The following is a 59,261-nucleotide window of genomic DNA, read 5'->3' on the forward strand; positions in this document are numbered from 1 at the left end:
GTTAATAGACTATCAAACTAACGCATTTTTTTGTTTTATTTTTATATATCGTATTATCAGTAATCGTATTATCGTAAGTTTTGTATTGTTTAAATGACTCCGCTTGTGACGTTTCAAATAATCTTCCCCTGTTTCTTGGTGAGCTCTGCTGATTGGTCAGTTGACTTACCATTAATCGCAAATCATTGTTATCTCACTCATTTAGAACAAATAATTAAAACGTACCTACCTTGTACAGCCTTTTTACAGAGACAGCGCTCTACAAAACAATTAAGGGCGCACGTGTATTCTCTTTACAAAACAACGTATGTCTTTCACTATTACTGGCATGTTTAATATTGTACCGAACAACCAAAGGAAATAGGGTGGATTCATTAATAATTATTTTTAAAATTATATGCAGGTAAAAACACAAAACAGTACATCACGAGGTCGACTAATCTACACTCGATTTATTTTCACCCGCGAGTAGAAACTTAATAAATGAAACCAAAAAGGAAAATGATGAATATTTGTCCACCTACTTTAATTTTACCGGACCGAGTGCATTGGCGCAATTCGTGTGAAACGAGCCCGTACAGGACAAACGCAATCAGCCATTTTTAGAATAATAATAATATAATGTATCGTCGCTTCCACGGCAAAACCACTTATCAGAAAAATTTGTGAAATTGACTTTTGAATGCAATTATACTAAAACTCATAATTCTACACCAGTAGGCAAAAACTCGTATACGGGGTACCAATAGGAAAGCTTCAATTTGAATTATTAAAAATATGTAGCAGCTTCAATTGTTTATTTTTTTAATATTTTGTGATGTTTTTTCCTTCTCCTGAAAAATGGCAAATAATCTGATAAGTGGTTTTGCCGTGGAAGCGACGATATAAGATGTCAAGAAAACTGCCCGTTTTATCCTATTTTTTTTTCTTATAAAGCAGGTTTTAGTACCTGAAATGTTTTATTTATATTGCAACACCTTGGGTGATCGACTGGACCAAACACAGATCCAGATCGGTGTTGCTGGCAGCGTTGCCAGATCTACCGATTTTCGGGAGCAATCTACCGATCTATTGAATTCGATTGAAATTCTACCGATTTTTATACATTTCCTTGTTTTTTCCACATAGTAAAATTTCAATGCAAATAAAACGAATTCATATTATAATAATTTATTGCTTGTTTGCTCATTTCGATTGCCATCAGTTGCTTATTAAAAAAACTGCTTATCTATCGTACATAAAAGTATACAATGAATGATATATTAATTATGGAATTGGCTAGTATTGTTGAATATAATATGGTAAAATAAATCATGGCATAGAATTTCATGACATTATTGAAAAATGTACATATGTCTATTTTATGAAGTAAAATGTAGAGGGATCACTTTTCACATTGAAAATAGTATAAATGGTTTTATCTTCAGTTAAATATCTATTTAAATTTAGTTGATCATTGTTTAAATAATTTGTTCAGTACTTCAGCAGTAAGCAGTTTTTATTAAGTTTTAAGTTGCACTGAAAGAACTTTAAAAAGTTAATTATTTCTTTGTTTAACAATAAAAATACTATATATTTCGATAAAATTGTGTCATTCATTCAATAAAATAATATTTTGAATTTTAATCTATGTATTTTATAATTATTTTTTATAAGAACCAACTCAAATATTCCTTTTCTTAAATAAATATTTGAGAATTAAATTGAAATATTGTAATTTACATTTTTTTGTAAGAAAAAGAAGACATTATAAATCACTATATTTTGGTGGTTCACTTATTGCAGTCCTTTTGGTTTTCAATTGTTTATTTACCAAGCGTCGCTTTAATTTCGCACAACTGTCAAATTTATTTTTGCCCCCCTCCTCCCCTTCTACCCCCTCTCCAGAATCTACCGAAATGAATCTACCTTTTTTCGCTTGATCGGGTCTGGCAACGCTGGTTGCTGGACTCCCTTCACATATTCAACTTGGCATTTTCAATATATCTTTTGTCTGTGGTCACACTATGTAAATAATAGAAATTTGTAAATTCCAAATTGGTATTATTTTGTATCTATGGCGTGTTGTTGTCTATATAAGTAGTATAAACCAAATAAACTTATAAACGCAGATTATCTAGTACGAAACTACGAATATTGATAACAAATAACAAAAAATAATTTTAATTTCTCGCGTCTTTTGTATTTCTGTTTTTCGTATTAATCCGGAGTTAATACCGTGTATTAAATAATAAATTTACTTGTTGCAAACTTATAGTTCAAACTTTTTTGTGTCGTATTTTCTCCTACAGTTTGCCGTGTTGAGATTCCAAAAATGGTACACAACAGGACTTCTTTACAAAAGTTCAAGTGGTTTGTACAATTTGTATTTAATTCCTACCTATAATATAGTCTTCAAATTGTCATTATGCTATTTTAAAATACAGTTATTATAAATATGCCATGAAATATAATGTCGCAATTTGCTCGAAGTATATTTTTATTACAATTACAAACAGCGCGGTGCTTATTTAAAGGAAATATGAGCGTGTTTAGTGTTGAATTTTATTTTCTCACATTCATCGCCGGTTTGCGACGCGGATGAATAATCAAAAAGTTCCGGGAATAAGCATTACAATTTACATTGACTTGTTTTTCCATTTCGGTAGAAATGGCCATTTAGGTATATTTCAATGGAAATGGCAGAGATTTTAACGGTGGTAACAACAGAACAAACCGACACAATATTTTTTGCACAAATGTTCATCATCATTATCATGCCTTTGTTCGCACCCTGTCTGATGATGTAATGGGTGGTGCATTGGCATATTAAATGCAGCGTATATTGATCATCCATTACATGAAGGTAAGGTGATCAGCCTTAAGCTTCAAGCGCCAGTCCAGGAACATGAAATATCGCAATGTAGAATTTTTAATCAATATTTCATGCCGACCTTCCCAGGAATTGAACCCATGCCCTCAAGCATGGCAGGCGAATGGTCAACCTACGCGGGGGACTCATCTCCACTCGATTTCCTTATTCAGAACACGCTCAATTATATTAGAATATGCTTAAGCAGGTGATCAATTTATTTTATGGTATGACATTTTTTTTCATATTTTTTGTTTCATTTACTAGGAGATCTCGTTCCGATGAAAATGTTCAACAATTAACAAGAGAAAATATATCATAGTTATTTTTTAAATGTTTTCATATTTTAGATTTTATTATGAAATAAAATGATCATTAGAAATTATAACATAATAGATGTTAAATATAAATAATGATATAAATAATTTAATATTTAAAATCAATAACATGAAATATTGTTGTGAAAAATAACTTTCGTGTTAAACGCCGTGAATTGAACTTGAAACCACATCTGCGGTAGCCAAATGCGCTAACCACTACACCACAAGGTGGACATAGAATATATTTAAAAAAAGTAACCATATACATTAAGATATGCATCCAACTAAGTTTTCCCCGTTTTTTAATGTCTCCCTGTTTTATACCTAATAAGTATGTAACTTTTATTTTAGGGTGATATGCCAAATCAAGGATACCTTGTACATCAAACCAAATCTGAAAAATAAGACTTATTTTATTGCTCTTCTGCAAATTGTAAGTACTCATTGCATTTAAATACTGTTCATATTCCAGAGAATGCTTTCCGTCTCATTGCTTTGAGAAATGTATTTTTCTGTAGTCCATTCGCATTTATCGCTTTATCTGTGAATTTGCAACCGTGCGAGTGATTCAAAAGAGCTATCAGAAATGCGTTTCACATACGATACTCGTGTAAGGGACATGTATTCTGAAATAGATAACATGCCTTTTAGCGTGCTTCCCTGTTAAGAGATCAATAGCACTATCCTCAATACAATTTTCGACTCAATGTACTGCATCGTCAAGCCCGCTTTCAATAGAGACGTCCATTTGTTCAGTACTTAAAAGAATATTGGACCCCTGAAGCTAACGAAGTTTAGTACTAAATTCTTTCAAAATGTAATTTTCAAACAGTTTAATCTGTTGCAGTGCCAGATCTAACTGTCTTTTAAAAATTATTTATTGAAAAATTTTCACATGCACAAGTTTATGTTACAATTTTTTTTATTACACTTAAATTTCCACCAAACCACAAACGCAGTTTTTGTGCCGGGATATTATAGTAATATCTAATATAAAAAAAAAATATCAACAAAACAAAAAAAAAATAAAGTCCTTTTTAAATAATTAAATATAAGAAATAATAAACAAATAACGCTGTTTCTGGACGAAAAAAAAAAAATTTACGCATCAAATTTAGAATATTTATTAATTTCACATTTTTTCCTTTCATCGGGCAGTTTTAATTTGCATGGAAGTATCTGCACCTTAGTCCTCTCCCCATACATACAGTCGAACTCGGTTATAACGATCACGGAAAAAGCGAGATCTCAGATGTAACGAGGAAACATTAGTTGACATTTTAGTTCATGGTTTTCTCCATAAAATTATTCACTGTTATAACGAGCTACTTCTCGGACATACTGAACAAAAATATTGTCAAAAATTACACAAAAAATCTTTAATAGTTAAAAACATCATTCTCGAATTAAAAACCTAAGTGATAAAATCCAAACGGTCGGCTAACGTAAAGGATAAATACCGCAGGGCGTTGGGATCCGATTATGTTTATGATAACTATGTAAGTGTCTAAGTATCTAATAGGATTTTTTGCCGACAATATTAAAAATTAACACACATGGTTTTTTAAAAATCCAAGCTTTGTGAACTTAGTAAGTGCCGGTTCGGCACATTGCTACAATTTACAGCTGCTTTTGTAGTTTATGAATGACATGCTTGTTTTGGTGGTTTTTATGGGATTTTTTATGTTCTATGCTTATTTCAATACACAATAAACATTACAAGTGGGTGATGTCAAATGAGTTCTAGACCAGATCAGTCAAAACTTAACCCCTGAATTATAAACATGTCTACTAACAAGAGGAAGTGTCTCTTTTAATTCGTGAAAAAGTGGCAATTATTTGTGAAATCGAACGTGGCGCAAAAAATGTGGAATTGTGTACAAATTTTTTTCTATCTTCATCCACAGTGTCAACATTGTGGAAAAATAAGGATATTTATTTGTCTGCATTTGAAAAGAATATCACGGACACCAAAAAATTTAGAAAGTGCGATCGTACTAATGTTGATGACGCATTGCTCCAATGGTTTTGTACCCGAAAAAACGCAGGATTTTCCCTCAATGTACCATATTCACTTGTTTACTTAGTGACAATGTGCAATAGCGATTGTATAAAAAAAAAACATTTCTCTGGTGTAACCAGTAACGTTTATAACGAGCAAATTCAATCAGTCCCATCTTCCTCGTAATAACCAAGTTCGACTATTTGATTTCCTCTTTTCTGTGAAAAGTCCTTTGACTTTTTTGGCGCGTTTCATATGTTTGGGATATCAGTGTTTTGTAGTTCTGTTACCAAGCGATAATGTATCGTATTTTGTGTATTAAAAATATTACGCATGGGGAATAGATTTTCATAGTCATTTTGAATAATCAAGTTGTTTTTACTTGCTTACATTTTCAGGAATCCCCCTTTTCTACCCTATTTATATATATTTTTAAATGTTAGTCCATAATAGCGCCCCGTCACTTACTAAAAAGTGAAGGGAATATACATGTTTGTAAATTAATATGGGCGACCCCTCGGACATCGTTAGCCGCTTCCATCTTGTGAACACTATAATGTGTGTAAACAGTGCTTTATTTATTTATTTGTTTGTTTATTGTTTAATTTTTATCATGAACACTATACTAACTTACTACTCGCTCAATGTATATTTTTTAGTTAAATCATTGTCATAAACTCTCAAATTATTTAATTATTTAAAACTTATAATTCATAAATTGGATTAAGAATTCCAACTGTCTATGCATTCTGTAGCTGCAAGATATGTTGTAATTCAGCTCTTATTTGTAAACGATTTTGAAAAATAATCAGAAAAAGCAAATTCAATTTTTAAATAATGTAAATTGGAGCTCAGCTTCATACCGTCCATGCGCTCTGCAGCTGAAAGACATGATGTAATCTAGCTTCTATCTGTTATCAAATTAAATTATAATTGGAAACGAGAAACTAGAATCCCAACTATCCATCCATCACGCTTGAAGTGATTTTTACAAAAATGGCACTGTATAAATTATCCACAATAATATAACAATAGTAATATTATTCTCCAGTCCCCTGTATGGAAGTGTCTGGATCTTTGTGTCTACTGAACCTGTGGTAGCCCGGCTCTAATCAGTTGCTATATGTATTTTAAGTACAATACAAGAACTAGCATTGTGAATCGAAGATATATTTTTTTGAGAAGTATTTTTGATAAACAAATTTTAGGTTCAGTTTTAAATCTCGAGAAAGTTCATTTATTGCATATATTTTTTTAATACAGTTGTGAATAGATTTTTTTTGTCACATGAACAATGATATACTTATAATCACCCTAATTTCAACTTTGAGATGACAATCATTGACCCCCATTACATATAGAAATTTCAACAGAGATACTTATAATAGTGTATATAGAAGTCTTATGACTTATCATTGACTGCTTTGTATAATGATATTAATAATGTTTGTATTATTCTTAGATTATAGGATGTATCGATGTGTTTTACTGGCAAATAGTTTTGAATAATACTGAGCCACCAGAGTTCAAGGAACCGAGGTTTACTTTTGAGTTGACAGAGTTCCCGGTTGTTCAACCCATCACGGCGCAGTACACCGCATTTTTACTTGCTGGATTTGTACCTTTGTTTTTCGGCTGCATTCTCCTGATTGCCAATTTAGGGGTAAATATTTTTATTTCTATTAATTACTTATATACAATCTTTGGTTCTTATGGTTGATATAATATGTACTTGCTATTATTTGTATTTTAAATTGTATAATTCACCTCTATACCTATTTTCTATACTGTCCTCCCCATTTAGATTCACTTATTGTTGGCTGTAAATCTTAACATATTTGTTGGGAGAAATTAGGTATTAACATAAGTTGTGAATTAGTCACTAATGTATTCTCATTCATTATTATACCACAAATTAGTCAACAATTCATAGCATCTTAATTGTACACTGCGGAAAGATTGCGAGCAGATTTGACAGTTTTATTTCCTCGATTGAATGCGAACAGAAGGGGTGTTGAAAATGCTCACTTTCGTCCACTTGAATGAGGCTTGTAATCAAATAAATTAATATGTTTAATGTAAAAGCAAACACAATATCTTCTAGAGCAAAAAATTTTCTCTCAAATGACGTATAACCTTTACCATTTTGTTTTAGTTTTGGTGCTCATTTTTAAATTTGAAATAAAAACGGACACAACTTTTGTTAACACCCAATACTTTGTTCAAAAGTTTTAATTAAATAAATACAATGTAACTCTTAATGATATAAAAAATAATATATTTACTACTTTCAATTTAATAAGGTATCAAGCTGTCCATTTTACACTATAGTTTAAGATTTAACTTGCTGAGTTTTATCTGGTGAAATCTAAGGGTTACACTCTTAAGGGAAATCAATGGTAATTTTAGTACCTACTTGGTAGTAATAACATTATTTTACAATTATATTAGTGGTGATGGTGCAGCAAAAAGTGATATAATTTGTATTATATACTTAAGCATTAAATATTTTTTTTAGAAAAGCCCCATATTTCTCCAGCTTTGGATAATTTCCACAATTTTTCAAATAATCAGTTTCACAATATGTTTCCTAACCAAAGCTATATATTTGCTGATTGCCAAAAATATCCACATGGGATTATTGTTCCTGGGAATTACTACATTAGTAAATGGTAAGATTGTCTTTTAATAATGTCGTCTTCTTCATGTTTTTTAAGATTTTTATTTGAAGATTGTCGACTATATTATTTAATTTAAGTATTAAAATAATCTTAGATGTTATAATATTATTTAACCGCTTTTATTCCAATGGGCAAATCAGCGGAATTGTTCCTAGTATATTTTAAAACTTAAGTTCAGATATTTTATGCGGAAAGTACAATTACAAAAAGTTGGGAGGAAGATGCTCTGTTTAAAGATGTATCTCCTGACTTAAAAACTTAAGAGTGGTTCCACCGTAGCCCCTTATTATTGAGAGTGACTGCGGTTACAATAAAATTGCCATGATCAGCCAAACTCCACCATGGAAGGGCACTATTCGAAGATTAAGATTTTAAAAATAAATGTGATTCTATACTAAATCAATAATGATTTACGAAACTTGTTATTTGTTGTTATAATACTTGTTGTTTCATTTTTCAGCTATCATTTATTACATAATTACCATTGTTGCTGACTATCGCCGTGAGATGATACATGACAGTGTGATGCTCTGCACAAATGTTACCATTCCACGCAGTGCAAAATTGGCTGCAATTCGACGCGAAGGAGATGCCATTTTTTAATACCTGATTTTATCGACTGACAACTTATGCCCATGTAAAGGGATATTGGGTAATCAAGAAATTTTGTCTCAATCTTGGGTTTTATCATTTCAAAATTTACATATTTACATCATGAGTCAATACATTTTGAAGTATGTTTATTACAACAAAGATGGAGAACATTCACTAGTGTATGCCACCGCGATTCTTCCGAAATGTGTTCTACTCTAACATTCACTATTCCGCTTATGTTTGAAGATTCATATTTCATTTCTTCCATCCGTTGATTATATTGAAGTAAGGTCTGAAACGTTTATTAATGTGGGTTAGATTCTATCAAATTTTATTACCTAAGAAACCCCAGATTTTTAGTTTAAAAAAAAACGTTTATACTTCTTAGACCAGTTAGTTTAATCAACAATTAAAATATGTTCACAAAAATTAAATATTGAGGTTATGATCATCGAGGCTTCATATTTTGAGTTGAAAATATCTAGAAACACCTTCAAACATAATGTTTGGTCACTGCACGCACTATCTAGCAGTTGAGCATTTTTTTAGCAGAATCTAAAGATTAAACATCATTTGACGCTGTTGTTTTCTCAAAGTAAAATAAAATGAGTGCAAATTGAATTGGCTAAGTAAATGTTAATGTTTGAGTGAACATGTTCTAATCTACGAATTACGCCGATAGAATTCTTAAATATAATATCTTCCGTGGGATTTTAAAATGATAAAATTCATAAACCTCTGAAATGTGTTTGGTTACCTTATATATTAATAGATCTCAATTTATTTAAAACAAGCAAAAGTATTGAACCGTAACAGTATACTTTTTAAATATAACTAATGGATAAGACACTATTTTTACAAACACCAATGTTAATAATTATTTTACTGATATAAAAAGTACCTTAATATTTTGTTCCATTCTACGTATACATGTATAGATTGTATTTTACTTAAATATTTGGGTTCTTTTTCAATCACAGCACTAAAACTTGAAATTTTATTTGTTGTTGATGAGTAACCAATTTGCCTTCCAATAGTGATGATTCAATTAGACTTTTTTAAGTTTTTATGTAAAACTGGCTTTGTAATTAAGTTGAGCAAAGAATATTGTATAGCATCATTCTTAAGGTCATTATAAACTATATATATTGGTGACAAAGTGATTATTTTTTACCTGAAAAAACTTATTACTGACACAATATAGTCGAACTTCCATTATAAACTCATCACTCAAATTTATCAAACTTTGTAATGTAGTTATCTCGGTTAAGTTAAACAGCCATAAATTAAACTTTAGGTATAGAGTGCCATAAGTGGCAACACAGTATGCAGTAAGAGGCAAACGTAGATTATTATTTTAATCCCTGTCTTTTTTGCTTGGGATATGTGTAAAATCTTCTGTTTATTTTTGATAAATAGAAAACAGAAGCTTTTATTTATTTTATATCAGCTATATCAGTCTCTTTCAATCTGTGGGTCCCCCTAGGGTAGGGTTACCATTTCAAAATGAAGTTATACCTGTAGAGGGTGCCTAAAAAACCTGATTTTTGCAAAAAATGCCTGCCTTAGGTGAAAAGCGGGAGGTTCTGAAAAATTAATCGGTAAATTCATTATCATTAAAATGGCTGTCACAGAACAATGCTGGCCGCACACCCATCTAGACCTTAAAATTCGGCAAAAGCCTGTCAGATCTGGGGGTCGTGAAACCTTGCTTGGGGTGGTTGCCGGCACAAGCAAAGCGAAATTAAAAAGTAAGGGATGAAAAATTGCCTTCCTTGAGGGGGTGGGGGGAAGGGGGTCGACAGCTATGTTTCTACTATATTTCTCATGTTTAAAGATCTAGTGCTACCGTTCCCCCTCAGGACCCTTATTTTATTTAATTTTAGCGTCGCTTGTGACTCACCAACCCCCCGAGGGAAGCTAAAGTTGATTCTGGGGTTGGAGGGTCGCCGGCTGTTTTTCTACTGCTGAGGGGTTGCGTGTTCAAAAAGTTAAAAAACATTCAGTTTTATCATCCAGCAATAGGTAACATAAGTAAAATATAGGATACATGTTCAGTAAACAGATTTATTTAAACAGGGTAAATAGACATATCGATTTCGGAATCCTTCATTGTTTCTATTTATTTTTTTAATAACGTCCGGATATACTTTCAATTATTTTTTGAAGATGGTTTCTTCGAACTTCTCTACTATACTTAACCATTTTTTATATATTGTATTTTTAAAAAGACTTAGCGGCGAAAATTCGGAGCGTAAAATAATGGGTATTTCAAAGGAATAAGTGAATTTGTACTTTTCAATGTCAACTTACTATGCTTTATCTAAAATCTCCTTAGAAATGTTACAAATTCAACACGCAATCAAAATGGTCAACAATCAGTACCCCTTGCGGCAGACATGTCAATAATTTGCCGCAACAATTCCTACTCACTGTGGAACTCTATACGTTTCCTTTAGTTTTTATTCAGAGCTAGATATAAAAAAAGAAATTTTCTATTTTTGATTGTCAAAACGTCTGCCATTTAAAAAATTAAATTTTATTTAATAAAATCCATAAAGGTACTTAATTTAAAGACCGGAGATATTTCAATCCACTCGTGGAATTCCAGTGATCAGTTTTATATTGGTTCATATGATAAAGTATGTATTTAAAAATAATTATACCAAAGTAGATATCCCAGTAATTAAAAAAAATGTTTTCAATTGATTGTGCAGGCAAAATTGATTGAGTTGAATGTGAAAAAACAATCTGATAACAATATTACGATGTCCTTATTTTATTTCTAAATTAAACTTCAAACCTCTTTCCAGAATTTAATGTTTTATAAGAAATATGAATTTACTGTATGTGTGAAGGCTTATAGATAGCTAATATTTTGCAGAACTGACTTTTTCCAAAGACAAATACTATCATCTCTTTTCATGTTTAATTTGAATTTTATACCGATATAATATTTACAATAGTATCGATTGTCAAAAATAAATCTCCTAGATTTAGGTTATAATAAAACATTTAGATTAATTACCTTTTTATATATAGGAATTAGTTATACTTACCAAAATAAAAGTTTTATTTTTTTTCATCACTTACATAGATAGGTAGTGAATATTTACAAAGACTTATGTTTAAGAAAAACACTCCCAAAATAAACATTTTATTGTTTTTTTATGAAAATATACATAATATTATGTACATACCATCAAACGAGGTAACTTTTCCAGACAATAGCAAAAATTGTAGCAATCTTAAGAAATTGCTGCAATTAGATATGTCGAAGCCAAATTATATTTATTTTTAAATATTCTGTTGGATTCTGGAGTTAAACCTCTGAGAAAAGTTACTGTGTTTGAAGGTAACTTACGGGTATCTATTATCATTGACATTTATGTAATTAAGAAAGTAAAAAAATACATGTTTTTTTTTTAATCCACCATTGATAATTAAGTTTTATAAAAATTGTCACACGAATAAAAAAAAGACAATAATTATCAAATTAATAATACTAGAAAACAAAATAAAATATAAGCAAAAAAGTATTATTAATTTTAACTTTATAATACATAGCCTTAGCGTTTTAAACCAGTTTATTTATAATAATAATTCTGGATGGCTCAGGGTGCCGACAGAGGATCTCCCTTTTTTTGGAGGGCTGTAATTTTGTAATGGTTCTAGCACGAAAGCTAAGAAAGTGGTTCATTCGAGCGACTGTCTGCACCTTGACCCTACTTTATTTATTTTAGTTCCTTTATCAATTATGCATTCGTATAAGTTTGAATCCTTCATTAGATTATGATTTTATTTAGTATTACAGCTAAAATAGATTAGATAAGTTTTGAAATCAGTTTTCTGCTACATATTCAATTATTAAAATTTATATATACAGGAGTTTTATAATAATTTGAATACTGGTTTAAAACATTTTTTATATGTATCTGATAAATATTTTAAGCATTTTTTTGTCAAAACCAAACTTATAGGTTGATTTACTTATGATATTAATGTATACCTGTTTATTTACATCTAGGGATAACAAATTAATATTATGTATTAATTTGAATAGATTTTGACTTCTGCCTTGTATTGCATCTGAGTGTAGTTTTGTATTACTAATAATATTTTTTATACTCATTCTAGAATAAAATCTTTATACATTCTATGGACTGTGGTTTTATTGTAATATTTATAGTGTAATTTTCCATACAAATAAAATGTTACCGTAGTATACAATATCCAAGTTGTTTAAATGCAGCGCAAGTCCTCTGCTTGACCTACGCATAATCTATGAATGAGGCAGTTCGGTAGTTTTTTTATTTTTATGTATTGGTTTGTCAAAGTTTTGTAATTTTGAAATTCCTCCATTTGTTGTCAGTGTGTTGTCTCAGGACCAACTTGTGGTTGGTTTCCCGGAAACTGGAAATCTATCACAACACAACAATGCTGTATTTTAATTGTTGATTAGCAAGAACTCGTGATGTAGTTACTAATTATCACGTTTTTATAAATAATAAAGAAATATGTTTTTTTCACTGCCTTATCACCGCATAAAAATAATAAATACCTTTATCTAATCATTTCTGACATAAACAATGTGTGAATCATCATGTTTATCGATCAGTCTTTATCAAAAGTGTATAGGAAAGTAAATTTTGGCATCTATGTTTGTATCTGTACTCTGTAGCAAGAATTTTCTCCGTTCATAATATTGCTTCTGTGACTAATACTTCACGAAATGTAAGTAAATACTAAGTATTTCAAGTTATATTTTATAAAGTTTATTATTTTGAATAAGATTGATGATGTAAAAAAGTAGTGAAGAAGAAGCTGTTATTTAAAAAAAAATCAAATCAGGGAAATTTATGGTTCTGTAATAAATTTTTACAAGTAGAATTTAAAATACGTTGTTGAAATATGTGGGTTTTTCTACTAGCTATTCTCAAGCTATATTCTTAAAGTTATTGTCGCAAACAATTCTGAAACTAGGTAGTTAAATTAATGAAGAAGGTTGCGTGTATAATTTTATTTAATTACAACTGCTAACAAGCCAGTTCCGCGGTTGAGCGGGTTTTTCTTTTTATTTGATTTATTTTGAATCTATTCTAATAATAAACAATAAACAAAACTCATCAAATAATGGGATTATGATACAAACTTAGCGTGATTCAAACTATATTTTCACAAGGAATATAATAATATTCATATTTATCAACACAAACTGCTGAACAATTTATAAGTAGTTTTGTAAACTGATAACCTAAAAAATTAAAAAGTTACACTAGGCTAAAAAAATACAGGCTGTTTGTTGCTAAGAAGCAACCAACCAACAATATTTACTGACTCCAAAATTGTTCTTTGTTAGAAAAATGCCCAGTATCTAAATGTGTTATGTATTGAATTGCCTAATTTATTTTTTCAGATAGTATAATCAAAATGGAGAAAATTATGCAGATGAATTTTCCAAAAGTAAAAGAGTGCTGCTGCGGCTTTCCATTAGAAAAAGGAACTTTCATAATTAGCTGGTTGGAAATAGTAAAACATATTATTTTATCTATGTAAATAAGTATTTTATAGTGTAAATAGGTAAATGTGTATACAGGAAGCATTGCAATATTAATACGCATAGACATGGACTGAGCGCCTTAAAAATGATGACACTTAACTCATGCCCAATGTATTTAGTCGTTCTTTGACCGCTAGCCAGGCGTCACGTTTGGAATCCAAACCAAAATCCCTGCTTGTGTCATGAAAGGGAGTAAAAATCTTTCAGAAAAACATTGTAAAAAGGATTGTGTAACTTTTCATTGGTGAACGAGTGATCAACACAGCTTAAAACAATGAATATTCAAATACAAACATTCTTTTTTGTAAATATCAAACTACGGCTTGCGGCGCAATTGCGAAGCTCTTCTTAGTTACAGGGGTGAACTGATTGGAATACGTTTTTAAAATATTATTTTTGCATTGCCTAAAATCCAGTGAAAAGAAATAAATCTTTGGGGTTTCCCTACAATTGCCTTCAATACTTTCATCTCTGACGTTCTGAGTAGTTATTTGGTTTTACTATTTAGTTTTTCTATTTAGTTTTTCTACTTGGTTTTTTGTATTTTTTATTTTCTCTTCTATCTTTCCTCGCCTCTATTGTATACACCATGATCGGTCTGACACACGTTTTGTATATCCGAATTATGTTTCCAATAATCATGTGTTGATTGTACTATACAACATTTCTAGGCATCCAGATGTTTACTAAGTGAGATGGATATGTTCTCATCATCACTATGGCTGCATCATCTGCATGGCATGTGATGTTAATGACCTTATCTCCCTTAGTAGATTCACTACTTTTTTCTATTCTTAAAAGCGTTTTTTTTTATATATTTATTCTGCTTGTGTAAGAAAAGGTTTTTAGGCGTATATATTGTTGTGCTATATTTAGTTATAAAGGTGCTAAACTTTCTTTGATTCTTTGTTGTTCTCAATATGTGTTCTTTTTTAAATGGTAATATTATTTATGTTCCGAATTGAGTTGTTGTAACTCCTGGGAATGTAATTCAACATATTATACTTGTAAAATACTTTGTGTTACATGATTTATAAATAAAAAAATAATAAAAAAATATAAAAAAATAACATCCTGTCTCGTACACACTGTTCTAGTAAGTCAGATTATTACTAAACTAAAAAACTGACAAAAAAGCGAGTAGCAAATCATAAAAATATGTTTTTTTATAGGGAGGAGGGATTTTAATATTTCTGGCTTCAATAGTTTCTGTAATTTTGGAGAATGAAGATGCAAGTCAAGAAACGCAACCACAGACGGGAATTATCGATACTTATATTGTTTTCGGGCTGACACATCTCACTCTCGGTATCCTTCTTCTAATCAGCATTTACCAGAAGTATATTAACTTCGTAAAAGCTTGGATAGTCATTACTACCATTATAATTTTGATTTACGGAGCTGTGTTACTTGGTCAAACTGGTCTCTTGATTTATGAAGGATCAACGGACATGGCAGTTACGATATTGTTTTTTGGAATTCTGGCGATAGGTATGTTTCACGTTGTAATATTGTTACTGTTACTTTACAAATCAATACTATATCATATCAATATTTATTTTTAAAAAAAAAATATTTGCGTTTTTATAATTTACCCAAATATTTAAATTTTGGTGGCCTTTTTCAAAGAGTTGTATAACGCTGATATTAGAAAATGGAAATCAAGTTGGGGTAGAGACCCCTCTGATCCGTGAGTCCGCAACACTAGCCACGGGACCACAACCCGATTTTATTTTTCTAGGCAATGACAAAAGTTTTGAGAGTTTGTACATCAATGGATCAATAGAAGTTCAGTTCTACAAAAGCTTGACCGTTGTCAGTTGGTTCACTTAACTCACAATGGGCTCATATGATGTTTAGTATTTTACTCAATATTATCATTTTTTTTCAGTTATAAACCTATATTTTGTTGTTGTGGTGTCAAGTTTCAGAAGACAGAAAATGGCCGAGGATGAATATAATGCATGAAAGTTCTCTCTTCATCGATGTGTATATTATATTCTAGAATATTTTAAAGTTAATATTATGTAAGTTATTATCAATTATATGTACATGAAAGTGTTAATTAAATTAAATTATTTGTCTGTGATTGTTGTCAGACATGTGAATTTCATTTCCTAGTAATTAAAATACTAAACCATAACAAAAATCCAAACGGTACAATAACTTTATTCATGGTAACAAAAAAATCTTGAAAATAAATTTAATAATAAAGAAATATTTTGGAAAGTTTCTTGCATCATGAAATGCCAAAATTGTTCTGCTTGTCGGAGTAAGAATAACCACATCATGTTAGTTCTGAGTCAGATAAAACAATATAATATATATTATGTACAAAACGTGATGTTAGGGTATTACTTGGAGACCCAGCAAAATCCAAAATCTTAAAGTGAGATTTGAATTTTTTAAAATATTTTTTTGAATAATTATAACATGGTCAGTTCAAAATATGGCTATATTTGTGAGAATATGACTTTAAAATTAATGGGTTTGTTGCAAACCCATGTTTGCAACAAACCCATCAGAGTATTGCAAAGCCATGCACTCTGCCATCAGAGTATTGCAAAGTTGGCTATCTCCAAAATTTATTTCACTTCTGTTTCTCGACATAATCATGATTATTTCATGACAAGTTACAAAAAATATGATCAGGTTACAGCAAAAATTTTATATATAAAAAAAAAGTTGAAGCTACATATTATTGTATCAGTTTTTTATGGTTTGCTCAAAATAAAGAAAGATGGATTTTGCCGGGTTTGCAAATAAAAACCTCAATTAAAATAGTAAGCAGAAATTTTACATATTATGAGGACAAAATGGGTCTTGTTCATGAGAGAAGAAAAAGGAAAAGAAAAACACATTTCTGGTTTTTTAGTAGATATAATTTAAGAATGTGATATCACTGCTGAATTTACTCAAATGACAAATTGAATTTTTTTTTTCGTTGTTTTTCGAGGAGTGGATAAAAATGTAGGTATATACAAAAAATAAAATAAAATTGAAAATTTTATTTATTAAAAATAATAATAATTTATCTTGCATGAATTATAGTATTTTTACTTTGAAATCAATAATTAAAAATAAACATCAAGTTGAATATGATTTCTGAAAAGGTTTCCATCGAGAAGTCATAAAAAGTAGGTACAATTTCCCTGGAAATAAAGACTTAAGTCAACAATAAAAAAATGGTATCACCTCTTAACTTATTTATTCTTCTATCTGTGTGTTTGTGTTAAATTCATTAATAATTAATTCCACATTCTGTTCTGATAATATTTCATTGCGGAAACTTAATGTGACAATTGCAAAATAAAGACTTAAACCTGAAACAAAAAATATAATAGGAAGAAAAATAATAATACATCTAAACAGCTAAGCATTACATTTATTTTAGTTTCCGATATTACAGAGATTGGTGATACTACATACTAAAGAGGCATACATGCTTCTTCTGCTTCTTAGTTTTTTGGCTTTTTCACGTCCCAACCGGGGTTTTCTAGCCAGTGTTGAGTTTTAGATGTTTATTTATTTATTTCAATATATACATGTGTTCGTACTATATGCAAGTTAGTGTGTTAGTATTTAATATTAATACATATGGAACTTAGTACCAACTTAGTACTATTTATAAATAGATATTTATATACAATTTTGAATACATGTTTATTGGGCGGGAACAGGAGAGTTGGAAGTAGGGAATGGGAAGTTGATATCAGACAGGTCGGATAGGAACTCAGGGAACAATAATTTGTGGTGCATAAAAAAAAACATAGTTTAAATCTTGCTCCTCAAGGTGACATTTGCACATGGCAGTGTTCCGGACATGGATTCTGAACAGGTGAGAACTATTACAACAGTGCCCAATGCGTATTCTGCATATTACACATAAGAGTTGAAATTCTGCCCAATTTAATAAGTCTCAAACTTCAAACAAAACGCAAAGCAAATGAAATAATGTATTAGAATATGGGCCTCTTCAAAACTACCAGTTACAAGCTTAGTTTTTTTAATTTATTGAACATCTCGAGTCTTTTTGTTACAAAAAGAGCTTCTATCTTAGAAAACTCTTGCTTAAATCAAGTAATTTCTATTGGCAAAATCTATTTAACAACTCTTACCTAAAAATGGTGCCCGAATCAAGAATTCTCCGATACCAGCAGCAATCAGGCCCTTTGTTATTAAGAAAATGGAGATCACCACAACTTCAGTACCGTAAACGATAAATGTAATTATTCTTATCCAGATGCTAATATTCAAGAATTTTTTGTGTTTCTGTAAAAAATAAATATTGAAAAAAATAGATAATTCAAATTTTGACATTATTATTCCTATCTCGAAGTATAAACAGAGTTGTAAACAACTCTATGGTAAGTTATGATTATTTTAGTTAGGGATACGTTATTATTTTTTCTGATTAATGAATGGATAAAATAATTTAAAAAAATATATTTATATGTTACAAAAATGATCAAGATACGATGCAATTGATGTACCAATGCAGTACCCTATGCACCATTAGGTGTGGAAAGGGAATAAAAAAAAGAAATACACGTATTTTATAATATATTTATTTTGGAAACCAATAGTTGTAAATACATATTTGTAATAAACAACAGATATATGGTATAAACTCGGAACCAATAACAGATTTCCACAAATTTTACAATGTTAGTAAAGAAAATATTATATATTTTTACTTTTACATTGTTTGTATTCTTTTTTTTATACAGAATAATGTTCCCCTACTGGGGTGTCCAGTGCCGAGGGAAACATTTTATAAAATGTAAAACATGCCTTAAATTAGCCATCAATTTAACAAAGTTAACATAAAAATAACAACAAAAAAAACGTAATTAATTATTATTATCAACATAATAAACAATAAAAAAACTAAAATAATCATAAAAAACATAACCAATTTATATAGACCAATAGAACAAATTTCATAAACTGTACACACCTTTTACCTATTTGGCTTGATGTTCATCGATCTGTGTGCAACCCACCTCCACTATCCATTTCTTAATAGCAATTTTATATTATGAGAACTTACTAATTGTCCTTATGGACAATGGAAGTAGATTGTATACTTTAACCGAGTAGTAGGCCAATCCTCTTTGACCAAAGGTTGTATTTATTATTTTATTTTTTTGCAGCCTCAGGGTGGAGTATCTAGTAACTCTTGTATTTATAATGGAAGGTAGAGAATAATGTTTACATGCGTATATATAGTTTATACATATACATACATATTTAAATTTAAAAAAAAATAGATTAGGTTAGGTACCGTACCTATCATATCCGATGGTTTAAAATACAAGACTCTTTTTGAAGCTACTTATTTAGTTTTCCACCATGAGGAACTGCACCCCTTTGGGAAATTTGATACCAAAAATGACTTTTTGCGAGCGGTAAACATTAGAACATTAAATTGTACCACAAAGTTTCTTGAAAATGTAAGAAAAACAGAATAATAAATAAGTATGGTATAAATAATAAATGTAAAATAAATATTAATAAATATTAAAATAAATATTAATATAAATAATAAACTAAGGTATAAATAATAAATAAGTTTGGACAAACTCAATATATTGTTAATAATAAATACTTTAATAAAAATGCACTACTTTGAACGACATCACTGGTTCAACCATGAACCAACCAATGCTATGAGAGCTGTGAAGGATATCCAGTTTGCTTACCTTAAATGAATCAATCAGAAAAACTTACAGAGAAGAACCTTTGAGGTCATACGCGGAGTTTTTTCAGAAATACAAAACATTAAAAAATCATGGCGCTGATAACACGATATATAATTTATATATTTTTTGCCTTAGTTTAATAGTCTATTAACAAATAAAAAAAGCCCTGAACTTTCTCATTGAGTGAAATTTTATATAAATTATTTCATACATAAAATTTGTCAAGTTTCAAGCTTGCCTAGTGATAGACAAATAGGAAAAAAGAGAAATGTAATAATTCGTTCAGATATAATAACTAAGTAGATTGTTCAAATAAAATATAATTATCAAAATGTTACCTACCCTATTGACGCCAATGAGAAGGATAATTCCTTGTGCGTGTAAAGTTAATAGAATAATAACAATGATTACGAATGTGCCATCGTCCATTATATTATTAGTTTCATTAGTAGTTGTCAACATCATTGTCCCCCAAAACAATAATAAAAGCAGAATGGAGCCAATCTGAAAGGTTTACTTGAGCGGGTACTTTAAAATGGTATATTATTTTACTTACTTCTATTTAATAAATTATTTTATTCTTTAAGATAGCCTTAGTTATTTAAACATTTGCTGGCACAGAGACTTGTCAACTTATTCACATTTGCAGATAATAGTGCAAAGAAAACCACATATCGCAGGGTAATTACTGCAACTAGGTAACTTCAAAATCACCATTTGTTAGGTAAGTACCACTAAAAACACATCTTTTTCGCCTCCTCTGTGAATGTTGCAAATAGACAAGTCATGCATTTAAATCATCATAATATGATTTGAATGAATCACGACTTACGTATTTGTAGCATTCATGGAGGAAGATATACAGACATGTGTTTTTAATGGGTAACTCAAAAATGCTGATTTTGAAGTTACCTAGTTATAGTAGTCGGCCTCGTGGTGTAATGGTCAGTGTGTTTGCCTACCATGCAAGAGGTCTCGGGTTCGATTCCTGGTTGATATAAAATATTTATTCAAAAGGGTGTTTTCACACTAGAATATTTCATAGTTCCTGAACTGGTAGGTACCTGGAGTGTGAGACTGATCATCTTACCTTCATGAAACAAAAATGATCAAGGTACGCTGCGATTGGTATACCAATGCAGTGCCCTATGGACCATTAAGTTCAGAAAGGGAATGTGATGTGATGATAAGTTATCATAACTACCCCAAGATATGTTACAGAATGTCTCAATAATTTGTTATGTGAGGTATGATGATCAATGTTATGCCAAATATTTCAATTTATGGACTATGAAAATTGTTTAATCCAACAGTAAATCATCATCATCTCCCTGTCCACACCCAATGGTGTATAGGGCACTGAATTGGTACACCAAATGCAGAGCATATTGATCATATGTTAGTTAAAGGTACAGTGATCAACCTCACACCTCAGGTTCTATGCTTGGTTCTATGCTCAGGAAATATTGCTGTGTAGAACCACTTTTTTATCAATATTAAATGTAGACCTTCTCAGGAATGGAACCTTCTCAAACATGCCAACCACTACCCTACGAAGCGGACTTATATTCAGTTGTTTTCCTTACTCAGGATTTTTATATGAGTGTAGCCATCGAGTCTAAAGCACTCGTCCAGGATTCTGTTAGTATTTCACACACAGAACTGTATTAATCACACAACAGTAAATAATACACAATAATTACACTTACTATTTCCAACCAAGCAATAATTAGGCAGCCCGATTTCAACTTACACCCGCAACAACAAAACATAACTTTAGGTACGGTCATTTCTCTGAAACAAAGATAACATGATTAATTTATTAATGGGTAATAATACAACTGCCTAAAAACGTACATAACTATTTCAATTTCAAACTTAAACAAGACACTTAACTTTGAAATCCTGAGTCCTTAAGTATGCCATAAATATATAAAACCATTAGGATAAGTGCTTATAGTTTTGTTTTTAATTTTGACAACCGTTTCTTTCTTCATTTGATAATAATTTTCCATCTAGTACCAACTCAAAACCTTAATTTTCATAAACATCAGTCAGAGGACGGGTTATAGTTTTTAACTGATTATATAAATATTGATCGATTTGTTTGCGCACCAACTAAATACAAATTAATATGTATCTTTGGGTGATCCCGTGTAAGTTAGATTAATTCCAACGTTTTGGCTATTATTACAGAAGCCATCTTCAGGGTAAACTATCGAAACGAATCCAACTTATACAAGATACATATTGATAAGAGTAAATTTGAAAATCTACACACCTATTCAATACAATTTTTTTAACAAATGAGAGAAACTTCAGAGGCATCAGTGATTCCTGATTGTGTCACTGTTCATTCATATTCATCATTGCATTTTTTCATAATTTGTGAACTTTTGTGCAAATTTATCGGGTGTTAACATACGTCGTGTCTGTTTTTTTCCAAATTTAAAAATGAACACCAAAAGTAAACAAAAATGGTAAAGGTTATATGTCATTCGAAAGAAAATTTTCTGCTCTACAAGATATTCTGTTTGCTTTTATGTTATGTATATTATTTTAATTGATTACGAACCTTCAAAATGGAATGTCAAGTAGACAAAAGCAAGCATTTTTGGCACCTCTTTCTGTTCGCGTACAATCTAAGGAGTAAAGCTGCTTGCGATATTTGCGCAGTGTACGGCGAAAATGCTGGAAATTATTGACTTATGTGTTTTAAAATAATGAAGGAGAATGCATTATTTACTAATGAGTTTTTTTTGCCTAGTCCTCTCGTTCTCTTAAATCCAAAAAAAAATCACACAACTTATGTTAACACCATATTAAGTTTATGATAAATTGAGTAAATGTTTTTGGAAAAAAGACACCTAAAAATAATTATTATTTATAATAAAATATAAACTATTTGGTGGTGGAGTTAGTTTCAACAGGAGTATAAAATGTAAAAAAATAATAATTACCTGGAAAACAGTTAGTAATTCTTTTCTTCTGGACTATTTTTGTAATTTTGGTCACTTCACTTTGAAGTCCATTCAGCACTCAAATGCCTTTGTTTAAATAAATATACATTATTTCTAAAACCTAATTAAATATTCAATGTATTCTAAAAGGATACGCGTGACTAGGGTTTTATTATATTATCTACTTCATGAATTTGATATTTTTTTTTTTTAATAAATTTTACTGACAGCTGGTGAAAGTTTTAATTCACTCCATCACTGTATAACCCACTGAAATATTGTTCCTTGAATAAGCCACTATTGCAACAATAATATGAACTAACTTGAAAAAGCATAAATTAATCATACTTAATATTAATCTACATACCATTTTGGAATGCAATTATTACATACTAATATAAAGTCAAACAATGTTATGTTTAGTTATGTTATGATATATTTGAACAATATATATAAATATAAAATCATCCTTCTTAAGATGGAATGCCTAAAAAAAAACCATATAAATATATTTCTGTGGTACAGCTGGTTACATGTTACAACAGCTCACTAAAGAGTCCTTAATTAATTGTTTATATTTACTAATATTGGAAACACGATCAAACGAGGCCACTTGCACCTCCTGAGAAATATTTACTGGTTCATTTTGTACAACGTTCAGTTTGTCAATAATTTCCTTGCGGTAACTTAATATGACAACTATGCAGTATAAGTTTAAACCTAAAACATAAGACATTTTAAAGCTAAATATTTCAAGTAACTACATATTGTTGTTGGTAAATTTCACAGAAATTATTACGGAGAATAATATTCCAGCGCCCTCCAACATACCCGTCAGAATAGTTGTTCCAATTCATGAAGATGCTGGATATGAGACAACTATAACTAATAGAAGCACTTACACACTTCTAGTCGAACAATAAGGAGAGGTCTTAGCAAAATGTCCGTACGAAGTTTTCCCAGAGCACGAATTATGTCATACCCAAAACCCGTACGACTTTTGCTCTAAGACATCTATCTTTTGTCGCACCGACAGTGTTCAATATTTTGAAAGAGCGTATTAAGCTCTCAAGAACAAAAACTATTTTCAAGAGAGGAGTTAAGGACGGGATTTTCCTTAGTGGGAGGGATTTGAGTTAGAAACTCCTTGATGATTTTCCAAATGTTTGAGTTTACTGTTTACTATTATGTTTTTTCTATGTATGTTTTTTTCTATGTATGTTTTTTTGAATTATTTTTTGTGTTTCTGATCCTATAACTGTGGTGATAAACTCATGTGTCTGTTTCAACTAATTGCTCGTTCCATGTTAACACAAGACTTTTAGTCCCATGGAATTGGGACTTAAATAATATGTACCTAATAAACTACATGTAAGTAAGTAAATCCCTAAGTCGCAATTTAGCGGTGTATATATATATATCATACAATTTTTACAAAATAAGCATCACTTTAGATGTATGTAAATAAATAAATAAATCCCAGTCACAATTCAGCAGTGCATATAAATCTATAATATTTTTACAAAATAAGTCACTTTGGTTTGTTACCATTTTTCTTACCTAAAATTATGTTCTCAATTATGATTCCACAAATGCCAAGAGCAGTAGTTCCACTTTCAATGAGGAAAATAGAACCTCCAATAATCAATGAATAAGATAAAGAAATTCCAATTATTCTGGCTATAATACAAATTTTCAAAATATTTGTTTTTTTCTGTGAAAATACATAAATTTGATTAAAAAAAGTAATATATTTGATACCTATTAAAGAAGATATGTAATTAGTTGAACAGTGTAGATATATTAAAAAATAAGATGAGTTGATTTTTGGAATTCTGTTTTTTTATATAAATAAAAAAATCCCCTGTAAGTCGATTGGAATTAAATGTGAACTTCAGCGAGTCTTATATGGCTCAGGAGCCAAGACATTATGAATAATATAATATACAAAAGCTGTACTAAAGTACATGTTATTTTTATTTTTAAAAAAAACATGAAATATTTACCCCTATGACACCAACAAGAAGTAAAATTCCCAAAACAATGTATATAAATCCATTCAATATAAATATTTCGGCATATTCATCAAACTGTTTTAAATAATCATAAATTTTCATGGTCAGCGACACCCAAAATAGTATTATGTAGAAAATAGAAATAACCTGAAATATGTAAAAGAAAAATCCCGAATTGTTTTGAAATAATTGTGTTACAGTCAAAATGAATTATTTTGTATAGCGAGAGAACTAAAAATCATGCATTATGTAGTTGCTTTCCTAGGGTTTATTTTTGTCAATTCGCTTTAACCCCAAATATCTTTGCGTTTTGTTTTTGTCACATAACCACTTATATCTTCAATGATTTATATTAATATTTGCTTCTTACTATTTCTAACCAACCAATCATAAGGCAACCAATTTCCAATTTAAATCCACAGCAGCAATACTTTATATTCGGCAGAGCCATTTTTCTGAAATGTGAGTAAAATTATTCATTAATGAATAGTGCTTTTAGCTAAAAGTACTTCAGAATGTTCATATAAATTATATTACTAATATTTATTTATTCATATTTTTTCCATTATAAACTATAATTAATAATAAAAATAATGTGACCTAACTGGGGTTACCCATACCGAGGACGCTTAACAATATACATATAAAAAATATTTTTACATTTGAAAATAAACAAAGAAGACTAACTTAATAAAAAGAGATAATTAACAAAGTATTTTTTTAATGTTTATAATCAATTTATTTATATCTATATTATTTATATTACAAAACGCAAAATGAAAGAACAAAAACATAAAATAAGCTATACATTTGTGAAGCAGTTGATTCAATATTGGTTTGGGGGAATGAGACAATCCATTTTATTTCTACCCAGCTCCACTATCCATTTTTTATAGCCCTTTTGAATATTTTCTAGTAGCTAATTGTTTTAATAGATAGTGGAAGTAGGTAATAGATTTTAATTGAGTAATACTCAAAATCCCTTGGTCCGAAAGTGGTATTAGTTTGTTTTTGTTTAAGTTGTCTTTGTGTTGAGGATCTAGTGATTATATTATTTGTATGTGATGGATTTATTTATTTATTTATTAACGGACATTGTCCATGTATACAATTTATAAGGTTTAAATATTACAATAAAAGAGTAGTTTAAAACATTAAAAGAAAAAAGAAAGAAGCATTGACATTGTAGGGGTTATGTCTTTCAATTGAGTAAGAATAGTTTTTGAATCTGTAAGGAGTATTGTATTGGCGTATAATTCCTTTGGTGTCATAAGTTGTGATTTGTGGAATATTTTATGGAATAATTATTATTCTTTATACAGTTTAAAACGTCGTTGCTTTATTTTAGTACAATTAATTGAATACATATTATTGGATGGTAGGCCCGACTTTTTATATATATATATATATATATATACATTTTTTATAGTTTCTATTTATAATCATTTAACCTATTTATAATAATGTTTGTATTCTAAATATAAAAAATGAATAAAATATCAAAATAAATTCACTCTAGCATATTGCGATTGTGTATTGGAATTATGTAGATAAGTATTTACAACAAAAAAAAACTTGACACATTCTTTATTTTTACCTTTCTGCTGTCTGTAACATTTGGTATTATAAAATAAACATAATCACATTTATATAAATTGATTTAAAAATGTTTGTAACCATTATTAAGCAGAAGTCTGTCAAAATGTTTTTTTACTGAGTAACAATGGTAACTATGAAGTTAAATAATCATATTTAAAATATACATGTAGGTAGGTACTTAAGTGTAAAATGTGAATCCACTTACATAAAAGTGTAGTGGTTCAGATGTTAGATTTGTCCTAGACGAGTAAATGACATTATTGATTTCGACCTCAGAGTAATAATGCGCAAAGCTATAGAGGAGCCCAAACGTGGGAAAATCATTCTATGACTATTGGGTATTAAGTTAGCTACAGTTCGCGGCAAAACAATGGGCCGTACTCAGGCCGAGAATTGCCAAATGGATATTAATTTGCATTGTAAATACTTTCAAATATGTACCTGTCTATTTATTATTGCAGGGTTATTCCAATTTATTTTTCTATAATTCGCCTATAAAAAACTGAAAATACATGTGTGTGTTTATTTTTTTATTTTTTTAATCATTTCATTCACAATATACTTATGTTACATTTATTGAGACATAAATCCCAGCTCCATGGATCCAAAGTCCGATGCGGAGTTTGTTTGTTTGTCCGTCACATCTCCGAAACGGCGAGTCGTAGCGACCTGAAATTCGGAAATGTCATTTAAGATGCGATTTCAAGGTTAACGTTGCTATTTTCGAGTAAAAATTGAATCGACCTCTACTCTAAACTTTATATGGATGCCTAGTGCGGCCCCGCCATATTGCCCGTAATCAACTGTCATTATCAACAGTAAACATACTTCAATTCACAAATTGATCTCCTAAATTAAGAAAAAAATGTATCTGAAGTAAATATGTTGATATAAGAAAAGTTTTTAAGCAACTTAATACACGTGTCGGGACAATAAATGCCAAAAATCAATGTAAATCATGAAAAAATATTTGGAATCAATTTCCTGTGAAAACTGACTCCTTTAACACATTTGACGCTCCTAATAATATATAACATATCGAGTCTTATATCCCACGTACACTCGTGTTTCACCACAGCCACACAAGAAACGGATCTATTCTTTGAATAATTTTTAGAAACGACATTTTGTTTAATAAGTGCGCAGGTTTTCACGGTCACTGTTATAGAAATGCATAATTTTCGGTAATTCCGTAAACACAGTTTACTCTGAAGATGGCTCCTGCAATGGTAGTCGAAACGTCGGAATGAATCCAACGTACACGGGATCACCAAAAAAAGATATATATTTAATTTTTTGTTTATTTGTCATTAAATAAATACCTACGTAAAACCAAAAATATTATGTTATTGACAAAAAAGTATTTAATTTAGTTATATTTAATATTCTAATTATAACAATGTATATATTGAAAAAATAATGCTTATAATAAATTTGTTATAATATTATTTAACCGCATACCATGAATCACTGGTACATGCACTTCGGTTTCCTGTGCTCCCGATAAAACAGAAAATTATCACAATTTAATGTCAACTTATTTCAGTTTAAAGCGCCAATTGTAAATGAATTATGCAAATTTGTTTTAGTTAGTTAGTGAGAAATTACCTTTGAATAACGTATTTTTTGTCCTGAGATCGATTTTCCACGTATTCATCTCATTTTACGATCATGCCAATCCCACTAATTGATAATTTTTTTGGTGGATATTCTTTGAAACTTGGTTCAATAGTTGCTTGTGTTTTTGAATTGGTGAGTTTTAAGTACAACTATTATCTTTATTTTTGTATTTACATTATAATTGACATTATGGAGAGTGAGTCCAATATTTATGATAATTTTTATTCCGAAAAATCTATCTGTAGGTAAAAAATTATTCCTAAAAGGGTTAAATCAGTACCTGTCTATACAAGTTATTCAAAACATTATTTAGGATTATGTATATAACACGCTCGTTAGTTTTGAGTTAAATATTTATTGTATTTCAGTTTTGGGCCATTGTTGCAATAACCATTTGTGCAAGATCACTCGATCACCAGGGAAAATTTTACACGCAAGTTCAGACTGGAATTTTTACATGTTTTATTGTTTTTGGAATAATTCATGGTCTTTTTACTCTAATGCTTGCAATTGGGATACGATTTGTGAGTGTACACATTATACATTATTTTATTTGTTTAAAACATGCACTATAATACAATAAAAGTTCACAAAATACATTATTAGTTAAAAGACTAATTAATTTGGCTTGTTGGTTAAATGAAAAACAACTAAAGTCATATGTGTATTCTTAAAACATAATTTCGAAAATTATTATTAGTGAAAAACGTCCCAAGTATATAATTTATTATATAAAATAGTACTTTTTTATACTGCGCCCTTTTGACAAAAGTTAATTTACTACTCGTACATGAAAAATACGCTAAGCCACAGTATTTGCAATAAGGAATTTTAGTGGTTTAAAAAAGGAAAAATTGTTAATATAGTATCAATTTTTTTTAAAGGAATAACCCGCTAAGCCTCTATTTTAAGGCTTGTCAGCAGGTGGGATAGAGGGGATATGGAAGAAGGTAATGAAAAATACACCACAACACCCAGACCAATTGAGAAAAAAATCTTTCTTGGATTTTTTTCTTGCAACTGGCGGGAATCGAACCCGCGACGCCAGTTTCACAAATAGCCGTCTAACCAACTGCGCCACGGCGCCTGCCTTTAAGCCAATTTTAAAAATATTTTCATGCATCGTATTATCATCGTTATAATTTTTTAAAATATCGTTATTTTGGAATTAAACTGACGTTATGGTGAGTTTTTTTGACATTTAAAAGGAGTATCCGTTAAAACCAGTAAACGTTGAAAAACGTGGCTACCCGGAAACCAGAAATCTATCACAACACATAACAAGGCAATAAATAATTGATTTGTTTATTCAGCTGAATCTGCGACGTTTCAAATTAGTTAGTTTTAATTATTTTTTTCATACAGTTTTGATAATCTTCGCCAGACGATTAAATGCTTTTTGTACTGCATGTAAGAAATTTTTTTTACATCAAATTTACCGTAGCACTGAACTTCTTCTTTGGGACTGGTAAATAAATGTAACTTTTCTTTTATTAATTTCCTACATTCATCTTCACAATAAAAAAATAGTCTACTCATATTATTTTGCTCGCAACAACTTCATACAGCAATCGATTCCAGGGGAGATGACTGTTCTAAGGAACTGATTTGTTGCGGAAAAATACCTTTTAGGTATGTTTCAAGAATACGATTCTCAAAAATACAAAAAAAGAGAGAAAAAAGGATGTTGTACGCATTTAGATATAATATATAGAGATAACACTTCATATAAATCCGAGCTAAAAAGTCGTCCCCAAAAGAAAGGAATGACCAGCGGTGGTATTGTCACGTCATATCACGTCGACTTTGACAAGAAAAACAAGTACAGTAAAAAGCAAGGACTGTTTACATCGGTCTACTGTAAGTTCTATTCAGTGTGTCGCTCCCTTCCGCATACGCGTCACCTTTGTTTGACGTTTCAATATACGCCCGACTATCTGACCAGGACAGAGACAAGAGATAGCTGGTAACATGTTAATAAAACGTTTCTTAACATTAAAATAGCTATTTTAAACGAGTATTGATTAAGATATTAACATTACTTACCAGTGAAAGGTTATACCATCGCTTTTCCAGATCGATTTGTGCAGTATCTTAGCGTACATATGGGCATTTTAGTAATTGCGAGGAGAAAAGTAGCCGGTGAACGCTCGCAACTGACTAAAGTCCGTTCTATCAAACATATGCCAGTTAACCGCAGATTGAGGGAACATATTTCGAACGCTCATGTTTGCTCTAGCATACCTCAATGGTTGTACGTACAAAAAAAACTATATTTAAGTTTGTGAAAGGGAATTATAAAAAAAATATAAAAATTAACGTGATTCAATGGAATCTTACAATATTATTTAGAATAAAATATTTCTCATTTCCTTCACTAATTAACGTAGTTATGCCGAAAGCAGCCAGCCATAAAAAAAATATCCTGAAACTTTTGTGAAAAGAGTGAATAATCAAATGTACACACATTTTCATAACTCTTCCATCTGTTGACTTTTGTGAAGTAAAAGAGCTGAAGTCAACAGATAGAAGAGTCATGGAAATGTGGATGTTCAAACATAGGCATAATGGTGAATGTTACACAGTGTGTGAAGTGGCCACTTAAACCAGCCCATGACATGTCATAAGCCCTGTAAATGGCTTGACTTCCATATTCTCTGTTGCAACAAATTTAAATATGAATAACTCCCTTGGGAGAAAATCCAGCCAGTCTGCAAGCATTTGGACATATTTAAAACATTGTTGAATGAAAACATTTGTCTTTTTTATATTTCAAACAAGAATCAACTATATATTTGACCAGTTTTAATGATTTTTCTGGTGTTTTTGGTGATTTTGCAAATTGAGTAATGCCGTCTCAAGAACATTTTAGAATTAGTAATATGGAAGTCTAGGCATTTACAAGGCTTATGACCTGTCATTGGCTGGTTTAAAAGTTTCTATATAACCTTCTCTAAAATATTATTAATCTCTGTTTTAATATAATATTAACAGCGCCCCAGGGAGTTAAATGCAGTCCTAGTCTACACAAATTTGGATACATTTTAAATATTGCTGTTTTTGTGTTCGAAACTATTTTCAGAAAGCGATTATAAGAGTTTTTTTAATGAAAGCGATCTGGCTGCTTTTTGCAGAACATAGAATTGACCTCACTGCACCCGATAACACCAATATCGAATGTTTTTTAAATTGTGGACTGCCTGCTTTCTGCATAACTACGTTAATTTGTAATTCCATTTAGTGTGAAAAATAACATCTTAAACAATTATTGCGTATACAGATAACTTAGAAATAAGAAAAATAAATTTTAATTTATGGTTATGATTTCAGGAAAATGAAAAAATAATTGAAGTTTGGATTTGGTTTTCCGTTATTGGATATACATTTTATATTCTTCTTGCTTGTGTTACAATATGGATGTTATTTATATCCAAATCATTTACCACTTTATTTCTTACTTTTTGTGCCGCAACTTTTTATTTTGGTTTGTATGTTTTTAGTTTTTTTATTTAAAAAAATAAATATATGTTTGGACCGAATATACAGGGGTAGGCGCTCGAAGTGTTACCAACTTCACGCTGCTGTAGCAACCAAACGGCTAATGACAGTGCGCTCATGTTATGACACGTGTCAGTCAATATTGTTAATAATTGTACCGAAGCATATCGTTTTACGTCACAGTTGAAAAAAGTTATCTAAATGGAATTCAAACTTAACATTGTAGTGTTATTGCTCTGTATTTGGCTGAAAATCGCAACCAACAATTATTAATGAGGTACGTCATTTACATGTGAACAAAATGTTTGGACCGTTTCACATTACAATGATACTGGTAGCATACAAAAACGCTATGGAGGTGGACATCCAAAAACAGCAACATCGACAGAAATGGTTCGAAAGGTGAAGGCCAGAATTCAAGGTAATCCACGACAAAGCGCAGTTCGGTTGGCGGAAAATCTCAATGCGTCTACTTGTAGCATGGGACTCGTATTAAAAAAAATGAAGTACGATTGAAGCCCTACAAAATAAAAAAAGTGCAAGATTTAACGCACTTTTGGACAAAAGGCAACACGCCTAGCAAAAGCAAAGGTGTTAAAACACTCGCACGTTGGTGGTGACCTAGAAAAATTGGTCTTTTCCGATGAAAAAAATGTTATGGTTCAGCAATATGTAAACAAACAAATCGACCATGCATGGTTAGGTTAGGTTAGGTTAGGTTAGAGTGCAAATTAAAAGACAACTTGGACCAGCGAATTGTTCTGCGAAAACAAGCGCCTGCATCAGTGATGGTTTGGGTCGCGGTAACTGCCACAGGACGCTCACCACTCGTTTTCATTGAACAGGGCGTAAAGGTAAATCAGCAAATCTACCGCGAAAAGATTTTAAATGATGCGTTGTTACCTTGGGCACGTAAAAAAATCAGTAGAAACCATTGGACCTTTCAACAAGACTCGGCACAATCCCATAAAGCACGTGAAACCCAACGTTTTTTACAAAAAAGTTCCCAGCTTCATTTCATCACGACAGTGGCCTCTAATTCCCCGGACTTAAACCCAATGGACTTTTCCATCGAGTCCATTCTAGAGGCTAAAGTATCAGCTAAAAAATATGAGATAGTCGACGCCTTAAAGATTGCTCTTCGCCGAGAATGAGACAAATTACCATCAGCCCACATTCGTGCAGCGTGTGAAGCTTTCCTGGACGGACTCGATGCTTTTATCTGCGCTAAAGGTGGCTACATCGAACAATAACATTTTTTTTTAAATCTAAATATTTTGACGAAACACGGAAGGTTTTAAATAAAAAATTGACAAAATTACAGAATTTTTTATCGTTAACTCTTCGAGTGCCGACCCCTGACTAACCCAAGTATCAAATGATATAGTTTTGTATTTATCAAGTTGTGACATAAAGTGACAAAAAATCATTAAACTGCTCTGATGTTAAATTGAAAAAAAAACACATGCGCCGTTGTTCTACTATCATGACGATTTGATGTTATAAGAACAAGGTTTTCAATTGTATTAAAATATTTTACATGTTTTTTTTCTTTCAGGTTTTCATATGTATTTTACTCTAATAGTTCACAGCTATCAAATGGACTTAAAGTGGGGGAAGCTTGAACAAATGACATAAAAACATCATATACCAAACATTTGACATTTGTGCCTACATCGTTAAAATTTTATTTTTATACAGTATACGCGATAAAATAATATTATATGCCCCATGAGACATCTTGAAACATTATCTATCCATAAAAGATATTCTCCGGTTTATTTATTTATTGAATGCTAGTCATAATGTTGCAAGACTTCTTGCTTACATGGTGGCCAGACTCGAGGCAAAAAAATGTGATTATAGAACATCCTTAGTTCTCCAAAATAAAAGCCAATCATGTTTATCAAATTATTTACCATTCGCCGAAACTTAAAACAATTTTTTTTTAAATAATTTTTTGTATCAAATTCAATATCATTCATTCAATAATATTCAAATATCAACTTCGTAATTTCTTTAAGAAAGAACTGCTGCTTGTATTATGTTAGTTTTGTTTCTTGTATTGCTGGTGCACGACGGAGTTTTAGCCCCAACTCTTGAAATTGTATGGAAGTGAAACACTGAACTGGTAGAGGAAGGATGAAAGCAGAGTGAAAGTGGTAGAAATGCGATCTATTAGACGAATGTGTGGTAAATCAATGTAAGATAGGGTTACAAATTATGAAATCAGGCGAGAGTACAAATCTGAATCAGGTATAATTGATAAGATTAAAAAGGGTCTTTGAGATGGTTTTATTATGTAGAACGAATGGATGACGAAAGAATGATGAAACAGATATATGTGGCGAGAAAGCACGGTAACGCACGACGACGACCAAGGAAGATGTGACATTATCAAATAAACCCAAATCTCAAGTCTGGGCATGTCAAATGCAGACAGGACAGAAGAGCATGTATGACAAATGTATAAATGCGGAAGAAGCTAGTAGTAGCATTGCCAAAAAAATGTTATGTCAAAAATCGGAATAATCGGCGTGCGTGCATGAGAAATTGGATAAATGTAGAGGAAGCAAGATCTGCATGTAACAATATAATGATATGGCATTCTATCCTCTCCGCTTACTCTTACGGAGCAACGGCGTGGTGGTTTGGTTTGTAGTTGTTTACTCTTTCACCATCATTAATTAATTTGTTTAAATGCCTCTTTAACCATCGAGTTTATGAAATAATAACGCGTGTTTTATATTCTTCTTTTCCACATCCGCTCCTAGGTGGAGTGTGTGGACTAATGTCCAATTCCTGATGCCCGGTGATCCAGACGCCTCCAGGAGACCCTATCGTCAGACAACACTCTCACCTCCTCCCACGTCAATTCCGATATCTTTAGTTCCGCCGGCTTTCTAAGACGGCGGGAACCAGTAGGTGTGAAAAATAAACAACTTGGGTGTAGGTTCTTCCGAAGCAATTTTATCTAATATTAAAATAATCGATAGGCTTTTCCGACATGCTTGTAGAATAAGGAACACTATTTTCAACTTCTGAAAAAAATGGAAAACACTTTCGTCATCCAAGAGAATGAATTTTTTTTATAATCAGATAATGTGTTAGACACTTTATTATTATTAAAAAAAACGGAATATTTATCCACAAATATGTTTTATTGGTAACCATAGCGAAATAAAGGAATAAACGGTTAAAAAGTCTCCCTCAATAATCGTAAACATTTTTCTTAAAATAATTGACCTGTATTTTACAGTTTTAAGGTTGTTCTATCACTACATTTTTTTAACCTCCAGTGTCTGGCATGACAAATTTTGTGCGTTTGGATTTTTTTTAAACTTGATGTTCAGTTATAAACTTAGTCGAACAATGAGGAAATGTATCAGCAAAATATCCGTACAAGGTTTTCCCAGAGCACGAATTATGTCATACCCTAAACCCATACGGCTTTTGCACAGAGACATCTCTTAAGCGTATTAAACTCTCGAGGACAAAAGCTATTTTCAAGAGTGGACTTAAGGACTGGATTTTCCTTAGTGGGAGGGATTTTAGTGGGAAACTCCATGATGATCTTCCAAATGTTTGAGTTTACTGTTTACCATATTGATGTGCCACATTTATGTTTTTTTGAATTATTTTTTGTGTTTCTGATTCTATATTTGTGGTGATATAGTCATGTGTCTGTGTCAACTAATTGCTCGTCCCATCTCAACACAGGACTTTTAGTCCCATGGTGTTGGGACTTATGTCTCAAATAATGTGCAATAAACTGATGTATGTAAATAAATACATAAAAAACAAAAATATATCCATTATTAAAGTAATAATATTTTATGTTTTTTGATTTATTTTTTTTGTTTTTTTTTCACAGAGATAAAACAGAGTATTAAAAAAAATAAGCATAATTACATAGCAATTAAAAGACATTAATAGTAAACACACATTAATAGTAAAAATAGTAAACAAAAAAATCCCACAAAGGCATGGCCTGTTCGTGGGTATATAAGAAAATGTGAATGAAATTTTGCTCCTATAATAAATAAAGGAGAGTTATAATATTTTTGTGTAACATTAGAAAGAAAAAATAAAATATTCTGTAAAAGATAATATGGTATTTTTTTTTAGTAATTAAAAAAGGAAATAAAAAATATTAAAAAAAAAACACAAAAATATTCCTTATCATTAAAGGGCAACAAAATATATCATTGAAAAAAAGAGTTCATATCTTAAGTTTCAATCCAGGATAGTGCATGTTTTTTTAAAGAAGGAAAATTTTGAAAGCTTGGAATTAACGAAATATTGATCATATGCTTTCAAATTTGTGTTATTGAAACATATTTTACGATACTTTTTTTGTGATTTATTTGATTTTTTATTAGATTAAGAGGAACAGCGGTCTTACTTTTCTTTACACAAACGTAGTCTCGTATTTTTACCCTGGATTATGGCACTATAGCAATTATTTTATACACTATACGTAGAATAAACCTTCACCATAGTACTTGCGCAAAATAATTGTAATCTGTGCACGTTAGTGTAAGATAATATAAGCATTTGTCCAATCAGCACGTTGGTTTAAAAATGTTGTGCAACTACAATAGTGAAGGTGTATAGTGAGTTTTGCATGTCAGTATAACTGGTGTCCCGACAAAGAGACCGGAACGTCTCGTAACCGGTACACATAGAAAAGTCAGTAAGGATTCATGTACAATTATTTACTAACATTTGGTAAAATGTTAGACCATAAAGTCGATTCTTTAAACATTAATGATAAATAAGAACAGCATTAGTGTTACTATATCGCTAGCCAAAAGCAACAGTGAGATAAACCTGAAATTTCCGATTTCGGAATACAAGTACAAATATTATATTATTTGATTTTGTTATCGTTTTGCCAATTAACAAACAGTGTCAGTATAAGATAATGACAGATCATTAACTCGATTGCAATTTTAAATCCAAAATAAACCACCAGATCATGACCCGACAAGTATCGGCACAGCAGCTGATGGTACCACGACAGAAAAACTACTATGGTGACAGAACAATGGGTAGTATAGTACCAAAACTGTACAATTTAATACCAGCTAAAAATCGTGAAGACAAAAACCTAATTTCATTTAAAAAAATAGTCAAAAAATTATTAAACAGCAAGTGAAACTTAAGTGTATAAATATATTTTATTCTTTAATTATTATTAAACTATGTACTTACTTACAAATTTAAAAAAAATAGGTAATGTAACCCGCAGACAAGCTTCGGCTTTGCGGGAGCAAAAATACAATTATCTATGTTACTTATTTATTAAAATAAATAAAACTTAAAAAAAAAATGTTAATTAATGAAATAATTTAATAATATTGATGTTTTTTGTTGATATTTCTTGATAAAACTCCGTAGTTAATAATTATGATAAAATTATAAAAAAAATTATCAATGAAACGTCTTGGTTTAGTTTTACTTTTTTCAAAAACTCCCAAAAATGAACTGTTTAGCAAACTAGTTGTAAATATTTATGTTTTCTGTCCCCTGTTAAAATACTTATTTGATCTTATCTCCAAAATATGTTAAGAATAGTGTAAAAGCTGTAAACGTTATAAAAAATTCACCAGTCTTGAAGATGCCTACTTAGGCGAAAGCGCTCGTTGGTCAAAATAATAATAAGTTAAATTAAACCAAGAAGTTTCAACCACAAGTTTATTTATAATTTTATCATTATCATTAAATAAATTAATGTTTTCCGATAGTGTAATATTGAAGTTAGATAGTTTAACTTTGTGAAAATATAGTATTCATAATCTAAACTTATAATATAAAAGATCAGACATTGATTTGAGTCGACTTTATTTTATTTTTACAAATATAAAAACAAAAAATTCGTGACAATTGTTTCGCCTTGTTAGGGCATTTTCAAACGAATGTGAAGATAAGATGGATTGAATGTCCTTATCTTTAGAAATATAATTCCTCTGTACGCGTGATGTCACCGTACTCCTCCTAAACGGCTTAACCGATTTACGTGCAGCTTTCAGCGAAATATAGATATTTGAGCTGTGTGTTCGTAGATATTCAAATCTTCAATTGTATATGTAAAAAATAAGTGAGGAGCATAAATGTTTTATTCATCGATCTACCAGGGTTGCATTCGAGGAGAATGCATTTGCAAAAAAATGGAAAGATGTTGTTTTTTTGAGTATAAAAAAAATTGTTTATTGAATGTTTACAAACAGCATTTGTTTTTTGTGGATCTCAATCAGATTCTTTTCTTAAATTCCTTATAATTTCTACCCATTTGTTTATTTTTATTGGATTTTTGGTAACACTAAAATAATATTAATTTCAGTACATTTTTAAAAATCGTATTCCTATAAGTACACCCCTTTGTTGGCGAGACGACCGGAGTTTGACGTTTGCAAAAAGAATGCCATATTTGAAAAAATATTTATTTTATGTTTTGGAATTCAAGCATAAACAAGAACCTACTTAAATTCAATATTTTTTTAATATTGTCAATTTTCAGTTTTGGAATTCAATCACAAACAAGCATCTAGGTACCTACTTATCAATGAAAAGTCTTTTGCGTCGTTCGGGCAGGACAACGTCTGTCGGTCCCCTAGTATAGTTAAGTACAAATAAAAATAATCTTAAAAACTATATTATTTACACTAATTATAATTGCGGGAAAAACCAATAGTAAAGGGCAAAGCTAAGTGTTTATGATAAATAATAGGGAATTTAGATATTTAAATTTGAATTTCGGATTTTTTTTAAACAAAGTAAGTGTTTAATGATATACATGTATGTAAGTGTAAGATAATTAATAAAGCTTTATAGTTTTATATCTTTAGATAATATTGTGGAAAATATGTCAATAATATTATTATAGGTTGGTGTTCTTTGTAATTTTACTACACGATTGAAATATTAAGAAGAAATTTATATAAACATAAATGTATTTTTGTACAATATTTATATATTAAGAATTTATAAAAATTTTAATGCAATTGTAAAATGATTCATCTATTAATAACGCATCATGCAAGCGTGTACATAAAGGGACATAGTGTAAAATGACAGTCTATTCAAATATATGTATATAATATCAATCAATTCATCGATTCATAATCTACTTTAGATAATTTAATTCAGCCAGACACTATGCACACCTCAGAGTCCGATTATCTCAGAATATATACTTCAGAGATATCTTGCTGTTGCTTTGAGCTAGCCATATATGTATCTTTCATACAAACTATTTTATAACGACTTTTAATGAGACACCGTGTTTTGGTAGATAGTTTATGATTACCAATGTAATGTCCCATTAGCGGCTGATACAAAACTTCAATATAAATAGTAAAGTTTTTATTTAAACTAATTTACTCTTTACTCGACATTTTGACGAATATTCAACCATCATGGATAAAATTGTAAGTACAGTTATTTTTACTATTAGAATTTTTTTTTTTTTCATTGTCAAATAATGTGATGAAAATACGTCATGCAGCTTTTAAGGGTAATATATCATCGTGATCGTCGAACAACGACGCATGTGATTTACTTCAAATTTACATAAGAGCATTTTTTTTTACACTTTGTGTCACATCATTATCATTACTTTTCCACACCTAATTGTGCATAGGTCACTGCATTGATACAGTCTTACGCTTTAGGTACCAGTCCAAGGACTATGAAATATTCTAGTGTAAAATCACCCTTTAAAATAAATATTTCTAGAGAACCTTGCATGGTAGGTAATCGCACTGTCGCAACTTGATAACTGAGTACAAAAGTTTATCATTTGATACTTGGGTTAGTTCTTAGAGTAATTATACGCCACTGGCTTATAGAGTCGCCCATACGGACAAAAACCGTTCAACGATTATAAACAATGAAATTAGCTACAGTTATGATCGACACAACACGTAGTGACACAAGTCGAGAATCGCAAGTTACACTATTATTTATATCACTACAGAGATGGGTAGAATTTTTTGTTTCAAGATTATGGATATTCGAGCGTTTACAGGGCTTATGACCTGTCATAGGTTGGGTTCAAGTGGCCACTTTTATGTAGAATTCTACAACATTCCCCATTCCGCTTATTAGCGAATATCCATATCGGTGACATTTTTGGTTTTGGGGAATGTTGTAGAATTCTACATAAAAGTGGCCACTTGAACCCAACCTATGACAGGTCATAAGCCCTGTAAACGCTCGAATATCCATAATCTTGAAACAAAAAATTCTACCCATCTCTGTAGTGATATAAATAATAATATACCTACTCCCCCTTGGGATAAAAAACCCAGAATTGTGTGTGTATAAATATGTAAAATATACATACCAAAAATAATATTGCGCAAGTTACACGTTTGTAAATAAAAATTTGAAATTCTTTTTTCCATTCCAGGGGTTCTCAACCTTTTTGCACTCTAGAGCACATTATAAAATATCGGTAGAGTGGCGGGCACCGCCTATAACACATACCAAAAATAATATTGCGCAAGTTACACGTTTGTAAATAAAAATTTGGAATTCTTTTTTCCATTCCAGGGGTTCTCAACCTTTTTGCACTCTAGAGCACATTATAAAATATCGGTAGAGTGGCGGGCACCGCCTATTTTTAATCGACAAACTCCTTCAATAACTTCTCATTTTCTTAAATTCATAATTTATTAATAAATAATAAACAAAAATGTTTTAAAACAGTAAAATTACTATTCAAGTTGCATACACACAGAGAAATGCATTTACATAACGTAAGCAAAGTACACAAAAAACACAAATAAAATATTTTACAAAAAAATATAATATCAATATGTCAATGTGATCTTTGGCATTGCATATCATTGACCAGTGCCTCATAATAAGGAGAGTATGACGATAATCCTATTAGCAAACAATGATTTGCATAAATATGTCAAACCGAAAAATGATTAAATTTTATGTGCCGCTTTTTTAAAAAATGGGAACTTTTCTCTGTCCACTGTATTCCAAAAGTCCTCTGATATTAAGGATTTTAGCAAAATATCATTCTAAGGTACAAAATTACTAACTCTAGTTCTTCTGTCTTACCTTGAACAAAATCTGCAATACATGCGGTCATTTCCATTACATTTATTTGGCAAATAAAATAATTAATACAGAAGGAAACAATTGGCTCGATATATAGCCTTTTAAATAAACCTAGGAACTCAAAAAATGAAAACTCATACAAATAAATAAAAATGATTCCCATTTTTAATTAATGTTTGTAAAAAAAATTTGTATCTGTCGAATAGTGGCGGGCACATACGAATCGTTCCGCGGGCGCCATGGTGCCCGCGGGCACGGGGTTGGGAGCCTCTGTTCTATGAAATAGACTCGTAAAGGGCTTCTCTTGAGCGAATGATTATTCTGAGGGCTAGTTATGTACAAGTATTTTTTTATACCTGGAATACAAATCCTTTATAAAACCTTTTCAAGATCAAATATACAAGAAAGTCAAGGTCGCATGTTTCGCACATCCATCGTTGCTCTACGATCACGACGATATTATGTACTTTAAAAAAAAGATAAAAATGCTAGGGAGATTTTTATATTGATCTTTCAATAAACAGGTGAATAATTGATTCTTAACAAAAAAAAATTCAACAAATAAGAAAAAATATTGTTACTAATGTTTCAAAAAGTTATTTGTTTCATATTACCAAAGATATAGAGAATAGAGACTATCTTATAGAAGGTAGAATAATTTTTTTATTTATTTTCAGTTCTCAAAAAGTAAAATATAAGTAAAAAAAAGTAAATGGAGATAGTTTGAAACAGGTCGAAGAATTTGTATATCTGGGTAGTATGTTTACTAGAGATGGAAATATGGACAAGGATATTGAAAGGAGGGTTAGTCCCGGTAACAGAATTAATAGTGCCATAAAGTCTGTCGTAGCAAATAAGTGTCTATCGCAAGAGGCTAAATTAGCAGTTCATAATGGAGTTCTGGTACCAACCCTAATGTATGGAAGCGAAGCATGGAGTTGGAAAAAAAGGGACGAAAGTAGACTGAATGCTGTTGAAATGCGATCCCTCAGGCGAATGTGCGGAAAAACAATGTATGATAGGTGCCCTAATGTCGAAATTAGAGCAGAATGCAAGGCTGAGTTAAGCATTATCGACAAAATTAAGAAAGGTCTTTTGCGATGGTTCGGTCATGTGGAGCGAATGAATGATGAAAGAACGGCTAAAAAGATTTATGATGCGAATGTGTCTGGTTGTAGAAGTCGAGGAAGGCCGAGAAAGACATGGCATGATCAAGTACAACAAATTCTTGAATGTGGTCATGTGAAAAGTCGGAATAATCGACGTGCGTGCATGAGAAGATGTATGAATGTGAAGGAAGCAAAGGAAGTGTGCCAGGACAGAGTGGTGTGGCGTTCTATCCTCTCTGCCTACCCCCCTGGGGAAATGGCGTGATGGTTAGTTAGTTAGTTAGTTAGTTAGTTTATAATTTATCAATTATATGTGAACATAGTAACAAAACAAAAATTAAAAATTGTAAAAAGACCTTAATTTAATTTTCATTAAATGTGATTAAAGGAGTTTATTAAAATAAATATACGTGATTAATTTTAATAAAATTTAATTTAAAATAGATGTAATTTATACAATCGAATAGAGTTTTACTAGAATCTTAACAAAGTTAAACAGTCTCGTAATAATCAGTTTAATAATAATAATTTTTTTAAGTACAACAATAATTATAGTAATAATAGTTACAAGTTTGATTTTTCTTTTATTTTTCTTTTCTTTTCTTTTCATGGCCATGTCATATCATATTTATATGATACTAGCTGACCCGACAGACGTTGTCCTGCCCAAACGTTGGCTTGCCTTGGGAAAATACTTATTTTGATAAGTAGGTACCTAGGTACTTGCTTGTGATTAAATTCCGGAACTAAAATTAGTTAATATTCAAATATTACATTTAAGTAGGTACTTGTTTATGGTTGAATTCCAAAACATAAAATATATATTTTTTCAAATATAGCATTCTTTTTGCAAACGTCAAACTCCGGTCATCTCACCGACAAAGGGGTGTGCTTATGTAGGAATACGATTTTTAAAAATGTATTAAATTCAATATTATTTTAGTGTTACCGAAAATCCAATAAAAAGAAATAAATGGGTGGAAATTATAAGGAATTTAAGGAAAGAATCTGATTGAGATCCACAAAAAACAAATGATATTTGTAAACATTCAAAAACAATATTTTTTTACGCCCAAAAATACAAACTTTTTTTATACACAAAAAATCATATCTTTCCATTTTTTGCAAATCCAACCCTGGTAGATCGATGAATAAAACATTTATGCTCCTAACTTCTTTTTTACATATTCGATTAAAGATTTTAATATCTACGACCACGCACAGCGCAAAGATCTTCATTTCTCTGAAAACCGCTCGTAAATCGGTTAAGCCGTTTAGGAGAAGTACGGTGACATCACACGTACAGAGGAATTATATATATATATAAAGATAAATTTTTCATAATTAAAAAAGGAATGGCCCACTCTCAGACGCTGAAGTCTTTGTGGGCATTTTTTCCAATTTATGTTATGGCTTAATTTTAAGATGTATTTTTCTCAAGTGTATTTTTGTAATTATATTTCTACGAGTATGTAAATAATATATGTATGGAAAAATAAATAAATCAAAACAAAAAAAGAAAAAAAAAACATGAATTTATATGAAATTAACAATTCAAAAGATTAAAATTAAAATTAAATTATTGTAAAAATTAATTCGACAATATAAAATACATCGATATACACATGTAAATATTAATAATATACGCATCTAAATAAAATTATGAATATTTGAGTTAGCAGAAAGCCTAATATCTATCCATAGGTCTTCGCCACCACTCTCCCAAGATAATTCCTTGTTGAATTTAATTTATTAGAAATAGCAGCTAGTACTCCCCCTCCCTATTTACATGTTGACGCACTTGATTCACAATTTCTTCTATACACCGTGTAGCGGTCGTCAAATAATTATATATTAAATATTGTAGAATTAAGCCATGTTTGAAAAGTATTTGTTTTAGACCGAACCCCAACAAAATTTTACATATCTGGGTATATATAGGGTTTATGACATGTCATTGGCTGATTTACACACTGTGTATGTCGAGAAAATGTAGATTTTTAAACAAAGGCAGAATGGTTATTGTTACACAGTGTGTAACTCCAATAAATAAAGAAACTCACCCTGCCTTACTTCCTATATCCAACCTTATCAGTACTTTTAGGTTCTAGAGGCATTTTATTTAGATTGTGACAGTACATAAATACTATCTATTTTCTACATTTGATGCAAGAGATTTTACAGGACTTATGACCTGTTATTGGGTGGTCTAAATGGCCACTTTAAACATTGTAACCTTTACTATTCTCCATGTTTAAACATCCACATTTCCTCAGCTCTTCCACCTGTGGGCTTTTGTGAAGTAAAGGAGCAGAAACCTTTATCATGGGGGTGATATTCACTTGGCTGTCAACTAGATTCTAAGAAATGAGATTTATCTGGTTGCAACAAATTTAGATTTAAATAACTAACTTCCTAGGGAGGAAACCCAGCCTATCTGCAAACATTTAAACATACTCAAATCAATGTTGGACTATCTGTTTTGTTTTTGCGAAAAATAAGAATGTTACTATACGCCGTTATTTTGTCAATTACAAAAAAATTGATTTATTGCAGGGATTTATTATTTTCTCTTTGCTCTACGCCTTGGCTTCCTCGAACCCCGTTGAACCTCAAGAGGCACACCAGAAGAGCGAAACAATTCTGTTGGATGTAGTCAAACCAGTTGATAAAGTGCAGAAAGAAGTTTTTGTCCAGTATCCCGCTGTAGATGAGCCAAAAATAATTGTTCTTAAAGATCAACACGCCGAAGAAAACAACAAACTTGTGAGTATTTTTTTATTTTTAAAGTGAAGTCTCTACATCAACACCTCCCATTTGTGGTTCTGGCCATGTCAAGGCAAACTTTATCTCCCCATCTGTCTCCGGCTGACTCTATCCAGCAGGGGCGAATCGTCCATATAAGCGATTATGCGCAGTTTTCCATTATATTTGAATGTCAATAATAATGTTTTCGGTAACTTTACTAGAAAAACAAACAAATAATAATTATTTCTTATAAATCATTGCCACCGTTTGTGTTTTTCTCCAAATATAATTAAAAATATTAATAAAACGCCCAGCGCCAGCAGTATGCCATGAAACTAGCCAATAAATCCAGATTATTTCACACATAACATACTAATTCTGCAAAATACAGAAGTTAGGTTGTATGGTCAGCCAGACTGATCTAATACATGATTAAACTCTTTTTAGTATTACAAAAAATGGAATGCTTGCATTATTTATCATTTGTTAAAGTAAAAAAACATTCCAACTGTTGTGCAGATTTGATTATTCACTCTTTTCACTAAAGTGCTATTATCTCAATCTCTATCTTATACAATCCAACCACCTCTGTTTAGGTTAGCTGAAACCTCGTCCCAGTTAATTATAAGGGATGTAAATTTATTACAAAAGAGATGGAAAACATTTTTGAGATGTGATTATGGAAGTCTAGGCTTTCACAGGGCTTACGAACTGTCGTTGGCTGGTTTAAGCGGCTATTTTACACACAACTCTTTTACTTCACAGAAGTGAACAGATGAAAGTGTTGAGTGAATGTGGATATTTGAACATAGAATGGTGAATTTCACATAGTTACGCGCCACTTAATTCAGCCAATGACAGATCACAAGCCATGTAAATGTTCCATGTAAAAATTCCATATTCCCTTCTCAAAAATGTTTCCCTTTGTGTTACAATAAATTTTTATTTAATTGTGAAATTCTTGTCTCTTGAAAGTCTTGTCTACAATCATATGGACGTACTTACAATATTGTATGATAATGGAGCCTTATGGGTTGCATGACCTGCCCAGCGATTTGTCGTAGTTTGATAAGTTGTGTGTAATAGAAAGATCTTGATAAATATTGATCGCTCATTATTTTGTTTGTATGCCAATTAGCTGAAAGAAAGGAGTTTTATATAGTAAAGCGTAAATTTGTCTACGTATAAATACTAAAATTTTGTTCCCTAAATACAATGGTTAACTCATAAGAGCATATTAGAAAAAAAAGAAAAAATGTTACAACTGACCATACCCCAGGGGCGGTTGTGACAGTGCTTTGCAAAAAAAACAACCGCCATGACAATACAAAATACTTCAATATCAAACTTAAAACAAGGAAAAACACTAATAATTCTATATGTACACATATAAAAACAATTATCAAAAGAAATCGAAAAAAAATACTGCCTTTTTACTGCAAAAAAGTCATGTAGGGTAAAGTACGAGTAGGTAATGATTGCCTGAAATTGATTGCTAGAAATTTTGACTTTGAATGGTTGTAGGTTTGACCGTACTCATTCAATAAAAATAAAAGAGTTTGGCATCAAATCTTCATATATTTATCTCTTATACCTTTGAATTTAATCGCTTCCACTGTATTAAAGTGATTTTTTTTTTTAACAGTAAAAATAAACCCCATAAAACCACAATGATTGCCCACTTTTTTATAGTGATTGCCACGATTGCCCACTTTTGTATTGTCGTTAAAAAAAACGATGAATTAAACAACTTTTAAATACTAAAACTTTTACATTAAGCTAAAATGAAAAAAAAACACAAACATAAATAAGACTTACAATATTTTTTTGGCTAAAAATATTTTTTTAAATACGTGTTAACATTTAAAATTTCAATACAAGGGAATTTATATAATTTTGATACATTTCTTCAACAGACTCTGAATTGCCTTCTTGAAAATATATATCATACATCATTACAATAGAATTCCATCAAGAATTGTCAATAAATAGTTTACATGAATTTATTATTTAAAAAAACATAAAACATATTTATAAAAGTAAAACGTTAAAAAATTCCGTAAGAAATATTTTATTAATTGAAAAAAGGTCGGCGAGCTCCACAAAATATTTTATCACTTCTCAGCAACGTCACGCTTTCTGTCAGTAAAGTAGATTTTGTGTTTGTATTGAAACAATACAGTCATTTTTTGAAATTTTTACTATTTACACGCGTTTTTGAAAAAATATATATTGATTGATAGCGGGAAATCACTGTATAGAGTGGACAATCTTTGTCTACTTTACCCTAGGTTTCTGCAGACGTTAGTGTCGCGCGATGGCTGACGCAATATTGCAAAAACGTCCAGACGGGCACGCCGTTCTTCACTCTCCTTGTACCCTTCCTATTTCTTTTAGTTTCGCTAATACAACGACTGTCACAATCGTACCCTGGATTAACCGTACTCAGTCTACCCTACCTAGAACGCCATTTCAACATTTTTTGTATGTTTTTTTGTTTTTTTAATTTCAACATTTTTTAAAAAATATCTTACCGGGGATGGACATGTTTGTTGAGAAAGTAATCACATTTCAGAATGCAGTTTTGACTCAACGCATCTTAGAACAAGAAGATATTTTGCGAAAGGTTTTTGAAGAACCCCACGGACCAATTTTCTACCCCGTACTATTACAACCGAACCAGCCACCACACGTTGACCAAGAGATTTGGAAAACAAATTCAATCAGCCAATATTATGACCAACTGAACCCATATGGTGGTATTCAAATTAGTAAACCACCAAGATTTTCACCACTGGAATTAGAACTAATTGGTTTGAATGTGCAGGTATGACTATTTATTTTATTTTTAATTTTCTTCTAATTAAATATCTTATCCGGCAGTAGAACAGGCCGTATCTAGAAAAACTGTCGTAACTGATAATACTGTTGAGTTTGCGAATATTGTCGTATTTGATACATCGTGATTAATTTGTGCCCTAACCACTTTTATATTGCCGGTGTCAAGAATTATTAGAACTAAGAAGGATCATCCGATGGCTTATATAGTGTCATTTGTGACGCAACTTTTACAGATACTCGATTTTTTTAAAATATATTGCTCCTGTTATTATCCATGCGATTAATGATTAATTCTGTCAGTAAAAAAGATTTTGAGGCCGAGAAAACAAATGGGAAACCAATTAACAAATTACAACAGGGATGGACAATACCTTAAATAAGGGAATATGGAAGTCTAGGCATTTACAGGGCTTATGACCTGTCATTGGCTGGTTTAAGTGGCCACTTTACACACTGTGTAACAACTCAAATATTGTAATGAAACCAACTGGTCCAAGAAGTTTAAAAATTGAACAATTGTTTTCAGGCGTTGCCTAGTATGTGAAATAATTTAGTCAGATGAATTTCTTTAACTTCACTAAAATCAACAAATGGAAGAATTGAAGAAATTTGGATGTTCAAACATATGCAAATTGGTGAATGTTACACAGTGTGTAAAGTGGCCACTTAAACCAGCCAATGACAGGTCATAAGCCCTGTAAATACCTAGACTTCCATATTCCCTTATTTAAGGTATTCTCCATCCCTGTTGTAATTTGTTAATCTTAATGACTCCCAAGGGGGTGAAATCCAGTCTTTTGTCTACGAACATTGAAGAAATTTGGATGTTCAAACATAGGCAAAATGGTGAATGTTACACAGTGTATAAAGTGGCCACTTAAACCAGCCAATGATAGGTCATAAGCCCTGTAAATGCCTAGACTTCCATATTCCCTTATTTAAGGTATTCTCCATCCCTGTTGTAATTTGTTCATCTTAATGACTCCCAAGGGGGTGAAATCCAGTCTTTTGTCCACGAACATTTGGACAAACTCAAATATTGTAAGGAAACCAATTACTTTGATCCATAACAGATTTTAGCTGAAACGCCAAAAGTGTTGCCAGTCGTACAAAATTTAATATTTTAGTTTTAGTCACTTTATTATTATAAAAAACACTTGATCATAATAATTTGATCATTGAAAATTTTGAGTGATTTTTTTTTTGGATTAGAATTTTTGACCTAACCTAACCTCTGCGCCACGAGGCTGGCTTGTTGTTTTTTAATTGCCAGATAAATATTAAGATGAATGTTTCCAGAGCGTGGGATATGCTGGGATTCCAGTTAATAATGTAGAATATTAATTAGCGGAGTGTCGTGTTGACCTGTATTTTTGGCTTTAATAAAGAGGACTATTTTGTTATATACATAATGTGATATTAAAGGTTCTGGTGTGGTTCTGTTGGCCACACTACAAATGTATAAATTACATGATAGTTGAATTCTGTCAGCAGAATCATGTCACAAGATTAGAACCTGTTCACCCATATGTAATAATTACTTGTGCGATTACATATGCACGATGTTTGTAATAATTAGTACCTGGGTCTAATTACCAATACATTAGAAGGTACACGCAGCTAACTACTAATTTAATACGAACGATTGATTTGATCTTATGTACATTATCAAAGTAAGTATATAATAATATGTACATCTCCAATAATTAAACGAATTAGTTTTTTGTTTATTTTATTCTTGTAAAAAATAGTCGTATTTGTTTATTATTTTTATATTTCGTTACCTAAAAACGACTAACCTCCCGACTATATATGTCTTAACATTGGTTAAATATTTTTTTTCTTTGAAAAACAAGAATAAAAATTCTTTATTTTGATTACAAACTAAACAATAATGTACTAATGAGAAAACACGAAATTAAAGATCTTTTGATTGTTTTAGACTCTAAACTACTTTTTGAATCGCATAACAATAAAATTACCTCTAAAGTATTGAGCTTGTTAGATTTCATAATTCGAATGAGTAAACACTTCGATAATAATCTCAAGGCCCTAATTTCATTATATTATACGTTTGTTAGAAGCCATTTTGAATACGCATCTCAGATATGGAATCCCCAGTATGCCATATATAAAAAGAATAGAACAACTCAGAACAAATTTATAAATTATCTAAAATACAAAACCGGTCTTTCTTATGCATCAACTCTCGCTGCCTCTACCTACAATGGAATAACTTCTCTGCAATACCGCAGAGTTTTGCGGACCAACTAATGCTTCTTAACATTATGACACGAATAGTTGATTGTACAGAATAACTTAATTTAATAACAATACATGTTCCAAACAGGATTTGCAAACGGTGCCACCTGTTTTATGTACCAATAAGTATAACATCGTAAGTTAGAAGTGCTGTTTTTCGTAGGACGTTTTCAGTGTATTATAATACAAAATTTAAAGACGTAGACTACAGAAACATCACTCTATCAGATTTAAATTTTATAATAAAAATGCATTATGTAACTTAGTAGACATTGAAATAATAAATATGTACATCTTCCTTCTCCTCCTTATCCTATTTTCATGTATCCTTGTCCTAACCCGCCCAATTTACTATAACTGTTCTTTTTTTTTAAAAATATTTTCTTTATTTATTAAAAAAATAAAGACATAAAAATATCATTTTTATATGTTAAAACTTACATTTTTATATATATAATTCCTCTGTACGTGTGATGTCACTGAAATCCTCCTAAACGGCTTGACCGATTTACGTCCGGTTTTTTAGCAAAATGTAGATCTTTGCGCTGCGCGTGTTCGTGGATATATTAAAATTTGCAATCGGAAATGTTTAAAAAAAAGTTAGAAGCATAAATCTTATTTTCATCGACCTACCAGGGTTGCATCCGATGAAAATGCAAATACAAAAAAAATTTAAGGATGTTGTTTTTTTTGTGTTTAAAAAAAGTTTGTTATTGAATATTTACAAACAACATTCGCTTTTTATGGATCCCAATCAGATTCTTTCAATAAATTCCTATTACTAAAATAAAATTATCTGACATTCAACACATTGTTGAAAATCGAATTCATTAATAAAATGCACCCCTGTTGGTGAGAAGAACCGAGTTTGACATTTGCAAAAATAATTATATATTTGAAAATGAATTATTTTATGTTTTGGAATTCAACCATAAACAAGTACCTAGGTACCTACTAAAATTCAATATTTGAATATGAATAATTTTTAGTTTTCGGATTTAATCATAAAGTACCTAGGTACCTTCTTATTAATGAAACGTCTTTTTCCAATCTAATAGCAGGCAAGCTAACTTCCGGGCAGCACAACGTCTGTTGGGCTAGTGTATTTATGTAATATGTATTATATTTTCCATATTTACTTTGTACACTTTGTGGAAATCTGATAATGGTTCTGATTTTATACACTATATCTGCTTGTTTACTATAAATATGTACGTGGAACTGTTGGTTTCCTTAATTAAATAAAAAAATTAAAATAAAATAAATGTTTTTTCCCACATCATAATATTTTTGTGGCTAGAGTAAACCGGCGATATTTGCATTTGTGTTTCGTTTTGTTTTTGAATACACGTGTACTTTGATCCTTCAATTATTTAAATCAAATTGGCTTTCTCATTTCAGGCTCCAGTGGACTTTTACAATATCAATTATCCAGTTCCTCAAAGGCGCGTAGAGCTGGAAAACCCATTCAGGAACATTCCTCGAGTTCATCCACTTGACAGCCTCATCTACAACAGAGAAAATCGGTTTGGTAATCCTTACATCTCCAGATCTGCTGTCTTTAAAAACCCATACACCTTTTAAAGGAAACATTGTTTATCACGACGCGACAGAACAAAAGGACAAACTGACCACTGGAACACGTTTGATTATAGTAAATTTTTGGATAATAATCAATATGTTAATCTCATAAATTATTCAGATTTATTTTGTTTCCTTATAAATGCTTCACTCATTAAAATAAAAAAATACATGACTAAATATATACCTACATACAACTGATTTATTTTTGGTATGTCTTTTACTATGTTTCTTGCTTTGTATTTTGTTTTTTACTACGTATTTACTGGATTTTGAAATATGTTTTTGACTTTGTCTTTTATTATGTTCCTTACTATGTAGTTTATTTTTATTATATATTTTACTTTTTAAATACGTTTTTGACTATATTTTTTACTTTACTTTTTACTACATTTTTTACTACATTTTTTATTATGTTTTTACTTCATTTTTTACTATTTTTTTGAACTATGAATTTTTCCATATTTTTCACTATATCTAATAATTTTATTTATTTTTCTATGTATTGATTACGGTTTTTTTATATATATTTTTTTCACTGACTTAGAACGGGGTAAATGTTTAATTTTATGTAGGTATATAATATGATAATTTATTTTATTTTATTTTATTAGGGAAATCAACAGTTCTACATACATATTTTTAGTAAACAAACAGATATAGTGTATAAACTCAGAACTAATAACAGATTTCCACATAGTATACAAAGTAAGTAAAGAAAATATATTACATATCAAATTAATACATACAATTTATACATTTAAAAATGTTATTTTCATGTACTCAATAATCAAAGATTTTTTAAATATTAATTTTAAGAACATTAAGTTACTGCAAATCGGGCGGCATAAGGACAAAAATGCTTGAAGAGAGGATAAGGAGGGGAGGGGAGATGATAATAAATAAAATAAATAAAAAAAAGTATATTTCACCAGATTGAATGACGTCATTACATCGATTTATCCCCACCAGATAAGTGGATGGCCGCTTATTACCCCTTCTCCCTTTGACATTGCAATTTCCATAACTATCAGTCTCTTATAACCATATGCTGATTTCTTTGAGTACAGTTAGACAGTAAAATAAAATAAATTATTTTTCCATGTGCAAGTTAATCCGTTCTTAAATTTCAATATATTTTTGATAAGCTTATTTACCTTTACATAGTGTGTATTTATTTTACCCACGTATTATTGTATAAAATGTGCACGCTTCAGCTAAATGCTCGTTGTATATTAACGCAACAGAGATGGAGAACATTAAAGAGAAGAGGATATGGAAATTTAGGCAATTGCAGGACTTTCGACCTGCCATTGGCTGAATTAAGTGGCCACTTCGCACACTGCTTCGATAATTCCAAATGTTGATTTTTTGTGAAATTAAAGAGCTGAAACATTTATTGATGAGGTAAGATTGATCTAACCGAATTATTTCGCTTTCATACTAGGCTACGTCTGACTTCTGTGACGCACTTTTTTTTAACCGATGAAGGGACCGTAACAATTTAGTCCGCGTTCCTTAAGTCATTAACATTAAAAATAGTTCTCATTTATATTTTAAATAGGCTTCTGTGATAAAAAGTGCTCACTTTAAAGCGATTATAAACTCCAATAAATCCCGATTCAAGCTAAAAATTCTCACTTGAACATGGTTTTTAAAATACTTTTGACACTTGCCGAGGCGATATGCTTAACGATCGTCTGTATCTATCTACTGAGCGACTACAAAGCCGGCTCTTTAAACGTTTCGATACGTACACTCCGGAAGGTAGTAAAAAAGGCAGTAAAAATTGAATAACTAATTATTTTTTTATAGTGGCAACTTTCTTACCTATAGCGGCAACTTTCTTACCTCTTATATTTTGAATAGGCTGTTAAGAAAAAAAATGTTTAATTAAGTAAATCGTAATTACAGTAAAAATTGCTCGGTAGAATTAAATTTTTCCCACTTTTAATGCGTAGATAAACGTATCGAGGGGTTTTACACCCGTCGGTATAAACCGACGTACTTACATCAAAACTTGATGGTGAGGGGATCGGTAGTGTATCTCAGAAGTCGGACGGGAGACTTTTATGTTCAGCTATGACGTCATACTGAAGATATGTCATTTTAGTGCGTAAATATGTGTACCGTGACGTACGCTTCCCCTTGTTTTATATCGATGTATCTATCCAAAACTTGAAGGTGGAGGGTCGGCAGTGTATCTTCGTAATAGCTGAAGATAATTTGTCTTCAACTAAACCGTCAAGGTGAAGGTATGACATCTTTAGTTTCCCATCATAATCGAGGCCTAGATAGCAGCTAAACTGTCAGTATTTCAAGAAATTTCTTCGAATTTTCATCAAGAAATTTCACTAATTTCAATCCCGCCAAGGAATTTTACTAATTAAAAACAGTTTTAGGCACATAAACAGCGTTTCGGTGAACCTGTCTGTGGAAATAATTTTCTTTCACAGTACCATCAATGACAAGTGGAATACATCTTATTTTCAATGTAACTACTACAATTTATTATTCCTAGAACCCCTAATAAAATACCCTTATTACAAACCTCTTAACTGTATTGTATGATATGTCAATTCTGCTTAGCCCACATTTCATTTCATATAAAAACTTCTTTACAAGAACGTGTTTAAATATATTTATTTAATTTTTATATCGGATAATTATATTATTTACGCATATTTTGTTAAATCTACTCACATATGTTTGTTTAAATATATACTCCTCCTTTTTTTAATTTTTAATAATCTGTAGGCCAGTTCTTTGTATAAAATTGATATGTTATATTATTATTTTTTTATTTTTTTTATTTAAATCTTAAAATAGGGCACACATATCATACATATTGTTATGTGTGTTCTAATACTAACATTGCGAATATATTTAATTTATAAATTGTTTATCACATATGTCTTGACCATTATTTTAAATTTTGATATGTTTTTTTCTTCATAAATATTTTTTTCCATTTCGTAATACTTTTTAATTGCTTTAAATAAAATTGAATTTTGTGACTTTGCCTTTTTCCTAAATGGAAGTCTAATTTTGTTCTTTTCTCTAGTATTGTGATTGTGTTCATGCTGGTTCCGATCAATTTTTTTCCAAAATTCTGTTTTTTTATTAGAGTTTATAATTTTATGAACAAATATCATTGTATTGTAAAATATTCTTTGTTTATATGTTAATAATTTCATTTCATTTACCATCGACTTTACCCTCGTATATCTGTTTTTTTTCAAAATGATTCTAAAGGCTTTATTTCGTAATACAGTTAGTTTATCTATGTTTTCTTTGTTTGATAAAAATAAAATGCTACTACAGTAGTTAACGTGTGGTTCAATAATTGCTTTGTAAATAGTTTTGCAGGAGTCATTATCAATAAATCTTCTGATCCTTCCCAAAATTGATATTTTTTTTGCAATCTTATTTATTACCATCTTAGCGTTTTGGTGAAATGTAAGTTTTGAATCCAACATTACACCTAAATATTTCATTTCAGTGACTTCATTAAGTTTTTCATTTTCTATTACAATTGATGGTGTAATTTCTATTCTTTTGTTTCCTATATTCATAAATTTAGTTTTGTTAACATTTAATTTTAATTTATTAATTTTTAGCCACAGTGATACACTATTAAGATCATGATTTAGTCTGTCCATAATTGTTTTATAATTTTCTCCCGATATATATATTAAGGCATCGTCTGCAAAGAGTCTTATTTTTGAATATTTTAATGTTTCGACAATATCATTTATGTATATAATAAACAAAATCGGTCCGAGAACCGATCCTTGTGGTACTCCCAATGAAATTTTGAGGGGCTCGGAAATTTCATCATTCACCTTCGTTATTTAGTATCTATCGCCAAGGTACTCTTCAAACCATTTTATAGTTTTTCCTTTTATTCCTATTTTTTTCAATTTTTTAATAATTATTTCTCGGTCTATTGTTTCGAAGGCTCTTTTAAAATCCAAAAAAACTGCAATTACGAACATGTTCTTATTGGTTTCCTCTTTCCAATCTTCTAAAACCAAGTTAATGGCCATTTCACAAGATTGATTGGTTCGAAATCCACATTGTTCTTTGCATAATACTTCCCATTGTTCCAAAAAATTAACTAACTCATTCTTTACAATATATTCCAAAATTGTTCATATTTTGGAAGGGTGTTTATGGGCCTGTATTCTTCACACTTCACTGAATTTTTTATTTTTGCTATTGAAGTAGCTATTTTTTACTTTTTGTAGAAATATCTAAAAAAAGAACCTATAATTTAAGGTAAAACGTACTGCGCGCCGTGTATATTAATAATTATTATAAATTGGAAGACATTATAAATATATGCATATAATACTCGTATAGTATATATATATATATAATATTTCATTACGTACATCTAAGTAACAACCGAGCTTGCTCCTTAAATCGATGAAATATTCATAATTATAATACGCGTTATATAGGGAATCTTCATGTGTCTCGCTCAACAAAGTTTGGCAGTAGGTCCTTGGAAAATATTGGCCATTCCGAATATAATAAACTGCCTGATGAGCTAAGACACGAGAAACTGAATAAAAAATCCAGAAGTGTCGCAATTAAAAAATATTTCTTAAATCTTTTTGATATTAATAATTATTAATGAAGTTTATATAAGATGGTGTTTTATGTTTCTTATACAATAATGTTTTCTTTTTATTTCGGATGTATTAATTTGTATGATATTATGTATTGTCAAAAAAATGTTTTTTCTTATGTACGGTCCCAAATAAGTTTCTAATAACTCCTGGGAGTATAATATGTAATTTTTGTATTCTATGTTTTATTAATAAAAAATAATTTAAAAAAAAATAGTTATAAAACACCCGTTTATACATTATAAATGACTTTAGTGTCCTATGAAGACGATTTATGTTTACTCGCTGTGTTTTTTGCACATTTAATGTAATTGTTTAGTGAAAAGTTTATCTGTCAAGCGAGTTCCATTGTCTCACAAGAAGACACAGTAGTGGAGGTACAAAATAAACATTATTACCTTATTCTTACTACACTAATTAACTTGTGATTCTACCAAGCCAACACGGACTACGTTGGCAGATATGAATCCTCATAAAAAATGCAAGGAGTGAACTACCTATGTAAACACTCTACGTGATTGCACCAATTATTCTCTGAAATTTAAAAATAATTTGATGAACTTTACACTGACGATATAAACTTGCAAAGAAAAATTGAAGTTTTAAATCGTGAAGTTATAACAATAGGTCGAAATTCTGATACTGATCTCCGAGATAAATCGTCAAAAAAAAAATATCAGTCAGTTGTCCCCCCGCCACTGTCCTCTCCGCCGTCCGTAATAGTGCCGATCAGTACTGGTTGTTTCGGTAGTCAGATGGCAGAAGGGACCATCTGTATTTTTGTCTATGTTTTAGTTTTCAAAAATTTTAATTAATATTTCAGTAAATACACGCAGAATTTTTTTTTTAAATCAGCGTCATTTAGAACGGTAATTTATTATTGAAAAGCAACACTAAAATTTTTAAGTTTGTGGATTAAAGTCTTGAAATTTAGACGTATTTCAGCTCTCCTGAACATTTTTGAAAATTACAGATGGTCCCTTCTGCCATCTGACTACCGGTTTAATTAAAGCTGGCGCGTTCGCAAAACTCACACATACGCATTTAAAATCTACAGGTTGTAGATTTAAAAATGGTTATATTCAATTTGGACCAAATGTGCTATATTTACTGTTTATCAATAAGTAAATATGCATATTTTCTCTATAATTTATACTCATGGAACAACTTCCTAGCGAGAAAATACAGCCAGTCTGTAAGCATTTGGAAATACTCAAAACATTAAAATACTTTGTTTCATCATTTTTAATTTTTCAAATCATTTTTTAAAATGTTGCATTTTACTAATTATAGTCTTTCCAAGAACACGGGGCAATTTAAATTTGCAAAAATGTATTTTTTTTAGTCAATTACTCTAGAACTAGTATGCGAAGTTGTGTAGATTGTTTTAAGTATATAAATAACAAGATTTATTGTTTTTCAATAAGTGTGTTTATATATTTTTTCCGATATAATTTGTACTGTGCATTTTAATTACACTCTATTAATTATTATTATAATGGACACAAAATATTTAATAAAAAACATGGTTTTAAAAAAATAAATACTCAACATAAAAATATGACATTTTCTTAAGTAATTGTTTTTTTTCCGCTCTAATCCAAAAGAGATTTTCAAAAACATTTCATTCAAGATTTTTAATATCAGTACTTTGTGCAATAAAAATATTTTTGTGTAAGTTTTGTGAAAGCGACAGCACTAGATAATCGACATATACACGATTTGATTAAATGAATATGTATATATATACAAACCAATGTTTTTAATCCATGGCTTAATACACATACATTGACTACATTTAATTATATTTTGACAATTAAGAATCGTAGTGAAATTCAGACGAATGTAAAAGCATCCTATGTATATTTTGTTACCATATCATTGGCAATTAACAAAGCAATAGTTGTCTATGTCACGCTCATAAGCGCGTTTGAGCGCGAGAGAGACAGATATTATTTTCATAATGCGTATGCCGTGCGAAGTCACACCTAGAGATGGAAGGCGGTAAAATTACCGCGGTATTTTACGGGAATTTTACTAGATTTTGGTAAAATACGGTATTTTTCGGTATTTTACGGTAATTTTCGGTAAAAAAAGAATTTGATGTCATAATTTTTATTTTTGAAGATACAACAAATACGAGTAGCTTTGTTTTAAGACACGTAACATGACAGTGAAAACCAGGTTTAGATCCATCGGGTGGTTGTCGAGATTTATTAAAAGTATGGGACGTGCAAGGTCATTCGGTATGTACTTTTTTTATAAAAAAAGGTTATTATGTTTTGAAACTTAACAGGATCTGTGCACATAGGGCCCTTAGTAAAACCTTAAGTTTGTGACCTTGAACGACCACCGCTCATGCCGCAATTTTGAAAAAATGAAGTTTTTTTGCTTCTAATTATATAAATAGATTTTAGTAAAAAAATACGAAAGTCTGAGAAGACAAAATTTACTAAAAATCATTAACAAAAAAATTTCTCCGTACCAATACTTTCCACCAAGATTCACGTTTGAACATCAAATAGAGTTTCCGAAAATAATGGAAGAGCGGTATTTGCACTAACTTTTTAGTAATTATTTCATAGTTAACCTAGCAAAAGTCATTGTCATTATCATCATTCCATGTCCGCTACCTAGTCAGCTGCCAGCTCCTGTGCATCCTCACAAGTCAGGTTCGTACCTCGTAGTTGTGACATAAACTGCTAACTAAATTAGCAACAGACGTCTCGGACGTCGAGAACTTGATGCCTTTTTAAGCAGGCTAACCTGAAGTAGCATTATGTAAAATAAAATTATTTTTATATTATAATGTACACTGTTTAAAGTATTTGTAATACCTACTACCTGTATGTACCTTGTAATATTTCTCATATAACCCAACGGGTTAGTAAACATTTCTTCTTCTTTTTATAATGATTTTTTATTTCATTATTTTTTATTTACATCAATAAAAATAAATAAATTAATTCTATTAAAATGTTTATCAATTCGCAAATAGGTTGAATCCAGTTTTTATTACCGAACATTTACGCATAATTGAAATTCTGTTAAAACACGTGTTATTTCTTGTTTTACAGTCAGTTTTTCCGTTTAATTATTTCTGATACCAAATAAATGATACTTCATTCATCAGATCATGCATACTCCGCTAATCATATGTAATAAATACAGTATCATGTCACGATAATAACAGATCGGACGCTATAATACTCGTACAATATGACATTTTGATTAAAGATTCCCACACAGTTTTACTTAAGACCATCTTGTTAGACTTCTACAATTTTCTGACGGACGTTTAGAAAAAATGTTTCTTTTGACCTTGTTTCCTCGTAATAGAACGATAAAGCAATCAACGCAACGAGAAAGGTTGCTTTAATGAACGTACAATTTTGCTAATTTTATTTTCATTTACCAGGAGTCAAAAATACAGGCCCATGTGTCAAATTATACCTGAACCCCGGTTAATGTTTTAGACTCGACGTGACGAGAAAACTACTCTCAGATTAAAATCCTGAAATATAAAATTGTGGAGAGATTAATCCGCATCATGATGTATCGTTTAGGGCGTTTGCCTACCATGTTTGAGGTCCCAGA

The 59,261-nt window shown here is 30.6% G+C and overlaps 4 protein-coding genes and 1 long non-coding RNA gene across 10 annotated transcripts; 3 read left to right on the plus strand and 2 right to left on the minus strand.

The window, feature by feature from the left end:
• The first annotated feature begins 2,008 nt into the window (after positions 1-2,008).
• On the plus strand, positions 2,009-8,877 carry LOC148278615 (uncharacterized). The gene is made up of 5 exons (XM_088231144.1): positions 2,009-2,352; positions 3,523-3,604; positions 6,636-6,836; positions 7,692-7,845; positions 8,315-8,877. The coding sequence occupies exons 1-5, from the start codon at positions 2,315-2,317 to the stop codon at positions 8,455-8,457; spliced, it is 618 nt and encodes a 205-aa protein (XP_088087270.1). The 5' UTR covers positions 2,009-2,314; the 3' UTR covers positions 8,458-8,877.
• Positions 8,878-13,047: 4,170 nt separating this feature from the next.
• LOC148278616 (uncharacterized) lies at positions 13,048-16,108 on the plus strand. 2 transcript variants are annotated; one of them, XR_015823145.1, is made up of 4 exons: positions 13,048-13,182; positions 13,865-13,977; positions 15,181-15,499; positions 15,900-16,108. It is a non-coding gene; the product is annotated as an uncharacterized LOC148278616 (long non-coding RNA). The 2 variants fall into 2 exon arrangements; XR_015823146.1 differs by having other exon boundaries at positions 13,865-13,967.
• Positions 16,109-17,215: 1,107 nt separating this feature from the next.
• On the minus strand, positions 17,216-21,499 carry LOC148278617 (uncharacterized). Its single transcript, XM_088231149.1, has 4 exons — positions 21,423-21,499; positions 20,056-20,217; positions 18,127-18,280; positions 17,216-17,331 (listed from the first exon to the last, which is right to left on the minus strand). The coding sequence occupies exons 1-4, from the start codon at positions 21,483-21,485 to the stop codon at positions 17,216-17,218; spliced, it is 495 nt and encodes a 164-aa protein (XP_088087275.1). The 5' UTR covers positions 21,486-21,499.
• A 1,549-nt stretch (positions 21,500-23,048) lies between these two features.
• On the minus strand, positions 23,049-26,402 carry LOC148278618 (uncharacterized). Of its 3 annotated transcripts, XM_088231146.1 has the most exons (6): positions 26,286-26,402; positions 25,059-25,143; positions 24,680-24,835; positions 24,234-24,387; positions 23,256-23,393; positions 23,115-23,160 (listed from the first exon to the last, which is right to left on the minus strand). In XM_088231146.1, exons 1-6 carry the CDS (start codon positions 26,303-26,305, stop codon positions 23,147-23,149), a joined length of 567 nt encoding a protein of 188 aa, XP_088087272.1. In that variant the 5' UTR covers positions 26,306-26,402; the 3' UTR covers positions 23,115-23,146. The 3 variants fall into 3 exon arrangements, with proteins under 3 accessions (XP_088087273.1, XP_088087271.1, XP_088087272.1); XM_088231145.1 differs by having other exon boundaries at positions 23,061-23,393; XM_088231147.1 differs by lacking the exon at positions 24,680-24,835 and having other exon boundaries at positions 23,049-23,393.
• Positions 26,403-27,846: 1,444 nt separating this feature from the next.
• On the plus strand, positions 27,847-51,200 carry LOC148278619 (uncharacterized). 3 transcript variants are annotated; one of them, XM_088231138.1, is made up of 5 exons: positions 27,847-28,039; positions 28,276-28,431; positions 44,152-44,361; positions 46,919-47,170; positions 50,848-51,200. In XM_088231138.1, the coding sequence occupies exons 1-5, from the start codon at positions 27,959-27,961 to the stop codon at positions 51,028-51,030; spliced, it is 882 nt and encodes a 293-aa protein (XP_088087264.1). In that variant the 5' UTR covers positions 27,847-27,958; the 3' UTR covers positions 51,031-51,200. The 3 variants fall into 3 exon arrangements, 2 of the variants coding, with proteins under 2 accessions (XP_088087264.1, XP_088087266.1); XM_088231140.1 differs by lacking the exon at positions 28,276-28,431; XR_015823141.1 differs by lacking the exons at positions 27,847-28,039; positions 44,152-44,361; positions 46,919-47,170; positions 50,848-51,200 and adding exons at positions 31,238-31,391; positions 32,964-35,515 and having other exon boundaries at positions 28,310-28,431.
• Positions 51,201-59,261: the final 8,061 nt, after the last annotated feature.

The sequence above is a fragment of the Micrasema longulum genome, unplaced genomic scaffold (assembly GCF_059751315.1).
Source record: "Micrasema longulum isolate JH-2025_06_02 unplaced genomic scaffold, ASM5975131v1 h1tg000853l, whole genome shotgun sequence".
NCBI lineage: Eukaryota > Metazoa > Arthropoda > Insecta > Trichoptera > Brachycentridae > Micrasema > Micrasema longulum.

Coding starts and splice junctions, on each gene's coding strand:
- LOC148278617 (XM_088231149.1), bottom strand. CDS start 21,485: ATGTTTTGTTGTTGCGGGTGTAAGTTGAAATCGGGCTGCCTAATTATT. Junction 18,281..20,055: donor TTCTCATTGGCGTCAATAGG/GTAGGTAACATT, acceptor TATTTTTTACAG/AAACACAAAAAATTCTTGAA. Junction 17,332..18,126: donor GATTCGGGCACCATTTTTAG/GTAAGAGTTGTT, acceptor TTTTTGTTTCAG/GTTTAAGTCTTTATTTTGCA.
- LOC148278619 (XM_088231138.1), top strand. CDS start 27,959: ATGCCAATCCCACTAATTGATAATTTTTTTGGTGGATATTCTTTGAAA. Junction 28,040..28,275: donor TTGCTTGTGTTTTTGAATTG/GTGAGTTTTAAG, acceptor ATTGTATTTCAG/TTTTGGGCCATTGTTGCAAT. Junction 28,432..44,151: donor TTGCAATTGGGATACGATTT/GTGAGTGTACAC, acceptor GATTTATTGCAG/GGATTTATTATTTTCTCTTT.
- LOC148278618 (XM_088231145.1), bottom strand. CDS start 26,305: ATGTTACAGACAGCAGAAAG. Junction 25,144..26,285: donor ATGTTACAGACAGCAGAAAG/GTAAAAATAAAG, acceptor CTCACATTTCAG/AAAAATGGCTCTGCCGAATA. Junction 24,388..24,679: donor TTCTTGTTGGTGTCATAGGG/GTAAATATTTCA, acceptor GTATTTTCACAG/AAAAAAACAAATATTTTGAA.
- LOC148278615 (XM_088231144.1), top strand. CDS start 2,315: ATGGTACACAACAGGACTTCTTTACAAAAGTTCAAGTG. Junction 2,353..3,522: donor TCTTTACAAAAGTTCAAGTG/GTTTGTACAATT, acceptor CTTTTATTTTAG/GGTGATATGCCAAATCAAGG. Junction 6,837..7,691: donor TCCTGATTGCCAATTTAGGG/GTAAATATTTTT, acceptor TATTTTTTTTAG/AAAAGCCCCATATTTCTCCA.